This window comes from Urtica dioica, chromosome 6 (assembly GCF_054948205.1).
Source record: "Urtica dioica subsp. dioica isolate 48M chromosome 6, U.dioica_male_clone48M_v1_H2, whole genome shotgun sequence".
Classification (NCBI taxonomy): Eukaryota; Viridiplantae; Streptophyta; class Magnoliopsida; order Rosales; family Urticaceae; genus Urtica; species Urtica dioica.
The window spans coordinates 37,995,787-38,056,734 of NC_142761.1; the positions used below are offsets into that span (position 1 = coordinate 37,995,787).

Sequence of the window (60,948 nt, forward strand, 5' to 3'; positions counted from 1 at the left end):
CAAGCCAGTGAATTGGAGATCGGCATTTTCCCATAGAGAGTTTCATACGGTGCAATGCCGATTGAGAATTGGTAGTTGTTGTTATATGAGAATTCAATAAGTGGCAGCATTTTACTATAACTTCCACCAAATTCCATGACACCTGCCTTTAGCATATCCTTTAGGGTCTGAATAGTCCTTTCGGATCGGCCATCCATTTGGGGATGAAAAACGGTGGTAAACTTTAGTTGCGACCCCATCGGCTTTTGCACGCACCTCCAGAAGTTAAAAGTAAAACGACCGTCGCGATCTGAGATGATGGATAGATGAACACCATGCAGTCTCACTACGTTATTAACATATAACTCAGCCAACTTCTCCACGGAATACGTGACTTTCATAGGGATGAACCTAGCAAACTTGGTTAAACTGTCCACTAATACCCATATAGCATCATAACCCTCAACCGTCTTAGGTAATCCAACCACGAAATCCATTGTGATTTGTTCCCACTTCCATTCAAGAACTTCGATTGACTGTAATTCTCCAACCGATCGTTGATGTTCGGCCTTCACTTTCTGGCAGGTAAGACATTTACTAACAAACTTTGCAACATCGCCCTTCATTCTATTCCACCAGAAGTGTTCTCGGAGGCCTTGATACATCTTCGTGGAACCTGGGTGGACTGAATACGGTGTCTCATGTGCTTCAGTAAGAATCTGCATTCGTAACTTATCTCCGTTGGGTACACAAGTCCTTCCATCAAAGAAGAGCACGTCATTCTCCGAAATGGGAAATTTTGACTTGGTTTTCCAACGCATCGTCTTTCAACTTTGACATCTCCGAATCTCGCAGTTGCGCTTCTTTGATCCTCTCAAAAAGATCTGACTGCAAGGTCATATTGGCTAGTCCTCGTGTGACAATTTCAACTCCTAAATTATTGATTTCACCAGTGAGTTGAAGAGATAATGCTCGCATCATCGATAGCCTAGCCTCATCCTTTCTACTTAAGGCATCTGCTACCACGTTTGCCTTTCCGGGGTGGTAATGGATACCACAGTCGTAGTCCTTAACAAATTCTAGCCACCTTCTTTCCCTCATGTTCAACTCTTTTTGAGTGAAAATCTACTTTAAGCTCTTATGATTGGTAAATATCTCACATCGAATACCATACAAGTAGTGTCTCCAAATCTTGGGAGCAAATACCACTGCGGCTAACTCCAAATCATGAGTAGGATAATTCCTCTTGTGATTTTTGAGTTTTCGTGATGCATAAGTCACTACTTTTCCGTTTTGCATTAACATAACACCAAGACCTGTCTTTGACGCATCGCTATAAATAGACAAAGGTTCTCCACTTTCAGGGACTATAAGATTGGCGCGGTGGTGAGTCTTTTCTTCAGCTCGCGAAAACTCTCTTCACACTTCTCAGTCCACTCATACTCTTATCTTTCTTCGTGAGTGTGGTGAGTGGAGCAGCTAATGTAGAAAACCCTTAACAAATCTTCTATAGTAACCTGCTAAACCGAGAAAACTACTGATCTTTGTCACACTTCGAGGCGGTTTCCAATCATTCATAGATTCTATCTTGGAAGGATCAACGGAGATTCCATCTTTAGAAGCCATATGACCATGGAAATGCACCTTATCCAACCAAAACTCACACTTTGAGAACTTGGCATATAGCTGATGTCGTCTCAGTGTTTGTAATGCAATACATAGGTGCTCTTCGTGATCTTCGACGCTCTTAGAGTAAATAAGAATGTCATCAATGAAAACGATAAAAATTTATCCAAGATGTCGCTAAAGATCTTATTCATCATATCCATGAATGCTGCTGGAACATTAGCGAGTCCAAAAGGCATGACCATGAACTCGTAATGACCGTAGCGGGTGCAGAGTGTAGTCTTTGGAATGTCGTCCTCCTTGACTCATAACTGATGATAGTTGGATTGCAAGTCAATCTTCGAGAATACCTTCGCTCACTTGAGTTGGTCAAACAAGTTATCAATCCTAGGCAGCGGATACTTGTTCTTAACGGTAACCTTATTAAGCTCTCTGTAGTTGATGCACATGCAGAAGGATCCATCATTCTTCTTCACGAATAAAACCGGTGCTCCTCATTGTGAATGACTTGAGTGAATGAATCCTTTATCCAACAACTCTTGAACTTGTGTTTGTAGTTCCTTGAGTTCAGTTGGTGCCGTTCGGTAGGGGGCCTTAGAGATCGATCCCGTAACAGGTAGTAATTCAATCCCAAAAGAAATCTCACGCTCTGGAGCTAAGCCTGGTAATTCTTTGGGGAAAACATCTACATAATCCATCACCACTGGCACGTGGTTAGGAGTTACTTCTACATCCTTAGTCTTGTCCACAACCCACAACTGATGCTAGGAATCCATAGCAACCTTTACTTAGAAATCTTCTAGCTTGTAATGCAGACACCATCATCTTCGGCTTCTGGAACGGTCTTCCCATGAAAGTGAATCCTCTTCCCAAAGTTGGTTTGAAGGTCACCCTTTTTGTTTGAGAATCAATTACCGCATTATTCTCTTTCAGAAATTTCATTCCCAAAATGGCATCAAAATCTTTAATCTCCAAGACGATAAAATGTATCTTTAACTCATGACCACTAATTATTATCGGTACTCTTTTTTTAAAAAATATTTTGATAATAGGAAATCGTCGGACGGTAATGTTGTCCTGAAAACTTTCCTAGTTTTCTTTACACTATTGTATAATTTCTTAGCTAGCTCTATCGAAATAAAGGAATGCGTAGCACTAGAGTCAAACAATACTAAAGCATCAAGATGAGCTATAGGAAGCTGATCTACTACCACATTCGAAGAGCTGGCTAGAGCATCAGTGTTGGTGTAAGCGTAGATGCGAGCTCGAGGTGGCGGTGTGGTCTGAGTTGTTGGTGGTGCTTCTAGTCGACCCTGGAAAATCTGTGGCCCTTCGATGGCAGCTTGCATGAAGTGGATTCGTCCATTCGGGTTGTGCTGCTGATACTTTCCATTCTGAGAGGAATTTGATTTCGGACAATCTTTGAGAAAGTGACCAGCCTGATCACACTTGAAACATGTCATGGATCCCTTCCGGCACTCCCCAGGATGCATCTTTTCACAAGTCTTGCCTACTGGAAAGGTTGTTTCCTCTACCTTGACCTTGCTGTTGGCGTTACCATTATTTCCAGGATGGTTTCTTTTCTTTCCATTCCCATTCCATTGGGCTTGTGCCTTGAAGCCTTGGCTGTTCTGATTAGGCTGGGGATTTCTTGATTGGTTTGGCTTTCTGTTGTCGGGTCCTCTGTTTTGACCTTTCTCCTCTTTTCGAGCCTTGTAAAACTGGGCTCGTTCCTCCTTTACTTGGATTAAGTAGTACTTAGCTCGCATGGCACGTTCGAGGCAGCATGTGACTGTGGTAGGTGGCTGACTTCCACTTTCAATCGCTAGGGCCAATTCCGGTCGGAACATTCCCATCATCCTCCTAACTCTTTCTGTCTCTGTTGGAACCAAGTGAGGACACAGTCTGGCCAATTGATTGACCTAACTAACAACTTCAGTCATAGTCACCGTTCCTTGCTTAAGCTCCGCAAACTCCTTCTGCTGAGTATTCGTCGCTCGCATGTTGAAATAGATACTGTTGAACTCCTTGATGAAGTCATCCCAAGACATAGCGCGTGTGTCTCTTCTAGCTACTACTGTCTCCCACCAGTATCCTGCATCCTTCTTTAGAACAAAAGACACTCATATGACCTTCTCAATTTCTTAGATATTCATGAAGGTGAAGATCTTCTTCATCTCTGACATCCACTCATCAGCCACTAAAGGATCAGTCGATCTTTCAAAATCTGGAGCTCTCATCCTCCTGAACCTTTCGAAAAGATCATCAGTCACAACAACTTAGCCCATCTGAGGTACACTTTGGGGATGTGCTGGTGGTGCTTGTTGATCCTCTTCCACAATTCCATTCACTTGGGGAAGACCTCAACTTTTGTATCTCCGCTTCTTAGGCTTCAATACGTTGCAGCAATGCAGTAATGAGTACCGCAAGATTTGGATGGGCCGCTGACTGAGGTGCGGGGGCTGGACCGTTGGGACTCTCTGCTGCTCCCTCTTGTTCGGAAAACGGAGCATCATGATAAGCATCTTGTACTGGGACATCAGCGGCGACCCTGCCTCTTCCTCTGCCTCGGCATCGTGGCCTTCCTCTACCTCGTCCACGAGCAGCTTGAACGTTTTCCATCTAAGTAAAAAAAATATGACTAAAATGTAAACAAAAAATATAAAAAAGTGCTAACTTACTTGAGTAGGGGGAACCCGTGCAATCGATATAAAAATATGTAAAATTACGAAAATACCCTTAGGGTCGAGAAGAACAAAACGTCTGAGAAAAATCTATAAAATTCCAGTAATTCAGAAATAAAATTTTGAAGAAAACGTTATGAAACGACAGAGCCTGAATAAATTTTGAAAAATAATTTATTCCTAAAGTATGACATCCTCAATAATTTTGGACCAAAATCTAATATGTCAAAATTAATCTAAAAGTACGACTTCCATATATTGTTGGCACAAAACTACCCTCAATTAAATATCTTTTTATTTTCTTTTATATTTCTTCTGTCTCATTTATTTACATGGTCGTCAATAATCTATCTGACTTATGACACTGTCGACATCACGATTTTTTTTTAAATCTGGAAAAATAATCGTCTGGAAAATATGAAAAAAATCTAAAAATCCAAAATCAATCTGGTTTCGAGTCTCTCTCCATTAATCGGCGATGATTTAGGTTTATTGGTCATGACTTTAACTTTAGGGCTTGTGTTTGGGTTTTGGTGTTTCTTTGTCGTTTTTGGTGGAGAAGAACAAAAAATGAAGAATGAGAAAAGAAGAAGAAGAAGAATTGGCATGTAGGCGAAGAGAGAGAGAGAGAGAGAGAGAGAGAGAGAGAGAGAGAGAGAGAGAGAGAGAGAGAGAGAGAGAGAGAAAGAGATATTTATATCCATATCAACGTGCTTCAAGATTCCACTCCCTGAAAAGCCTCACATATACCTAATATTTGGAAAAATCAGGGAAATAAATTGGTTTGAAGAATCTGAAAATTCGTTTGAAGATCTATTGAGATTTTGTATTTTTATTGACATATATGTCGATAAATCTTTAAACGATTCTGGAAAATTCTTTGAAGATTTATTTTCTGAATGCCAATAAATTTTTTGAATGTCAATAAATCTTCAATTTGGTCTGTTGAAGATTTATTGATATCTGAAAAATTTATTGAGTCAATAAATCTTCAAAGAATTTTTCAGAATTGTTCGAAGATTTATTGACATTCATGTCAATAAAAAGACAAAATGTCAATAAATCTTCAAACGAACTTTCAAATTTTTCAAACCAATTTTTTTTATTCCAGATTTCTCAAATTTTCCAATTTTTTTTTGTGAACTTCATAGAACAAACGAAAAATGATCTCTAACTTTGCTTTAGTGACCATTACGTAAATAGTTAAAATAAACACAAAAGAAAATAAAAAAAAATTCTTTTAAGAGTATTTTTGTATCAATATGAAGTCATATTTTTTTATTATTAATTTTGAATTATTGAATTTTGATCTTAAAGTATTGAAGAGATTATAGTACAAAAAAAATAAAAAAAAATATTTCATCAAGAAATTATATTTTTGGATTAATTTTGAATTATTGAATTTTGATCATAAAGTATTAGAGAGGTAATTGTTTAATAATAATCTAAAAATTGGTACAAGAAGCATGAATTACTAAGTGGAAAAATTCTCACACGAACTTCAAGAAGTTTGTAATTTTTTTTTAACTTTTTTAGATCATCTTTAATGGTTTGTAGCTTAACAATTGTGAGGACTTGCTAGCAATTAGCAAAAGTTGTAAGCTAGTTGGTTACCATTATTTTGTATTTTACCTATTAGCTTAACTAAGCTATATTGCTTAACTAAGCTACTAGCTTAGTAAATTAAATGGGTCAATTTTTTATTTTATTTTATTTAATAAGTGGAAATTGAATAAAAAATGATAATAAAATATTAATTATTGACATGTGAGATAAAGTTAAGCTAGGAGAATGATTTAGCTTACCAATAGAGAATAAATTTACTTAAATTAGTTGTAGCTTAAATTGCTTATGTGCCAACTTAAGCAAATATAGTATTTACTTACCATTAAAGACGCTTTTAAGAAGCTGTTAAAGACAATTCGATGGAATGAAGAGAAGAGAGAAATTAGTAGATCCACTTGGAAAAAAGAAAACAGTTAAAGAGGTGAAATTCGTTTCAAAGTTTCAACTTCCAACAAAAAAAAAAAAAAAACGAAAAACCAATGTTCAATGCCACGTGGCAAATGAAGCTATATTAGTGGGACCCAGTATCCAATCTCCTTAAAACATAAGAGAGAGATAGAAATCGAGGCGAAAAGTATTGTGAAGAGAGAGAGAGAAGGAGCTGAAACGAGCTCTTCTCTCAGCATCGCCTCCGACTCTGTCTTTGGTCTAAATTAAATAAAAAAGGCCTTTTCGATTCCAAAACCCTTTGCTTTCATGGCAGTATTGCAATCGTAGATCTTCGAATCGCCGTCTTTGTTTATCGAATCCCTTCAATCCATGGCGGCCGAGCTAGGACAGCAGACGGTGGAGTTTTCCACTCTGGTCGGCCGTGCCGCCGAGGAGTCGTACCTCGCGTTGAAGGACCTCGTCGAGAAATCTAGAGATTCGGACCAGTCCGATTCGGAGAAGAAGATTAACATCCTCAAGTACATCGTCAAGACACAGCAGCGAATGCTCAGGCTCAATGTCCTCTCCAAATGGTGTCAACAGGTCCGAAGCTCTGCGCTTTCCTTTTCGAATCGTGTTTTCGAATTTCGTGTTCTGAAAAAGTGGTGGTCTTGGTGAAATTTGGACTGGAGAGGAAATGATTTGGAAGTTTTTTTTTTTCTTTCTTTCTTTCGGATGGTGATAGGAAATTTAGGGTTTTGGTTGATTAGGAGATTGAAATTTAGGTTCTTGAATTTAGAATCGTGTGAAAATAGGTACTGGGACTTAGAACGACGGAAGATATTGATTTAAATTGTTTTGTTTGTCGTATTGCAACCAAGAGTTGGTTATTCTTGCAACATAGGTCTCTTTTTGTTTTGCAATAAAACTTCCGTTTCATGTAGATTGTTGCACGGCTGGTATGATTTGAAGGACCGGTTTTTTATTTATGCAATGTTTAGATTATGAATTAAACAGAATCTTTCACGGACTACTTGCTACTTTTGGTTCTTTTTTTTCAAATTTTTTTTTTTGTCTGAGCTTGAAATATGGGTTTCAGTATGATTTGTTGTTTGTCTGAAAGTGTAATGACTTTCAGATGCCAATTTAATCCAGAACACTATTACCAGAACTTGACTATGCTATTACCCGAGCGCGACTTAATTGAGAACGAACAATCGATACCCAAGACATAAGCATCTTCTTCTTTTTTTGTTTTCTTGTTTTTTATATACTATTTTTTATGGGATCGAAATTTATCTCCTTTGGAAGGAATGTTAATGGATGAATTGTGATTCACAGGTTCCATTGATACAGTATTGTCAACAGCTCGCGTCAACCTTGTCGAGTCATGAAACATGTTTCACTCAGGCTGCAGATTCGATGTTTTTCATGCACGAGGGTTTACAGCAAGCTCGTGCTCCCGTGTACGATGTTCCATCTGCAGTTGAAATTCTCCTGACAGGGTCTTATCAGCGTTTGCCGAAATGTATCGAAGATGTGGGGACTCAAGGAGCGCTAAGCGAGGATGAGCAGAAACGAGCTCTGAGCAAGTTGGACACACTTGTGAGGTCTAAGCTCTTGGAAGTTTCAATACCGAAAGAAATCTCCGAGGTGAAAGTCTCGGATGGTACCGCATTGCTTCGCGTGAACGGGGAATTTAAGGTGCTGGTAACGCTTGGCTACCGTGGACACCTATCCATGTGGAGGATATTGCATTTGGAGCTTCTCGTTGGTGAGAGAAGCGGACTCATAAAGCTCGAGGAACTGCGGCGTCATGTTCTAGGAGACGATTTAGAGCGCCGTATGGCAGCTGTCGAAAACCCGTTCGTGACATTATACTCTGTACTACACGAGCTGTGTGTTGCGCTTGTTATGGACACTGTCATTAGGCAAGTTCAAGCTCTCCGACAAGGGCGGTGGAGAGATGCGATTCGGTTTGAGCTTATCTCTGACGGAAGTAGTAGCTCTTCACAAGTGAATCAAGATGGAGAAGCAGAGTCATCTGGTCTTCGAACCCCGGGATTAAAAATTGTTTACTGGTTGGATTTAGATAAGAACCCTAGTGTACCTGACTCGGGATCTTGTCCATCTATAAAGATTGAGCCAGGATCAGATCTGCAGATAAAGTGTCTTCACAGTACATTTGTCATAGATCCTTTTACTGGTAAGGAGGCTGAGTTCTCGCTTGACCAAGGCTGCATTGATGTGGAAAAGCTACTGCTGAGAGCTATATGTTGTCATAGATACACTCGCCTCCTTGAAGTCCATAAAGATCTTAGCAAGAATGTTCAGATATGTCGAGCCGCGAGTGATGTTGTTCTTCAGTCTTGCATGGAAGAGATGGATATGGACTCTCTCAAGGTTGTTCATTTTGTCTATCTGTTTTAATTAGTTGAGGTACTTATATTTTGCAATGCTGCCTGGTACTTATGTTTTGTCTTTTGATTTTGCAGAAAGATTATACGGCCAATGATAAAGAATATGAAGAAGGACAAGAAGTATTACGTGTGCGCGCATATGGGTTATCATTTTTTACCCTGGGAATAAACATAAGGTATCAGTTAGTAAATCATTGCCAGGTTGCCATGCTTTTGTGGTGGTGGTGGTGTTGTTTTTTTTTATTTTTTATTTTTTGGTATGGAGTAAAATTTCAATATGGTTTCATAAATATTACAAAATCTCGCGAATTTTTTTTTTTAATTGAATAATCAGAGTAACTATGCATAATAGCCTAGATTTGTTTCTCAACTTCCAAAAACTACTATCAATGAATCTTTTTTTTTTTTTTTAAATTCACGTTGATAATTATTTTTCTGTTCTGTTTACGTGTAGAACTGGGCGCTATCTTCTCCAATCATCACAAAAAATTGTTGAATCGTCAGCATTGTTAGAATGTGAAGATGCTATGAATCAGGGAACTATGAATGCTGCTGAGGTTTTCACAGATCTAAGAAGCAAAAGCATTTTACACTTATTTGCATCCATCAGCAGGTTTTTGGGCCTGGAGGTAAGAGTCAAAGAGAGTATATTTAGAACATTAGTTCCAAGGTTCTGAATTATAGATTCAAGACTTAATTTATTCATCAATCTGTGTGATACCATTACCAAGAGGAGCTGATAGCGTGAATCTTGTAGGTGTACGAGCATGGACTTCCTGCAGTTAAATTGCCCAAAAACATTTTGAATGGTTCAGCTATGTTATTGATGGGATTTCCAGATTGTGGGAGTTCTTATTTTCTGCTGATGCAACTTGATAAGGACTTCAAACCAGTGTTCAATTTGCTTGAGAATAGTGCAGAGCCGCCTGGAAAAATTCGTTCGTCCAATGATCAAAGCCAAGAGATGCGCGTTAAGAAAATTGACATCAGCCAGATGCAAATGCTTGAAGAGGAAATGACTTTGAGCTTGCTAGAGTTTGGAAAATCTCATTCCTTCTTGCCTGGTGCTGGGGTTGCTAGTCAGGCTTCTGGAAGTGGGCTTCCTTCAGATGTCGGCCTCGAGGGCTCGATGCAGATTGTGGGTGGAGGATCTAGTTTTTCCTCCATCGTTGACGAAGTATTTGAACTCGAGAGAGGGTCATCCACTCAGAATGTCTCTTCTCCGTTCAATGCATCTTCTCTCCCACGTTTTGGTGGAAATCTTCATGCTGTAAAAGCGGGAACCCCGTCTCCGAAATGGGATGGAAGTTTGCAGACATCACAGGTTAGCAACTTTGGGAAACTCCCAAGTGTCACTTCATACGCTGGTTCTTTACACTCTTCAAGCAATTTGAAGAGCGCTGTGCCATCCAGTTCTCTTGGTAATACATCAACTATCCCCGGTAGAGGTGTGACTGGCACAAAGCTCTCCTCTTCAAAATCTGAGCAGGATTTAGCTTCACTTAGGTCTCCGCAATCGGCAGAATTTAGTTCCATGGATGTAGAACAGCGAAGGTCGTCTCAACTTTTATCTCCTCCACGGCCAACTGGGCATCGGATATCTGGCTCTAGTTTTAAATCAAATGGACCCAGAATGTCACCTTCTGCTCCTCTAGCTGGATCTTCCAAGGCTGCTGCGTCAAGCCCATGTGCTACTCTCGTATGTAAGATTTCTTATATGCATCTCTGTGGTTATCAAGATTTGTTACTTTCAATGTACCATGTATGACGAGTAATACTGTTTTGATTTTCAGCCCAGACACTGGATGCAACATGTCATAGCCCAAGTTACGAAGCTGTTTCAAAACAAGAAAAAGTGCCTCGCAAGCGTACTGTTTCGGATATGATGAGTTTGATTCCATCACTTAAAGGCGTTGAATCCGATTCAGGGTATTCTAAGAGAAGAAAAATATCAGAAGAGGTGCTCACTCAAAAATCATCATCTTCACAAGGACTCGTGCCAAATAACATGGTTTCAAAAACCGATAGATACAGTTATGATCGTCTGTTAGCCGAAGCTAATAAAGGAAATGTGCCTTCCAGCCTTTACGTTTCAGCTCTTCTTCATGTGGTCCGGCACTGTTCACTTTGTATCAAACATGCCAGATTGACCAGCCAGATGGAGGCACTAGATATTTCGTTTGTTGAAGAAGTGGGTTTGAGAAGTGCTTCCTCGAATATCTGGTTTAGATTGCCATTTACCATAGGCGATACGTGGCAGCATATATGTTTGAGACTGGGCAGACCTGGTAGCATGTGTTGGGATGTCAAAATAAACGATCAGCACTTCAGAGACTTGTGGGAGCTTCAGAAGGGAAACAATAGCACGTCATGGGGTTCCGGTGTTCGCATTGCAAATACATCTGACGTAGATTCACATATCCGGTATGATCCGGAAGGTGTTGTTCTCAGCTATCAGTCTGTCGAGAGTGATAGCATAAAGAAATTGGTTGCGGACATCAAAAGGCTGTCGTATGCGAGAATGTTTGCTCATGGGATGAGGAAATTGCTTGGGGTAAGGGCGGATGATAAAACGGAAGAAAGCAGTACAAGCTCCGATGTTAAACTACCAGCTGGAGCAAAAGGCTCTGCTGAAAGGGTTGATCGGTTTTCAGAACAGATGAGAAGGGTCTTTAGGATTGAGGCGGTTGGACTAATGAGCTTGTGGTTTAGTTTTGGAGCGGGCGTTGTGGCCCGCTTTGTTGTTGAGTGGGAATCAGGCAAAGAGGGATGTACGATGCACGTTTCTCCTGATCAACTATGGCCTCATACAAAGGTGTGCGCATACTTTATAAGTCCTTATATGTTAGTTTATGTCAGTTAAGCATTCTTTATCCTGGTCGTGTCACGTAGGGTCGCAAGGCAAATGCGGTTGTACCTAAAAATGTCTTTGATTAAAACGAACTAGAAAAATGTGCGGAAATAATAAACTTGGTAGTTAGTTTAACAGGTTTGTGACGAATGTCTGTTGGCCCCAGATTTGCTAGTTTAGTACTATTTTTCGTTGTTCTTTGTATATATATTGAGATAACACAACACATACTCTGTATCTACAGTTTTTGGAAGACTTTATAAATGGAGCCGAAGTGGCTTCGCTTTTGGACTGCATCCGCCTCACGGCGGGACCCTTGCATGCTCTCACAGCCGCCACTCGGCCGGCACGAGCGGGTCCCATTCCAGGAGTCCCCGGTGGGCCCGCATCAGCGGCGGCGGTGCTTTATTCCGTCACAAAACAAGCCGGGTATTTGGCATCTCAAGGACTTGTGCCGAGCACCGCGTCTACGAACGGAAGTCCGGGTCCCACCGGTGCGGCTGGACCCCAGAGCAGCCTCCACGGGGCTGCGATGTTAGCCGCGGCAAGCCGGGGCGGCCCCGGGATCGTTCCGAGCTCTCTGCTGCCGATCGACGTCTCTGTGGTGCTGCGAGGCCCGTACTGGATACGGATCATATACCGAAAACACTTTGCGGTGGACATGCGTTGCTTCGCCGGCGATCAGGTGTGGTTGCAACCGGCGACGCCTCCCAAGGGAGGGCCCATGGTCGGAGGGTCGCTTCCGTGTCCACAGTTCCGACCGTTCATCATGGAGCACGTCGCTCAAGAGTTGAATGTTTTAGAGCCTAATCTGGCGGCGGGTCTGGCGGGTTCGGTTCAGCAACTAGCGTCCGCAAACGGCAATCGGATCAACCTTCCCGGCTCTGCTGCGGTGTCGAGAACGGGAAACCAAGTTGCGGCGTTGAGCCGCATGGAAAATGTTTCAACCGGGTCCACAAGTATGGCTGTTTTGGGCTCTGCCGTCCCTTTGCGTCGGCCTCCTGGGACGGGCGCTCCTGCGCATGTGAGGGGAGAATTGAATACTGCGATTATCGGGCTCGGCGACGATGGTGGCTATGGAGGCGGTTGGGTTCCTCTTGTTGCTCTCAAGAAAGTGCTGAGGGGTATTCTCAAGTATCTCGGAGTCCTGTGGCTTTTCGCTCAGCTACCAGATCTTTTAAAAGAGATATTGGGATCTATCTTGAAGGACAATGAAGGTGCGCTTTTGAACTTGGACCAGGAACAGCCCGCTCTGCGTTTCTTTGTTGGGTAAGCCTCGAAACCTCCGACTGATATGGGTTCTCTTATGAAACGTTTCTGAATGTTTTTTTTTTTTTTTTCCTTTCGACAGAGGATATGTGTTTGCAGTGAGTGTCCACAGAGTTCAGCTTCTTCTTCAGGTGCTGAGCGTGAAGCGGTTCCACCACCAACAGCAGCAGCAACAGCAGCAGCAAAACTCGACCACCGCGCAAGAGGAACTAACTCAGTCCGAGATCGGAGAGATCTGCGATTACTTCAGCCGCCGCGTCGCCTCCGAGCCGTACGACGCGTCTCGCGTCGCGTCGTTCATCACGCTCCTCACTCTCCCGATCTCGGTGCTGAGAGAGTTCTTGAAGCTGATCGCGTGGAAGAAAGGCCTGGCTCAGGCGCAAGTCGGAGACGTCGCTCCGGCGCAGAAGCCGCGGATCGAGCTCTGCCTCGAAAACCACGCGGGTCTGAACATGGACGACAGCTCCGAGAGCTCGTCGGCGGTGAAGAGCAACATCCACTACGACCGGCCACGAAACTCCGTCGATTTCGCGCTCACCGTCGTTCTCGACTCCGCTCACATACCCCACATAAACGCGGCCGGCGGCGCCGCGTGGTTGCCGTACTGTATCTCGGTCCGGCTGAGGTACTCTTTCGGGGAGTCTCCGATCGTGTCTTTCCTCGGAATCGACGGAAGCCACGGAGGCCGGTCTTGCTGGTTCCGAGTCGAGGATTGGGAGAAGTGTAAGCAAAGAGTTGCTCGGACAGTGGAAGCGAATGGGTGCTCTACCGGTGACGCCGCTCAAGGGAGGCTGAGATTAGTCGCAGACAGTGTCCAGAGAACCCTAAATTTGTGCCTTCAAGGGTTGAGGGACGGAGCCGGAGTCACCGCCAGCTCTGGATCTACCTGAGCGGCGCCGGGATTGTACATTTTTTTTTAAAAAAAATCGGTACGAAAAGTTTTTCTCATTGGTTTGTCTTTGATTTCTTAGAGATAAGGTATACAGGTCTGGGAAAATTAGCGGGGAAGTAGAACTATGCAGGGGGCTCTACTAAAAAATAGTCATAAGCTGACTTTTAGATCTTTGTGATGTTTAGAATTGATGATTATTTTAATAAGTAGGTGTAAAATGATTTTCTTCCTCTAAAAAAATTATATCAGACGTTCTTTAAGGTATTTGTGTTGGCTGTGTATAGATCGATCATTCTCGCGGATCCAACTTGTGTAAAAAAATTCGTTTCTCCCGAAACTAGTGCAACATCGATATAGACTCAAAATTTGTATTTATTATTATTATTATTTTTTTATGTTAGAAATCACTTTTGTATGAATATATGTTAAAGTTGGGCTTTTGGTTCGAACATAAATTCCAGTCCGAACCACCCGGAATTGGAATGTGCCGCCTGTTTCTCAGTGGAATAAAGCCATTCCGGGAATAGAATTCTGCAGATAGAAACCGGAATTCTAATTCTCGGGAAACAAAATTCAACCTGAAGAGAGCTTGAGATTATGAAAAAAAAGTACAATCAAAATCACCCAAACCATCTTGTCCGTTTCAAAACACTTGAGACTATACCAAATTCTTCACTCAACCATTTCTCTCACAAAAAACACATTTGAGACTAAGATAAAAAAACAAAGAGAAATCAAAACCACTCCACTCATTCAATACTACACAAAAAAGAGGAACAATCTACTTCCACTCTCTCTAGAGTAGGGAAAAAAATATTCACTCTTTTTCTTAAACAAAGACTACAAAGCCAAATTATATTCCCTCTACAAAAGTGTCCATGAGCTTGAGAAATCGATTCTCATGTTCTTCACTTGACAAGAGGAATATTTCACCCCCAATCCCCAGGAGTCAAAGGCAGTGGCCAAGTCAGCCCACGTCACGTGTCTGTAAGTGCTAATCCGAAAAACAGCTTAACATTTTGGCGCTAGAAGGAGGAGATCCTGAGAATGACCACGTACGGGCTCTCCACCAGCAAAACTCTCCTTTTTTTTAAGAAGCAAATAGCTTTGACAACAACCAAGGAATTTCCACTACGCCAAGAAACCATCATGTCGAACCGCGTGGCATCTCCGAAAGTGCCGCCTCCCGACGAAGGGAGAGTGTAGCACTCCACGCGCGAGCACAAACGCAAGCAAGACAAAGATAAGCACAAGGGATCCCGCCGGCGAGCGCGGGCCATCGATGGGCGCCACCACGACAGCCAATCCTAACATCACCGGCATAGCGAACCCCGCCAGTCCGGTGTTCATCGAGCTATACGATTCGGATGGAACGTCTCGAGATTTGTTAACGAGCGTGTTCGCAAGAGACATGGAGGAGCGAGCCATGAGGCGCCACGCTCGGGAGGATGCCTATTTGGGTGGCCAAGGCGTCGTGCCCGACTCGAGCATCCGAGACATCGGACCCATTTGAGATTAAAATCAAGAACAAAGAAAAATCAAAACCACTCTACTCATTCAATATCACACAGAAAAGAGGAACAATCTACTTCTATTCTCTGTAGGGAGAAAAAGACTCACTCTCTCTTAAACAAAGGCTATCAAGCCAAATTATATTCCCTCTATTAAGTGTCAAAGAGCTTGAGAAATCGATTATCATGTTCTTCACTTAGCAAGAGAAATATTTCACCACCAATCACACGGATTCAAAGGCATGTGGCTAAATCCGCCCACGCCACGTGTTCGTAAGTGTTAATCCAAAAAAACGATTTAACAGTCACATTTGTTTGTTAATAAAAAAAAAAACGATTTAACAGTCACATTTGTTATCTCATTGATGTTTCTGAAGTTCACGTCGTTTTCCGTGGGGACTTTCTGGATACAAAGATTTGAGTTCTGCTCATTCTTTCTAAAAAAAAAATCATATGAATAGTTTAGATTATTTTAGCAGGTAATTAATTTGTATACATTTTTTTTAAACTTTATGCCTTTCCAACTTTAACATTTTTTCTCATATAAAGTAAAGAAAGGATGCCAGCATCTTTTTAGCAAAACATCATTTTCTGCTTTCCTACACGCCAAACAACTTTATCATCTACAATCATGCAACATATATATATTATAAAGGTCTAGCTATAGCTAATTTACTCAAATTTTTCAAGATGCAACAAATTGAGATTTGATCAATAAATAAAACAAAACATATTATAGAAAAACCAGAAGCTTCCAAAATAACTTTAACCAACCATTATCTAATCCCAAGTCTTTTTTTCTTCTTCAATTACATCATTTCACACACACACACACATACACATCCAACTCTTTTTTAATTGACCCTAGCACACCAATATCCAAGTTAAGAAGAGGAAAATTCAAAAAGAGCACCCACCACCAAATATATTGTTCATAACCACTAAACCCCACCACCACTTTCACACACAGTAGAAGAAAAGACAATCAAATGGACGTTTGAAAAAGGAAGAAAAAAAAAGAAAAGAAAGAAAAACAAAACCTCAGACTAGAGCATGGCACAAAAAAAAATATTATCACATGCCCTCTACAGGTTTTTTCCTTCTTTCTATCTTTCACTTTCTTCGCAGCCATTGAAAAACCCACTACAAAGGAGCAGCTTTGATTGACTGGATTGCCTTGGCATGAGTTAGATAGAGAGTAAACTAGATTACCAAAATACCCCTAATAATAATAATAATAATGTCACTACTTTGAAGGGTTTTTCGGGCGGGTCGGGCCGGGCCTTAGTTGGAATTGTTGGACTCGGGTTTGACCATTGGAGGCCCGTCGGGTTGGTGGGTCCGGAAGATGGCTGAGGCGAGGGAAATGGGCATTATGCAGAGAGCTTTGGTCTGAAGGAACTGCATCGCCGCTCCAACGTCCTCTTCCATTAGCTTCGCCACTTGTTGCTCCGTCCCGTCCGTCGACCACTTGTCCCACGCCGCTTCACCTTCCATTCCCTCGCCCTGAAAAATTAAATAAAATAAATAAAAAAACATTAATCTCAATCACCATATACGACACCCGTTGTTAATAGTTAAATAGCCAATTCGAATAGTAAATAAATAAATAAAAAACACGAGTTATGTACCTCAACAGATGATAGAGGTACATCAGCCACGAGCTGAGCCACCGCACCCGCTCCACCAAGTCTACTCATGCTTAAAACCTGCCTCGCAATTCAACAAAATATAAAAAAAAATTAAATATAATGTTCGTCTCAGTGCTCTAGTCCTTGCACCAAAATCATTGCAAATGCACTAATTAAAAAGTCGTTTCGTATCAGACTTTAGGCCAACTTGCAACAGCAACACTCGGCAAAATTAAAAAAAAAGAAGCTTCCGAAACAAATTATGTTTAGTACCTTGACTTGTAGCCTTAGAAACTTGACATAATCTACAATCTCGTCTAGCATGGCCGCCCTATCCGTCTGCGATGATCACGATCCCACATAACATAACACACATGAATCAGAATACTACAAAACTTTCAGATGGAGATCTCGAAAGACACCGACCTTGTTGCAGCTCGGAACCAATTCCTGAAGAGCCTTCATTCGCTCCGCGATTCTTTCCCGCCGTAACTGAAATCACACACAAAAAAAGCATGATGATGATGATGATAATTAGAACAAACAAGAATTCCTGTAACGGTTACTAAAACGGGTTAATTCCGTAAATACCCGCTCGGCGATACTGTGGGGATCTGTAGCCTGTCCGCGGCGAGCTCGCACCCTCGGCCGAACGGAAGGAGGTTGCAGTGTTTGGGCCGGCGCCGATTGAACTTGATGATACGCCTAATTCATTACCATCAAACGTTTACTACACCATATGTGAATTCGTGGAACAAATTTAGTCTAAAATTAGACAATTTTTTTTTTATTTATATGCCCCTGTAAATGGTTTTTTTTTCCTTATATTCCCCTCTACAAAATTAAATGATGTTTATTCCCCCCCTGAAAGGTGTTTTTTGGGTTGTTTAGTCTAAGATTATAAGTTTTTGTGTTTACTTATATGCAGGGACGAAGCCAGAAATTTAGATTAAGGGGGCTAATATGCAAAAAAAAGGTTCAGGGGGCCTAATATTAAAAAAAAGGTTCAGGAGAGGTAATTTATAAATTTTTAGGGTTAAAAAAATGTAAAATTTATGGAAAATGGGCAAAAAGTGCAAAATAAATTGAGGGGGGCTTAATTTATAAATTTTTAGGTAAAAAAATGTAAAAATTAATGAAAAAGGAGCAAAATGTGAAAAAAAAAATTGAGGGGGGCTAAAGCCCCTAGTGGGCTGGCTGTGGCTTCGTCCTTTGCTTATATTTCCCCTCTTGATGGTTTCTTTTCTCATATGCTTTTCTAAAAAATTAAATTTTGATGATTGTTATATTTTGATTTTTTTTACATACATGCCCGTTCTGAATAAAATTGCTGCTTATAATAAGAACTAATAAAGAAGAAAAACAAATGACGATGCATGCATTAGATTATGAACACTGATGATTAAAACAATGGACAGCACAGAAACGCATCGTTAAGACTTTAAATACGAGATTTAAACTACATTCTGTTCAACTGTGACTCAGACTCATTTCAAAGGTAAAATTTAATTCAAAAATTCATCGAATATTGAAAGCAGGATTATCGAAGAGTGATATATGTATTAACGGGGGCTTATTTGAAAATATTTTTCTAGGGCTGGAGTTTCATACAGTTTTTTGTATTTTTTTGGTTTGATATAATAAAATAAAAACAAGAATTTAAGGAGGGCCTTAGTGGGCTCCGTCCATTTTTTCGGCGTGCTATAATGGCATGATAACTAAATTTAGACATAAGTGAACTTCATTGCAAATATGATAACATTTTTAGAAAAATTGAACCACCAATCAAAATAGGTAACATTAACATACATGGACATTATTTTATACTCGCTTTGCATAGAAGTTTAATTAACACCAGGTATTCCATTCATTACTTTTTTTAGCTAAATTAAATTTCTAAAATTATTTGTATATATATATAAAAAAAGAACTATACTTGATTTACTTATTATGAATCCTTAGTAAATAATAAAAGTGTCAGTGTCAGCGTCAGCTTCATAACCACAAAAATTCAGCAGGAAAATCCGGTGATAACAAGTCATATTTTGATATTAGATTAATATAATTTACAAGTCATTATCAAATTCCCGGACGAGCTAGAAAGCGCGTGCAATATAGCGCGTGGTAATGGAATATCCACAGACGTTAAACCAGACCGACTGACACAGATTACCACTTGAGTAAAAGAAAAAGACAACACTAACCCCAAAGTCTGCGTAGCGCGTGCAAAGTACGCGCCGTTGAAATACACGTTTCGCACGAACAAACACTTAATAATTAATCCACTAATTACAACTATATCTCTACATTCCAAATAAATTAATATGACCTACTTTTGGTTTACCCTTTTGGAAGATTAATAAAAAGACAATTATTCTCGAAGAAGGGAATAAACATTCGTCAAAATAAAAAGGCTTAATCTCTTTTTTCTAAACACCAATAATTTCTTGCTTTTCTCTTATATTAATGCTTGATTAATCTCATCATACATTATATATTTATATACCCTACCCCCTAGGGACAAAAAAAGTAAAATACTAAAAAGCAGGAAGAAGAAAGCGTGCAACTTTATTGAAAATGATAAAAACTCTTTTTGGATCATTCCGTGTTGAAATGAAATTGAAAAAAGAAACCGGGTTATATCAGTAAATAAAAGATTAAGCCGAAGGGCAAATCGGTCAAAAACAATTTAAGAAGCAAAACCTGGTGAAGCTGCGGCGGAGCAGGACGGAGTGGCTGGCTTTGCAAGTTACCAAACGCCGGAAATAAGTTCCCCATGTGCCCCGAATCTCTCTCCTGCCATAAATAAAATTACCAAAACACCCTTCAATGATATTTTCTTTTCATCCCCGCTAATCTAACATAAGAATAAAATCCAAATATGAATAATAAAAAAATATATATATATAAGCTGTGGACATGCATTAATGGCGGAAGAATTTGGGTTGGGCTCAACGACATGAAGATGGTTGTCGTTTCTGAGGAAGCCTTGCTCCAAGTTGAGCCCCAAAGGCATGCCCATAGTACCCATACCCATACCCATACCCATTCCCATGCCTCGGAAAGCTCCGCCGGTTCCTCCGCCGGTGGGTCCCAGCTGGAGAACCATCGGCAAAGAGCCGACGTCGCCGCCGGCGAGGATCTGCTCCAGGAAATCGTCTCCCAGGCCGCTCTCCGGCGGATTTCCCGCCATCGTAGTGATTAGGGTTTCGGTTTGAGGATGAAAGAAAGAAAGAAAGAAAGAACTGTTGCGTTCTGTTTTTTTTTTTTTTTTGTCTGCTTTAGAGAGCAAAGAGGGACACGGAGGAATGGGAAAGTTGCGCTCTTTGCACTGCTATATATTCATATTGGTTTTAGTTTACTACTTTTTTTTCTTCCTTTTATTATTTGTTTTTTTTTTCTTTTATTTAATATTCATTTGGTTTAGAGTCATTTAGGCGTTAAAGTGCTGACTGTTTTTTTTTTGTGCGTATAGAGGATAGAGTCTATATAGTCATAGACTAATGACTATCGACTAGGGCGAGAAATAAAAAAAAAAAAAAAAAAACAAAAACAAAAACAAGTGACTAGCAAGATATTCTGTTTTTTTTTTTTTCTTTCTTTTTTTTTTTTTTCTTTTTTTTAAATATGTAACGTTAAGTTTTAGCATTAGCTTGAGGCAAAGAGTTTGAATTCCGTTTTTTCAAATTACCATTATAACATTTAGTAGGTAATTGACTAACGTCACTTATTCACGAATACAAACTCTCAAGAGATTATTTTGACACAAATATTACTATATTAGTATTATTTTACTAAAAATCGATTTAAAGTAAAAATTTAATAATTGTATTACTGAATACCGTAATATACTTCACAATTTTGTGAGAAATCTGTCATTGTAATCAGAATTTCGTGACACTTCAGCTACTATATACAAAATTTTATAAATTATTTTAAAATTTTGTGACAGATCGATCGTGAAAATTATTCTCTCCATTGATTTTAATAATATAATTTCAAATTTTAAACTTTGGTTGATTTGGTCAGATGAAATGAGTTTAACGATATTCGTGTTAAACTGTCAGCTCTCAAAGTGGTAATTATGATAGTTTTTTAAACTATATCATGGGTAACTTTTTTTTTTAATAATGTTTTAAATTTGTAATTAATCATTTTTATTATGTTTACAAAAAAAAAAAAACCTTAAAGTTATATATTGTTTTAAGCTCTATTTAATATAGCTTCGGGTTGACAATTTAATTTATTGAGAAAATGACGACTTCCTATTTTAAAAAAAATACTACGCTTAAAAAAACTTAAAATATTCACTATTTAAACAATTACAATTTTAAAATACAATTCTTAGCATTTTTCCAGCTACAAATTAGATAACTTTTTTTTTCCATATTTTACTTGGATGTAACTTTAAATTATTTTATCACATGATATTATTTATTGGGTCAATTAGGTAAATAGCCACATTTACAGTTTGACATTGCTAAATAACCAATATTTCGTAAATCTTAGGTAAATAGTCACTTTTATATATTTACAGACCTAAATCTTAGGTAAATAACCACTTCCATTTATTAGGCCAAGTCATGTTTACGGCTATTTACCTAAAATTTACGAAACGTTGGCTATATAGCGATTCCAAACATTATAATTGGATATTTAACTATTATTTATTTCTTTCTTTCTTTTATTGTTTTCTATTCTTACATTTATACATATTTAATACATTCTAAGCACAAACTACAAAGAAATTCTTTAAACTTCAACAATAAAGATAAAGACATTACGATTTTTATTATATTGAATCACGAAGTCACACAAAGACATGACACGAAAAAGATAGTGCTACTCGAACGAAGTTTTAGAGGTGCACAAAATATTATTTGAAAATGGAAAAACCTGAACTTACTCCAGTTAACTAGTTACAGAATGGTATACTCCAATATAATTTAATTCGTGTACAATCTCTTTTGTTGATTTTAAGAATTAACTTATTAGATTTTCGTTAATAACTATTAATTATAATTTACTAATATCATAAGTCTTTTAAATTTTTTTGGTTAAATTAGCAATTGAATAATTAGGTAACTAAGACACCAAAAGCAGAGAAATTTCTAGTTAGCCAACATTTTATAAATTTTAGATAAATAGTCACCAGCAATTACGTATACCGTTAAAAATACGTAAATACCCAGTAATTATTCATATTTGAGGTGAGAAGTTTCGCTGGGTATTTACGTGTTTTCAGCAGTATAAATAATTGCTGGTGGTTATTTACTGAAAATTTACGAAGCGTTGACTATATGGCAATTTCTAACGTTTCATATCGTTATTCATAAAAAAAAAAATTAGGTTATTAGCAAATTAAAACGTTTGTGATTGTTATATAACCAACGTTTCGTAAATCTTAAGTAAATAGCCTATATGACGTGCATTACTAGTTTGCCCTTTTATTAAAATAAAGTGATGATGTCTGTTATGCCGTTATTTTCACATGGTGTAAATAATGCCCCGAGAGCAAAACAACGAAACATCAAATCCAAACACAAGGCCCAAGCCCACAAGCAAATTCACACGCCAAGCACCGAGTCAACACTAAAATGTCTTTCAAAGGAGACTCTCAAAGAATGTTTTCAAGCGAGACTTCTTGACAAATCTTCACTCGGCCAGGACCACCCGGTCATTTTCACTCGGCCAAGACCACCCGGTCATTTTCACTCGGCCAGGACCACCCGGTCATTTTCACTCGGCCAAGACCACCCGGTCATTTTCACTCGGCCAGGACCACCCGGTTATCTTCGCTCGGCCAAGACCACCCGGTCATTTTCACTCGGCTAGGACCACCCGGTTATCTTCGCTCGGCCAAGACCACCCGGTCATTTTCACTCGGTCAATACCACCCGGTCGTCTTCACTCGGCCAAGACCACCCGGTTGTCTTCACTCGGCCAAGACCACCCGGTCATCTTCACTCGGCCGAAATCACTCGGACATCTTCACTCGGCCAAGATCACCCGGTCGTCTTCACTCGGTCAAAATCACCCGGTCGACTTCACTCGGCCAAGACCACCCGGTCATCTCCACCACTCAACCAAGCACTCTCCACCAAACTTCTTGGTCCCTATAAATACTCCATTCATTCACAACACAAGGTAAGTTTCTCTCAACTTGTCAAAACTCTACAAAAATCACACCACCACTTTCTCTCTCTAGAAAACATAGAGACAAGTACAAATCGTTTACCAAAAACGCAATACAACACGACTAATGTTGAGCGTCGGAGAGCGCGCCGAGGGAAAACCTTCCGCGTCCCTCTAGATTCACGTTTCATTTGTGGTTAGGTGAAGGTGCAAGGATTCAAAGACCCGGCGAAGAACACGGAAAACATAGACGATCCAAAGACCCGGAGACTCGAAGATCCGAAGACCCGGCCACTCGAAGACCCGAAGATCCGAATAGCATGAATACGACAAGAAGAGAAGAACTTCACCAAACCCAACCTACGTGCGGTCATAGGGTCCGGCCCTAGATCGAACCACAGACGGTTCTTAGTGTAAACCCAAAAACGCGGTTAACATTTTGGCGCTAGAAGGAGGGGATCCCGAGAACAACCACGGGCTCTCCACCGGCAACTCTTTTCCTCCGCGGAAAACTTTCAATACGACGAAGATTTACTCCAAAGCTTTCTCCATGGAAGCTTTCCACCACGACCTCCGGTCTTACCTCAAAAGTCTTTGCCTTGGTGACCGGAGACTTTTTCCTAAACAAAATTCAATGGCCCGAAAATGGATACGACCGAGACGATCCGATCGGGCACAAAAAAAAAAAAAAAAAAAAACTCCAAGTCGGCGACGACCGAGACGTCCCAGTGACATATGAAATCAAGACCCGAAAATGGATACGACCGAGACGATCCGATCGGGCACAAAAAAAAAAAAAAAAAAAAAAAACTCCAAGTCGGCGACGACCGAGACGTCCCAGTGAGATATGAAATCAAGACCCGAAAATGGATACGACCGAGACAATCCGATCGGGCACATAAAAAAAAAAAAAACCCCTAAATAACTCTTGCCAATACTCTCTCCCTCTTGATATAGCCACACAAAGAAAAGAAAAAATGATTTGTCTATCTCTTGGCTGGCTTAATGAACTCCCATGGAAGCCACGTGCAAAAACAAATATCTTTCCCACCTCTCTTGGAGACATTCACACGGTAGCCCCACTAAAAGAACAAAAAAAAAAAAAAAAAAAAGATCTTCTTGGCTGGTCTAAATAAAATCACACGGCAAACCAAAGAAAGAGGGATGATCACCTACTCTTCTCTCTCTCTCTCTCCTGGAGAAGGCAAGTGGAAAAAAGACATCTCACATACTCTATCACTACTATCTTTTTCTCCAGATTGAATACACACAAAACAATCACCATAAAGCCAAGAAAAGATCTCCCTCTCCTCTCTCTCTCTCTCACTATCCGACAGTAAGAAAAATCAAAGAAACGAAGGAAGAAGAAGACAGAAGGAAAGAGGAGAGACAGTGGCAACTTCGGCACCTCCTCCGACGACCGCCGGTCTTGTGACTCCAGCGCCGCCGCATGATAACGGTCGCGGCTCCTCCGCCCACCACGCCGCTTTGACGACGGGGCCTGGTCTGCGCCTACATCACCGCTCCAACGACGGACGAGTCCCCGTCGAGGTCGGGTCCTCGCTCGCCCCACTTCTCCGACGACAAGATCGGGTCTTTGCCGAAGAGCCTGGTCTTCGCCGGGATCGGGTCCTCGGCCGCCTTGTTGCTACGACGACGAGGTCGTGTCCTCACCGAAGTCTGGTCCGCGCGAAGCTATTGCCACCGACTCCTGTGCAATCGACCACGGCCAGACGAAAATAAAGATGAAAAATAAATATATATGCATAATGTGTTTAAAAATATAAACACAGTATACACGTACACAATTATATACATATGTACGTACACAAAATGTATATTTGCATATGTACATAATGTACCACACGTATATACAAATATATATATATATATATATATATATATATATATATGTGTGTGTGTGTGTGTGGGAAAAGAAACAGGAGAGACACCGCAAGTCCCGACCTGAGGAGCCTCCTCGAAGCACAAAATCGGCGAGTTACCGCGAGTCCGAATCCGTCAAGATACGAAAACAAGACCTGGCAACGGATACGACCGAGACGCCCCGACAAGATACAAAACAAGACCCGAAAACAGATACGACTGAGACGATCCGAGCGGGTACAAGGAAAATGACCCCATGTCGACGGAGACCGAGACGCCTCGACAAAACAAGACCCCGGAACAGATATAACCGAGACGATCCGATCGAGTACAAAGAAAAAATGACTCTAATTTCGGCGACGACCGAGACGTCTCGGTGAGATATGAAATCAAGACCCCAAAATGGATACAACCGATACGATCCGACCGAACACAATAAAAAAAACCATTGACAAAGTCCTCGGTTAGAATACTTAATCAAGCCCTGAAAACAAGGTCCATGACAATGACCATTGTAGCTCAACGCCTCATTGGCTTCGCGACCATTGTCGCTCAACGCCACATTGGCTTGCAACTCTTGTCGCTCAAACGCGACCTTGGCTCCGACTCTTGTCGCTCAAATGCCTCTCTGGCTCGCGACCCTAGTCGCTCAATGCCTCATTGGCAATTCGAAGATACGACCCCGGGTAGCTAAGGTGGGATCGGCCCCGAGTGACATAATGACTCCGACCCGATATGGCTCGGGATAGTCCTAAAAAGGGCAAAGCCCCGACCTCAAGAGGTACGAGCGAGCCTAGCCCAAAAAGGCACCAACCCTAACCGTAAGTGGTTGAGTCATCATGCTACTCGGAGTATGTTTCGCTTAAACTCCCGGCGTTTCAGAAAAGAGTCGATCCTAAGAGAGACCCTCGCAAAATCTACATTGAGGAGTGTGATGCCCCATACCACTAATAGTTCGAGTCGGTCCCAAGCAAAGCCCGCCTTACGAGGCATGGTCTCCCGAGACCCTGATCTTCCGAGATCGAGCATAGCCACGAAAGGGACTTACTCAGCCATAAGAAGTTTGGGTTGTTGCACCACTCAACATAGGTTTTTCTTGGATCCCTCAGCCTTACGAGACCATGTCTTACGGGACCCAATCCTACGGGATTCAGCCTTACGAGGCCACGTCCCACGGGACTCAATCCTACGGGATCAAGTTTTACAAGACCACATCTCACGGGACTCAATCCTACGGGATCAGCCCCACGGGGTCAGCCTTACGAGGTCACGTCCCACAGGACTCAATCCTACGGGATCAAGCCTTACGAGGCCATGTCCCACGGGACCCAATCCTACAGGATCTAGCCTTACGAGGTCACGTCCTACGGGACTTAATCCTACGGGATCAAGCCTTACGAGGAAATGTTCCATGAGACCCAATCCTACGGGATCAAGCCTTACGAGGCCACATCTCACGGGACTCAATCCTACGGGATCAGCTCCACGGGGTCAGCCTTACGAGGTCACGTCCCACAGGACTCAATCCTATGGGATCAAGCCTTACGAGGCCATGTCCCACGGGACCCAATCCTACGGGATCTAGCCTTACGAGGTCACGTCCTACGGGACTTAATCCTACGGGATCAAGCCTTACGAGGCAATGTTCCATGAGACCCAATCCTACGGGATCAAGCCTTACGAGGCCACATCTCACGGGACTCAATCCTACGGGATCAGCCCCACGGGGTCAGCCTTACGAGGTCACGTCCCACAGGACTCAATCCTACGAGATCAAGCCTTACGAGGCCATGTCCCACGGGACCCAATCCTACGGGATCTAGCCTTACGAGGTCACGTCCTACGGGACTTAATCCTACGGGATCAAGCCTTACGAGGCAATGTTCCATGAGACCTAATCCTACGGGATCAAGCCTTACGAGGCCATGTCCCACGGGACCCAATCCTACGGGATTCAGCCTTACGAGGCCACATCCCACGAGACTCAATCCTACGAGATCAAGTCTTACGAGACCACGTCCCACGGGACTCAATCCTATGGGATCAAGCCTTACGAGGCCATCTCCCACGGGACCCAATCCTACGGGTTAGCCTTACGGGGCCACGTGCGATGTGACTCAATCATACGGGATCAACCCCACGGGGTTAGCCTTACGAGTCCACGTTTCACGAGACTCAATCCTACGAGATTAGTCTTACGGGTCATGTCTCACGGGACTTAAATTTTGCAAAGTCACGTCCCATGAGACGTACCGCTACAAGATACGTATCTAATTCACAAGACCAAACGGTCCAAAAATATCAACGACGAAGCTCTCGGGGAATTCAAATTAAATTTCTCGCACGACAAGTCGCTCAAGAAACTGTGGGGTTAATGTTATGCCGTTATTTTCACATGGTGTAAATAATGCCCCGAGAGCAAAACAACGAAACATCAAATCCAAACACAAGGCCCAAGCCCACAAGCAAATTCACACGCCAAGCACCGAGTCAACACTAAAATGTCTTTCAAAGGAGACTCTCAAAGAATGTTTTCAAGCGAGACTTCTTGACAAATCTTCACTCGGCCAGGACCACCCGGTCATTTTCACTCGGCCAAGACCACCCGGTCATTTTCACTCGGCCAGGACCACCCGGTCATTTTCACTCGGCCAGGACCACCCGGTCATTTTCACTCGGCCAGGACCACCCGGTTATCTTCGCTCGGCCAAGACCACCCGGTCATTTTCACTCGGCTAGGACCACCCGGTTATCTTCGCTCGGCCAAGACCACCCGGTCATTTTCACTCGGTCAATACCACCCGGTCGTCTTCACTCGGCCAAGACCACCCGGTTGTCTTAACTCGGCCAAGACCACCCGGTCATCTTCACTCGGCCGAAATCACTCGGACATCTTCACTCGGCCAAGATCACCCGGTCGTCTTCACTCGGTCAAAATCACCCGGTCGTCTTCACTCGGCCAAGACCACCCGGTCATCTCCACCACTCAACCAAGCACTCTCCACCAAACTTCTTGGTCCCTATAAATACTCCATTCATTCACAACACAAGATAAGTTTCTCTCAACTTGTCAAAACTCTACAAAAATCACACCACCACTTTCTCTCTCTAGAAAACATAGAGACAAGTACAAATCGTTTACCAAAAACGCAATACAACACGACTAATGTTGAGCGTCGGAGAGCGCGCCGAGGGAAAACCTTCCGCGTCCCTCTAGATTCACGTTTCATTTGTGGTTAGGTGAAGGTGCAAGGATTCAAAGACCCGGCGAAGAACACGGAAAACATAGACGATCCAAAGACCCGGAGACTCGAAGATCCGAAGACCCGGCCACTCGAAGACCCGAAGATCCGAATAGCATGAATACGACAAGAAGAGAAGAACTTCACCAAACCCAACCTACGTGCGGTCATAGGGTCCGGCCCTAGATCGAACCACAGACGGTTCTTAGTGTAAACCCAAAAACGCGGTTAACAATGTCTTTACGTCAATTTACGCATGTAAATACATAGATGTTGCTATTTATGTAATATTTATGAAATGTTGGTTATATAATAATATGAAACTGTAAATATGATTACATATCTAATGGACCCTTAATTTATATGTAAAAAAAGATTAAGAATTTAACCAAGGCCAAAAGTTGGCAATGATCATGGATTCAATTGATATTCGTTCCTTTTGATTCTTTCGTAATTTTTTATATAAATTTTTCTCTTGTATCTTTGCCATAATTATTATTCAAAATATTTCTTAAAGGTATATATTTAACCCTTTGTTGATAAAAAGAAAAAAAGAAAAAAGAAAAAGAAAAAGAAAAGGCATTATTTAAGTTTAACTATCAACAAGTGTATTCTTTTTCTTTGTATCAAAATGGGAATGTAAAGCGTGCGTGTATATGAAATATGGACGCATTTGCAGCAAATATTCACAAACCTTGTGGGGCCCACGTATGACTGTTTTGTCACCTTCGCAAAAGCAATTAAGTTATTTCTTACCGGAATACGAGGAGCCATGTCCGGTATGATCAAATTGGCCCTTCCAAATTGATTGCTATTAGTGAAATAAAACAGAAAATAAATCCCTGTATTATTATAATGCCCTCTGATACAAAAATACTAGCCTCGAGCTACTGTTATAAAAAAAAAAAAAATACAAAAATACTATATTATTTTGATTATAATGTCTTCTTTTATCTTTCTCCATCCCTCTTTAGGAAAATCAAATTTTAATAAACTTGAAGATGTATATTATTGATCTTCAAGTTTTGTTTAAGTTAATGGATAAAATTTCTCCTTTCTTTCACAGTTTCACAAGTTTTTAAAGTTATATATAAAAATAAAACATATTAATCTTTGGTTCCAGAGAAGTTGTTACATTATCTCCCTTCCAAAAAAAAATCGTAAAATTGTTTGCAGAGATTTTGACCAGTTTATATATGGTCGAAATATAAATAAACTTGTAATTTGGCAAGATATAGGCATATATAAATACACTCAAAACAATAAAACATTGTGTACTATAATTAAAATTTCCTCATTAAAAGTATTAGCATGGAATGTAAAGATGACTTTTCCTCTTTAATTTCTATTGTATTTACAAATAATTCAGGAAAAAAAAACTTGGCTCTCTCTCAATACAAAAAGGTTAGAAGATAATCAGAACAAAAGAAAAAAAGAAGCATTATTAGAGCCTACAACCACCCCCTAAAAAGAGAGAAATATTCCGTGCAATGATTTATTATTATTATTATTTTATTTTCCTAAAACATATAGCATAGGCCATATCACTGTCGTATATGGTCCACCGCGTAATAATTTATAGTTGGCCATCAATCATCGGACATGTTAATTTCATAATTGTATTACATTTTCGTATGTATATTGCTGAGAGAGAGAGAGAGAGAGAGAGAGAGAGAGAGAGAGAGAACACAAACAAAAAGTCTTAACTGGACATCTGCTAAGGCCCAGCTTATAATCTGACTATCCCAGGCATCTTTCGGTTCATTGCTATTTTTTTTAGTTAAAAATGTCTGTGATAATACTTTTTGAAATAATTCCAAAATTATAATCATTTAATTTTTTGTTTACTAAATTCATTAATTATCTTTAATTTTAAAATTATGTCCGAATTTATCAATAAATACAATTATTTTTTGACATGTTTATCAATAAACACAATTATTTATTGACAGATTTGTCAATGAATAGTCATAGTTTTAAAATTAACAATCAATGATTTTTTGACAAAGAAACATAAAATGATCATAGTTTTGAAATTATCCCATATTTACTTTAAAGTAATCGCATTTATAATTTTATCTCAAAAATATATATTTTTTTAAATTGTAAATTAAAATATCTATTGTTCACTGTTGACTTTCATTTATACAAAAAAAAAGGGACGGTTTACAATTTAAAAAGACGTATTCCATACTTTTACATAACCTAATTCTTGGTGAATATTGATATCTTATTGCAATCCCACTCAAGCCAAAGTGTGTTATTTTTTTTTTCTTTTTCATTTTCCAGAAGAACAAATGGGATAGCTCATCTCAGTCACCATTACCAAACTAGATCAGGTTACTAGCTTAATATTATCTTTAATAATAATTTTTTATGTCATTCAAATTGCAAGTGGGTGTAACACAAGTGCAAGTTTTAGGCCAAGAAGATTATTATTAAACTAGCTTCTAAAAGATAGACAATGCATGATAAGGGTGACGTGTTGCTAGTGATACAATCTTATATAGTTGAACCATTTATAGATTTTGAATAATCTCATACACTCTCTTTTGAGCTTGTGACTTTATCACCTTGCTTCTCCTCTTCAATCACTGGCTTGGGTTCATCCGCCGGGGCTCCATTTGGGTCCTCTGGCGCTGCTTTGAGCTCAGTTTCAAATTCCTTTGCAGCCTGAAAAATCCAATCCAACCATTGTTTTGTAAATTGTCCAGAAAAACTAAACACGTCCAAAAATGGTTCGATTTTATAGCAAAGTGTCCATAAGCACTACTACACAACCAAACTCTTTCGATTCTCTAGCTTCTTAGATGAGTTTACCAAATATTCAAAAAGGGTGTATGACCAAGGAGGCTAATATCATTTGAGTAATTCTTTCAACTTTCTTCATAACCGGCAATTCCGTAAAATTCGACTGGTTTTCTTTGTATTTCCTTATCAGAAGTAAAAAAAAAAAAAAAAAAAAACACTTTCACTTATATAGAAGCACTACTACCCTAGCAAACTCTTTCAATTCTCTAGCTTCTTAGAAGTTAACGAGATATTCAAAAGGGTGTATTACCAAGGAATATCATAGGATAATGCTTTCAGTGTTCTTCATAACCGAGAAGTTCACATAATCCGACTGATTTTCTTAGTATATCCTTATCAGAAGTTAAATGAAATATTCACTTTTCAGTCTTTGTAGATTTATTCAAGTTTGGTCACTGCTTGATCAGTGTAGTACACTCGTACTTCTAAATTCACCTCACTTGGAGGTTGAGAATCAAAATAGTTTGATATCTAAACTCCTCCGAAAACTCATAAAGAGGATACACTATCATTATAGCCTCCATGGGACTTTTCGAGATCACTCAAAGCTATAACATACACTACCTTCATCATATAAGAGTTCAAAACAGAAACCGAAAGTCATCGATCCCGAAAACTCATTATCAATAAGCCTTGGAGATGAAACTATGACCTCTCAATTCTCATGTATTTTACAACGATGCCAGAATATTAATAAAAAAAAAATTCTCAACTAGCCTCTCATTTTATCAGTTGAAACTTCAAACCAACAAATGAAAACGGAGAAAGGTCAATATATGATCCTGTGAAACTCCACAAGATATATTTGGTGATTGCTACAATATTACTGTACTTTCAGAAGCTCTATGAAGTATTAAGTTATAAACCATTTCTCTTGGACCTTGAAATATGATGAAGTCACATGCTTTAGAGTATTAAGGATTTTGATAGAGCAACAAACTCAAAGACTCAAATTACTGGCTTCTTTCGATGGTATCTCAACTATGTGACCCCAAAATAAGCAGAACAATAGGACTCTTATTTCCCAAAGTTTTCTCTATTTCCAAAATCAAAATCTAGCTATGGATTTCGTTTATGTTTTTTCAGTCACTCAATTTATCATTCCAATTCAGATGCTCAGTTATTTCCTAATTTCAAACTATGATTTCGCACAAAAACTTAAGAGGTTACCAAATTTCAACCATCATAAGAAAAATTCAGGGGAATCGAACAGATCGAGAGAAATTGGCGAACCTGTTGGAAGCTCTTGACCGTCTTTCCGATACTCCGACCAACTTCCGGCAACTTCTTGGGACCGAAGACCAGCGCGACGACTCCGGCGATGACGGCAAGCTCGGGAACGCCGAGACCGAATAGCGCGTTGCAAGTGAGTCCCTTCCTCGCTCGCTCGGCTCCGAATCCCTTGTTGTTCCGACCTATAACGAGAGCTCCTGATCTCGCTCTGGTGCTCCGGGCCGGAAAATTCGCCGCGCCGATGCCGTTGGTGGCGACGAATGTGGAGCGCGACGATGACAGAGTGGCGAGAGAGGAGGGGGTGATCGATGAGATCTCCATGGACGGTTTTGTTGAGCTTCGTCCTCGGAGTTAGGGTTTCTGGAGTGTGAGAGTGTTAGAAGATTGACTAGATAACACGTTGCTGTGAGAGAGAGAGAGAGAGAGAGAGAGAGAGGAATTGATTGAGCTCTTTCAATGGAGGCCTGTGGGTCCCACTTTAGCGAGATTAGGTTGTTTGTTGTTTATGCCACGTGGGAAATATTTAAGACGAGCAGAGAAATTCTATCTACCTTTGCTTTGAAGTTTGAAACTCAAGGATTCAAAATAGAGGAAACTAACCGATTTGAGATATATATCCTAATCTACAAGTTAACGTTTTAATTTTTGTAACGTGATAATTCAACTAATATTGTAATCCCTATTATAAACTGTAATGTGAAGAGAGATTTATCAAAATAATATGAACTACACGATGATAAATTGTTAATGCGATGTGAGAAATGTTTGAGATAAGTAAAAATATTATAGAGAGATGTCACTATTTGACCATTACAAAAATAAAATTATTTAAATAGTCAACGTTTGATTTATAATGTTTGATAGTTGTTAATGCTATTTTTTTTATCAATACTTAAGAGCACACATGACGATTCAAGGGATGGACCAGAGATGCCATGTGCACTAGAGGGATCGTTTTTATTGTTTCTCCATCGGGCTCGAGAAGACCGTGACTATTAAAGGGCGGACCTGACATGCCACGACATCTAAAAAGTCTTAGGAAAGTCAATAAAATGAAGGGTTGGTGATGTTGTAATGTCGTTTCTCCGTCAAGCTCGAGAGGACCGTGATTATAAAAAGCATGATACCCGATAGACCATGACCTCTAAAGAGCCTTAGGATAGACAATAAAAGTAAGGACAACGGTTAAAGTTGTTGGTCTTGATATTCTCTTTAGTGGGAAGTCGATTTTCTGGTCTCCATCATTTGAGATAGACAAGAAAGTGAGCTAAGATGGCGGAGAGAGATTTCCCCTGACGCGCGCTCCGATGTTCAACATTAGTCAGGAGAACTAAGTGAGGTGGTGGGTCTAAATTCTTGTCTCGGGTTTTTAGGGAAAGACTGTGAAGTGAGAGAGAAGCAAATTTTGATTATGATGTGAGAGAATTTCGAGTCGAAATGAGTTACCTTCTTGTTTGTGTGAGTGATGTATTTATAGGATATTGATGTTGAAAGCATGCCACATGAATCATAGAGCATGGCACGTGAAGCATGGTGCATGGTACATGGTACATGGTGCATGGCGTATGGCGCACGAAGCATGGTGCACGACGCTTGGCGCGTGAGACATGAGACATGGTGTGTGCCGTCATAAAATGGCTTGCAAGGATGCTTACGGACCCCTCGGGTTTGGTCAAGCAGATTCTTGGCCCGTTTGACTGAGTTATCATTTTGTCTTGTGATGTTGTTTTACAATTAGTATGTCGTTGTAGCAATTGGGGGATCGTTTTTCTTAAAAGAAAAATGACGGTATAACATTAACCCCTCAATATAGCGTGCGACTTGTCGTGTGGGAAATTTAACTGCTTTAAGGGAGTCTTTTCCTTGTCTCGTTCTAATGATTTTAAGCCCGAGGGGTAAGCGAGTTGATCACGTGGATCAGGTGACCTAGATTCACAGTGGTTGGGATTTTAGAAGCTAAGTGACTTGATCATGGGATCGAGTGACCAAGAACCACATGGGTTGTTGGGATTTTTTGGGCCACGGGGCTAAGCGACCCGATCGCGGGAACGACCCATAACTACGGTGGTAGAGATTTTTGGAGCCACGAGGGTAAAGCGACCTGATCGCGGAGATCGAGCAACCCATAACTACGGAAGTTGAGATTTTCGGAGCCGTATAAGCGACCCGATCATGGGGATCGAGCGACTCAGAACCACGGGGGTTGAGATTTTCAAAGCCACGAGAGCTAAGCGACCTGATCGCGGGGATCAAGCAACCCCAAACCACATGCGTTTGGATTTTTCGGAGTCACGGAGGCTAAGCGACCCAATTGCGGGGATCGAGTGACCCAGAAACATGGGGTTGGGATTTTTGGAGCCACGTAGGCTTAAACGACTCGATCATGGGGATCGAGAGACCCAAAACTATGTGGGTTGAGAATTTTGGAGCCATGAGTGCTAAGCAACCCGATCACGGAGATCGGACAACCCAAAACCCCAGGGGTTTGGGATTTTTTGAGCCAAGTGGGCTAAGCGACTTGATAATGGGGATCGAGTGACCCTGAACCTCGTGGGTTGGGATTTTTAGAGCTGCGGAGGCTTGGTAGCGTTGAGTGACGAAAGTCACGGGCCGAGGAGGCGTTAAGTGACAAGGGTCACGAGGTATAGGTAGCGTTGAGTGACAAGGGTCACGAGCCGACGAGGCGTTGAATGAAAAGGGTCACGATGCCTTGGGCGGCGTTGGTCGCGGAGCTTGGGCGACTTGGATGAGCTTGCATGTCTTGTTAGTAGTTTACGCTTTGTCTTTTTAAAATGCCGGGGTCCGAGCATGCATCGTGGACCATGAGCGAGTGACGAACGGGCCTAGCGTGGTCGAGATATGCGTTGTGACATTGCGGGGGACTAGAACGAGCGGTGGGTGAACAACCAGGCGAGAACTCGTGCTCACAGCGAGCGATCAAGGACTCGAGCGAGTGGTGAGTAGAAACTTCTCTCGTGGTGAGCGAATGGGATCTCGTTCATGCAGCAAGCGAGTTCTTCTTGTGGCGAGGGTAAAAGAATGCATTCTTGCAGAGAACGAGCGAGTCCTTCTTGTGGTGAACTTGCGATCCCTTCTCGTCGCATGCGCGCGGGATCGTTCTCGCGAACTCGGACTCGTATCTTGCTTTGGAGACACGTTAGATACATTGCGTGATCGGATTCGATAACGTTTTCTTCTTCTTGAAACAACCCTAAGTATCTTTTTATGGGGTTCGGGAAGTACAATGGATATAAGGGCAAGAGCCTGAATAACCGTGAGTTCCGAAAGACCTTCAAATTATGACTAAGGAGTGGAATCAACCTCTTTTGAAGCCGAGAAAAAAGAGAGCACTCTAGGGTCTTAACTCGGTTCGTCCCCTAATTCACGGTTCTAAGGAGAGATTTGAGCTCGAGTGTTGAGTGCGATCGTTCCCGTCAGAGGGGCGCTGCCCTCGGTGATGGCTAGGTGGCTAGCCATCCGTCGAGTGTGAAATTTTCAATAATATTTAACCATATTTCAATAACAGTTAATCAGATTTCAATAATTATTGACCAAATTTCAATAATTAGTGTTCAAATTTCAAAAATTGTTGACTAAATTTCAAATCACGAGAATATTTTATTTTTTTCAAAAAAAAAAAAAAAAACGATTACTAATAAAATGTTTTGAAAATATAAAAAGTGACGCATTTTTTAAGTTATGAATTCGATCTTCTTTGAAATCGTCAACTTCAAGCTGGAAAAAAGAATTTCGATCCAGAAATCGTTGTTGTTTTAATTACGCAATGGAAATGTTAGAAATCACAGCTACGTAACCAAAGTCAATATTATAAAATATAAAAAAGTAGAGAAAGGTTGAAGACGATTTGTAAATGTATAGGATGAGAACCTGAAAAACTGGGGTCCATGGCTTTAAAGATAGACATGGCTTTGGTGTCTATCATTCACCAAATCATTGATGTTAATTTATGGATTAGAAAACGACACATCCTTTTGCATACAAATCTGAATGATGAACCAACAAGTTTCACGATCACAAGCTAAAAGAATCAAGTCTTTTTTTTTTTACTTCACATGATGGGCAACATATGGTAAAGGCGGCAAAAATTGATTGAACAAATTATTGGTCATTCCCGCCCGCTCGAATTCTCTTCTGCAGATGTTCCAAGCTCGCGACTCTCTGCATCGAGGCCGTTCTCTCCATCTTCTTCGGGCCCGATGAAGGGTTGTTGGGCCTCGATGGGCTTTGAGATGGCGGGCTGTGATTGGTGGATTGGTGGTAAAAGTGGTCAGGCACGGCAGCTTCGGTGGTGCAAGTTTCGGAAGGGCTTGAGATCGAGGGCATTATCGTCTTTTTATTAATCGGGTTCAACCCCGTTACTCTCTTCATCATTTCCTCCGCCATCTTTATCTGATAACAAAATATATTAACTAAAGGATTAATTACATAAATTCACCCTGATACTTTTTTTTCGTTATAAAACGAACGAAAAAAAAAATAATTTATTTATTTATTTATTATAACCTTTGCTCTCAGTGTTTCGACGTCAGCTTTTAGGACTCGGTTGTCGACGGCGGCTTCGTTGTATTTCTGGCTTACGTCGCTCAGGCGCTTCAACAGCGAAGAGTTTTCGACTCTTAATTGAGAAACCTGTACATGAGCCGTTAAAGTTATAATTCTAATTATAATTGTAAGAATCGGACTTATGGTAATAAATAACGGGCTAGGGTAGAAAAAGAACCTGAGTCTCGAGCTCGCTCAAATGGGCCTGTTTTCTTCTTCTCGAACGCCTCGCTGACTCTCTATTAGAAAGCATTCTGAGACACCAATGAAACCGAATATAAATGGACAGAATAAGAAAGAAAAGAGATGTAATTCTACAGCAATCAATTTAGAAGATATAGATCCAAACTGGACCATGTTTCTCAATCAAGTCACTCTACAGCAAAATGACGTCGAATTCATGTCATTCATCATTTTAAGAAAAAACCGGTTCATGAAAGCCAAAGCAAAGTTTGAACACGACACAAACATTTCACAGCGACAAAGTACGTAGTAAAACCAAGTGTAATTATGACAAAATATATCAGATTTCGTTTTTTCTTTACCTCCTCACTCGTTTGACATCAGAGGGGTCCATATTCTCGGTAATCTCAACGTCCCCGTCCAGCTCATCATCCTCGGACTGTTCGAGTGACGATACACTATTCACCGGCCTCGATGCACCCACGGATTTCTTCTGGGCGACCAAAGCCTGATTTCCATTCGCATCGGGTTCTTGGGACCTCGAAATATCATTCCCGGCTCCTACAGATATAGACAGAAAATATATATAAATAGCCGTTAACAATCGAGCTTATTAAAAAGCCCGAGTACCCAATCAGGAAATTTCTAAGCCACACAAATGAGAATCCGTATGAGATATATATATATATATATATATATATATATATACACCATTGTATAAGGATGATCTTTTACCTTTAGAGGCAGATTGGTTTCCTGATTTTCCGAGTTGTGGAGTGTTAGACGCCTGTGAACCACAGTCCGCTGAAGCCGCCGAGTCTTGAACTTTGCTCAGAGATTTCTATGAAGCCAACAACCAAAGGAATTTAAATTCAAATGAATATAAATAAGTAGTCAAGGCTCCGAAATCTAACACTGTTTTAATCAACCAGACTTTATTTCCTATTCTGTTTGAGACCACAAAGGACCTAAAAAAAGTGTAATATCAACTTGCCTTGTAATTATATCAACTTCAAAGATAAGTTTTTTTTTTTCACTCACTAATAAGGGAAAACGATGTTTTTCCTAATTCTCACCATACAAGAAGGCCCACAAGTCCATAACCAAATTTTATTGTTCTTTCATTATCCATTTCCTTTGACTCTAATAATTTTATAGGTTAATACTTTTTTTTTTTTGAAACTCAGATTATTATATATTAAAATTTGGGTTCGGACAATTCTTCAAACACATAAGAAACATCGAAAGGAAAATAAGCACAGACAGTATTGATATCTCTAATTACTTTGCTTGCTCTGTTTGGGGATTTGGGGACCTAGGAAATACAATGAACTTTAAAAAAAGAAAAAAAAATCCTTTCATCTCGAAAACAAAAGACCCTCTTTTGAAAGACGAAAACCGAAGAAACAAGTACGATTCAGAATCGAAACGCCAAAAATAAAACAATCACATTTCTCGAATTGATTTACGTTATCAGTATCGCGAAAAAAACAAATTACCCGAGACAAGGCAACCGCGGCGCAAGCGAGATCGAGCTTGCTCTTGAGAAAAGCTTGGTAATCCTCTGGAGAATTATTCGAATTCGTCGCGGTATCGTTTACAATCGAGCTGTTTCCGTGGTTCCGAGACGAAGATGAAGAGGAAATCTCGGAGGTGTCTTTAACCTTGATCTCTACGACGTCGTTTTCGTCCACGGCGGTCAACGACGGCCGTTGCTTCGGAGACGAGGTCTCCAGAATGAATCGCTGAAAAGCCCATTCCGACGCGCTTCGGTTCATCGCCGACGACGCGTCGTTTTGGCTCTTTTGTTGTGACCAGAGCTGGCCCGAGATTTCTTCCACTGAAAATACCCTATCCATTTTCTCTCTCTATCTTTCTTTCTCACACTTTTCTCTCTCTGCTTTTCGTTTCCTTCTGAATTCTGATTCAATCCGATATGGATTATTTATAATATTTTTTGTGGGATTTTATGCAATTGGTGGGGTCCACTATTCGACTCAAAAGGAAACACCCGAATTATCCCAATTGGCTGGGGAAAAAAAAATAAAAAAAATAAAAAATCAGTGCTTGATTGGCCATAGAAACGAGCAACTCTTTTTCTTCACAATGCCACTTGGCATTTCGAAAATAATTGTGGATTTATCCGAAAAATGTTTGGGTTATTTACTTATTTAGTTGTATTTCCGGATTTGGCCATGTCCTAAGAGAGTTACGTGCTAACCCCGTATTGAATGAACATAAATTATGACGCTACAAAAATTCAATTAAGTGGAATAGATTGGCATTCATTAATGCTGTTTTCGGATATAGTTAGGTATATGATATAGGATCGGATCCTATGGTTCGAGTTAGAGAGTGGTAGAATCTTCAAACGGGTTGTCCTTGCCTCGTTGATAATTACTTTTCATCCTGAGAATATGAAGAACATGAATTAAAGGAACACGGATGAATTTCTCCCGATGATTAACATTATTTCGATTGTTATTGCGAGGTAAGGGTCACAATGGACTAAAAAATTTAGAGAGAGAAAATGAGATGAGAGTGAGACCGAAGTTTGTTGAGTTCAGTAAAACTTATTTCAAACTTTGTGTTGAGTGAGGTATTTATAGTCGAGTTTGAAGACTTTTGAGAGGCTTAAGGAGTCTTGGAGACACTTGGGCTAAGGAGGACAAAAAAAGGGGGTCCACGATGCAAGCAAGAGTGCGCAACACAGTTGGAGGTCCATGGCAGGAAGTGCACTGTGTGGCACAAGCTTGACTTGGCGCTTGAAGACCTTGCGCTGTGTTTGAGGTTTGCAGTGCCTTGACGTATGGGGCAAGACAATGTAGGCTGCATGGCGCAAGGTGTGTAGCGTCACGCGAGAGCATGGTGTGCGACACGAGGAGTCCACGACAGGCCAAGCTAAACGACATGAGTGGTTTGTGTCATGTTATCTAGGTTCAAGGGGGAGTCTCGACGCGAGTCCTTGACATCTTAGCACCAAAAGTTTTGTTACTTGGCGTCATACACAAGGAATACTTGGAATTTTAAGTTTTACAATTATGGCAAATTTTAAACAATCGGAACTCCATTTTACAAATTATTAATTAGTCGTGATCTTCTCGTCGAGCACATGAGTTTTCACTCATTTTAGTCAACATTAGGTATCAAAATTTGATATTTGTTGTATTGACTACAAAGACAAACGGTGTTTTCCGATGAACTTGTGAACAATCATTATTACTAAAGGTACGACCATTATATTTGCAGCAAAGACTTTCAATTAGTATATATCTCGACGCCTAATTCTTATGTGAATTATTATACTACAATTACAAAAAACTGAATTAAAAAAAAACTGAAATCCTTACCAAACAATTATTTGAAAACAATTGCAAAAAAATTTTAGACTACAATTATATGAAAACAAACAGGCCTTTAGTGCCGAGTGGAGGCCTAACGTCGGACACTTGACACCTCTTAACTCGTGACTTTGTTTTTGGTCCAAGTTCTGACTTCACAGATCGTGCTTGTGGCTTTCTTCTTTAGGCTTGAGCTTTGATCTCGTGAGACCGAACGACTGTTCTAGACTTTTTTTTAATAAGTGTATCACTTTTCTACGATGATAAATGAGCTACAACAAGAAATAAAGCTCTTTTTTATTATTATTTATAGTGCAAATAAATATGAAAAAAGTAATTTCAACTCTGCAAATTTGAGAAATGTAAATTATTTGATATGTAAATATGATATCCTTTCAATATTCTATTGTTGGGTCCAATAAAACACACATTCCCTTTTGAATTTATTTTCTAGATGGATAAATGTTGTTATATTGAAATACATATTCCATCTAATTTAGTTGGTAATTGCACACCACCTCAAAAGTTGAGGTTGTGGATTCAATCTCATTGACCTTAAAAAAAATGGTTGTATTGAAAAAGCCAAATCAAATTAGTATGAATTTTAGGACATCTTGTGTTTTAATGTGATACACTAACGAAATCGTAAATGACCTCTTAGGTTTGTCTCTCCATATCTCCTTCATTTTTATAGTAGGTAGGATTAGGCAAATGTCAAAATCACATTCTTCATATAGATTAAACCCAAAAATATGCACCTAAAATTATTTATTGGGTAAGTTACTCATCTAGAATATGGTAGTTTCTCTTTAATAATCTCATGACATCTATTTCTCCTATTTTTTCTTCTACATTGGTTTCCATATTCTTTATAGTTATAAAACCGGTTCATCATTGACCTATTAACTATTTTAATTTATTTAGTTAAGGAATTGTCCCTTTTCCAATAAGTGTTTGGCTAGTTTATTCTCGATATTTTGAGATTTTTGTGTTATCAATATAATTTTTTAATCATTTCTTTATGGCTAGAAAAATGGCTGATTTCTCATTGAAATGTGAATTTACCACCAACATCGATTTCGGTAATTTATGGTAAGTTATAATTTAACTTTTATACAATATCGGCAAAGAATTAATTTTTGTAATTGTTGTGAAAATTTTATATAAATAGTCAGTGTTCCTATAGTGTGTTGTGGTTTTCCGGCGTGCTTCAAATACTTTAAGAAAAATATTTTTTTGTTTAGTATTCATGTATAGGTATTATCGTAAATTTATGACTACATAGTAATTTTTGTAAAAATAAAATTCAGATATTTTTTATTTTTGTAGTTAACAACACTCACATTCTATATTTCCTTCGGGGAAGGCTTAAACTAATACTATACTATTTACAAAGTAACTTGAATAGTTGCAATCAATTAGCTTAAGACCATTTGTTATATAATTACTAGTATCACAAAGGCATCAAATTTAAAATTATCAACCACCCTCTCATTCAATTTGGTATTAATTCATGTATTTATGTTTATGGCCCTCTATTTTTTTTTTCATAGAGAAAATCCTTCAAATTTTGTTGCCAATTTCTAAAATTATTTTATGCGTAGAAAGTAACATGGTTGAATTTGAAAACGTTTTATATAATTATAAAGAAACACTCACAACAACAAGCAATATCGTGGTGACAATTTAAATAAGGGCATATTTGGTAGAAAATAAAAAAGAGAATGGAATGTGAACGAGAAAAAGAATTGTATTAAGAATGGAATGTCAAACTTTTCATTTGTTTGGCTTGTTTTTCTTAATCCCAAAACACTAGAATGAAATGAACGAAATTTTACTAAAATACCCAGAATTTTTCATTTTTCCCATTTTATTAAAAAAAAAGTATTCGAACTAAATTTCGAGAAGATAACAAATGTGAGTCTGATAATTAACTGGGTCTAGTCTTTCTTATCCTTAAACACTATCATGAACATATATGACCAAATGAAATCACACGGTAACCATAGATGACCAAATATTACTAGAAAAACATAAATGGTGTTCTTCAAATCAAGACAAACAAACATTTCCCATCATATATTTTTTTTTCAAGAACGAAAAATGCAATGAATGGTCTGACTAACTTAGGTCATGGATGGACAGAAAAAAAAACTTGAGAGTTGAGAGAAAAGAATATTGACAAGACCTAAAATACACAAAACAATTGCAGCCAAAAATAAAAAGAAAAAAAATGATAAAAATGAAGGTCATTCTGAAAAAAGAAAATAGTAGTCCTAACCTAGGGATTGTGAATAATTCTTTGATCAAGTGAAAGTTGTTGGAAAATTGTGTGGTTATTGATATTAACGAGAATTTAATATCAAGTTATTGGCTAATTTGTGGCAAATATTCGAGTGGGGTCCACTCATCAAAAGTGAAATGTTTTGAATTATTCTTATTCCTCGTTGCGAGAGATATAAGATCGGTTATTTATTTGCCAAAATCGGAGCTATGATGAATGAGAAATTGATGTTCAAAGTGTGTTGAATATATCAAAAATTCAACGAGAATAACATCCATTAGAATAATAATTTCAGTTGTCACACTGCGTAATCTTGAAATTCATCATAAGGATGTAAAATTACTTTCCATAATAGATATTTTGATGAAGAAATCTATGTAGAACAACTCGAGAGTTGTATTGCGCCTAAGCAAGAAAGGAAAGTATGTAACTGGTCATATTGTTTTATGATCTTAACGAAAGGCTATGATAATGGCTTAAGAAATTTTTGACACCGTTAAAATGTCAATTAATTTTTAGATCCACGAGTGTGACAAATAAGTATACACTGAACATAGGTATATGATTATGTGTTTATATGTTGCTAACATGCTTATTATGAGTGATAATAATTGTATGGTCAAATACACATATAATATATCAAACCGTGACTTTGATATAAAATATATTGGACTTGCCAATGTAATATTGAGGGTCTATTTACATGAAAGTCCAATGAGATTATCTTGAAACTGTCACAAGTTACTGGAAATTTTTGACAAGCTTGGAAATGACGATTCTAGATGTCATATTGGAGTTAGACGATGCTTGTCTAAGAATTGTGGAAAATAATTCTCAAAATTGAATATGTGAAAGTGTTAGGCAGTCTTAATTTAATTTCGCCAACACTATAAGTAGATTGGATAGCTATACGAGTACTCTAGGTTGAAAACTATGCATAGTGATCGTGAGGGTACTGAGGTATCTACGATTTACTCGTAACTATTTTCTACCTAATAAGAGATATTCCAAAAGTCATTGAATGATTCACTGATGCGAGTTGGATATCTTAAATCTTTTTGTGGATTGGTATTCATTTTGGGAGATAAAAAATTGAGCTTTGGAAATCCTCCATAAAATAAGTGATAACTCGATCCACGTTGGAATCCGAGTTTGTTACACTAATAAAGATGTTGAAGAGGCTGAATGCCATTTTATTTTGTAGAGGATATTCTTGAGTTGTGCCTACAATATGATTATATTGTTATAACCAATTTATTAGTAGAGCACATAACGTGATGAACCATGGTATGTCTAGACATTTTGTCAAAGACATAAAATCCATGAGTTAACTTCTCTTATATGGAGTCAATGGATTTGACTATATTAGGTCCACATAGAATATTGAGGATCCGCTAACCTAAGGGTTATAGATGGACCATTTAGAGAAGACATCTAAAGGAATATGGCTTAAGCCCATGAACAATAAGTCTAGGCAAAGGAAACCCAACCATGTTGACTGGAGATCCCAAGATCTTGGTTCAAAAGGACAACCTAATTGTCAAGATGAAGTGAGGTCACTGTGGGGGAGACCCCTAGTCCTATTCCTATGATTAAACTGTGACACCCGTACGAGGTTAAGCTTTGAGCTTTTAATGATTCTGTGATATCAAATCTTTTGAGATTTTGATGAAGTAATGCGGGATTACTTTTGGTAAAGAATCACCTATGCGAGAGAGAAGTGGGGCCGCTTCGAAAGAGAATTAATCGGGCTTAATTCTTTAGAAACTCTTGCAGAACCAGGCGCATGTTTCAGGGCCGAAATGAACATAATCATGAGAACTGAATCTTATGTCAGGAAGATATCTGAGGGAAATATGTTTAACGTTTATACACAAACGACTAACAGTTCAAGGACATCGCGTCTACTGAGTAGTCAGGTTACATGACATATTTTTCACGAGGGAATGTTCAAAGGTTATACCTACCTATCCTATGCAGATATTGACCGTAGAAGCTATCACCATATCGAGACCGAGTCATGTACTGTGTGGACATAACTCAATTTCATTCATGTGGGGGATTGTTGGAAAATTGTGTGGTTATTGATATTAACGAGAATTTAATATCAAGTTATTGGCTAATTTGTGGCAAAATATTCGAGTGGGGTCTATTCATCAAAAGTGAAATGTTTTGAATTATTCTTATTCCTCGTTGCGAGAGGTATAAGATCGGTTATTTATTTGCCAAAATCGGAGCTATGATGAATGAGAAATTGATGTTCAAAGTGTGTTGAATATATCAAAAATTCTGAAGGAATTTGTACGTGTTGTGGTCTAATTTTTGGACCAGTTATTTGCCTTCATGGATCAAAAACGTTTTTGTATGTTTTAATGGATTTTTGAGTTGTAACCATGCACTAATGGGGTGGAGGTTACAACCATAGCATTAAGGCTAGACGTTTTGTTTTCAAAAGCCTTCAACACACTTTATGACTTTGATGGGCATTAAAATGCCATCATTGTGTAACGGTTTTGGGTCTAAAACCGCTATGATCGTGAGCCTATAAAAGGCTGGAGCATGTTCTCATTTAAAAGAAAGGAATGAGCCCAAGTACATGACTAATAAGCTATGGTGAACACGCACAAATTTTTTCCTTCTTTCCCCTCAATATTTTTTCGTTGTTGGTGGTAGTATTCTGGCATGCGTTCAAGTTCGCCGAAGATGAACAAGTTGGTGTTTTGTTCTTCTCGTACGTCGTTGTATCCTGCGAGGCGGTTTCTCACGTTATTCCAACACCCGGTGGGAGAGCAATAACGCTTTAAGAAAATTGTCGAACAAGCCTCGACGTGTTCTCCATTTTCCTTCTTTACCGGTTTCTTGATGATATCCGGTTTAGTTATTTTAATTTATTTATTTTGGTTCTCATGTCTATGTATGTAATTTTATTAGTTTCGTTCATGATTATTTATTTAATTTAGTTATGCAATTTGTCTTATTATTCCCGCCTATTATTAGCAAATAGCTAACAAAAGTTTTTGTCACGTCGTTGGCGTTCGTTGTTGAACCTTGTTGGACCGATAGAATGAGGGATTCATCTCACTTAGTGAATTTATGAGGATTCAACCAAAATGGATGAATGATCATTATCTTGAATGTGATTCTTATTAAATTAAGCAAACCAAACAATTTATTCAATCCCATTCTATTCCATTTCATTCCTACTTGATTCTATCAAACCAAACATGCCCTAAGTTCCTAATGAATTGCAATTTAGATGACATGAAAGGGTTGTTGTATTTATAATCTCGCATGGCAATCATAAATGAGAAAACATAAAAATATAAAGGTGGTAGTTATTCTTATATAACCCTAGAACGCTCTTTCCAAAATATGTAATGATATATGGATGTATATGTTTTGTATGGTGTTATATGTTACCTGAAAAATATCGAAACCCATAATTTTGTCATCTTTTATAATGAAAATTTAGGGTTTTGTTCAGTGTAATTTAAGTTGTTTTGATATTCATCAATGTACTCCCGTTGGAGAATCATTTTATTAAATTAATTATCATAAATAATTGAAACACTTACGTGGATTGAATTCATAAATCCATTCCTTGTAATGTAGAAGAGATCTAATTTTTTTTTTTTAAAATACTCTCACCCAAAAAAAAAAAAAAAAATTAGGGAGCTTTTATTAATACTAAACATTAAGCTATAGACATATATCAATTGTTCGAGGCATTATCATTAAGAAAGAGGTATAACACCCAAAAATTTCAACCCATCGAACATCTTCTAACAAAAAAGAGATGAGATCTCTAGATATTCCCATTGGAAAACCATTTTACTAAAATAATAATAACAAATCATTCATTGGATGAGAAACACAAGGATAAAATTCAGTAATTTATTCTCGTAGTTTAAATGATCATTATGAGCCTGAGATAACACTCTCGCAAACATTAAGTTTTTTTTTTATAGCAATAGCTTGAGGCTTTTATCATAAAAAATATGAAACATATTATAACAAAGAAGGATGATCCTTTTAGAGATAAAAGATTCAATATTAGCGTCCAAATATAGCACGTCGTGTGTACGCTTCCAACAAACATAATGTAATAGACCACCCTAAGCTTAGCGCAGCTTCATGGCTTTTTTTTACAAACTCTTGAAAGTTAATGGATGAACTTAAACGCCCAAGGACTATCAACCATGAATGAAGATGTTCAAGTACATGTACCCCCAAAAGCTTAACAGATACACCAAAACCTAAAAGATAAGTACCTCATCTTTAGGAGGCAAAAACACCTAGATACTAACACCAAATTAAAAAATCAACAAGTTTATTCTAAAGGAAACACCAACAAAGCAACAATCCCTCCCTTGACAAACACCCAAAACAACAACAAGCCATCACACAAGGATACGACTTTCTCTAAGCCGCCCCAACCCATCTAGGAAAACCATCACAATGAAGCATGTAGTTAATGTTTACAAGATCGTCGGAGATGATGAAACTGTTACCGTCGAATTTTGGTCCCTCGGAGACCCAATCGAAGCCCATGACTAGGAGATATCTGGTCCACAGCGGCCGCTAGAGTGCGACAACGGGCTTTAGAGATGGAATTTTCAGTTGGAGAGGTTGTGAGGAAAAGAAAGAGCTCCCCTTCTCAGGTTGGAACACTTTATTGAGGCATTTTTTTTAGAAAACCGTCTCTGATGTGGCACCTCGAGATCATAATAGGTCTGATCCGATTAGCCAAAGGCTTGGCCACAATCTTGTAAAGAATGATGCAAAGCGAAATGGGCCGAAACTCTTTAATTTGGGCAGCTTCTCAACCTTCGGTATTAGAGTAATCAAGGTGTCATTCCACATGGCCCACTTTATCGAGGCATTGTTCATTCATACATGAGAGAGGCCGAGTGTTGCCTAAAGAGGAAAAAAAAATCTTCAATTCTATTAAGAGAAAATATTAGGTAAAGAGAATAAGGATATCATCTATTTTTTTTTTCATGACACTAATAATAAGTTGATTACATGTAATTAAACAGCACTAGCTAGGACCATCTCCATTGGAGATCTCCCAAATTTTATATTTGGTGTAATTTTTAAACGAATAGTGTGATCTATTACTATTCGTTAAAAATTACACCAAAGGTTTATGCACTATTATAATCTAATTAATTTATATTAAATAATTAAAGTGTAAACATTTTAGATTAGACATATAGTTAGCAAATAATTAAACTCAATCAATTAGACTAAATTGTATTTTTAGAATATATTTTTTGGTGTAAAATATTGTGTAGTATTATTGAAGAAAATTTTAAAATCTAGTGTGATATTGAGTATTAGAGATGTTCTAACCTGTGATTAAATAGTTTCTTCCATGAGTTGTCTCGAACTTGTTAATGAATAATTTTTTCTTGTTTTTTTTTGCTTGAAAAATAATTTTCTCGTTGTTTTTTGTTGCTTGTAACTTGTAACTGTATTCCAAAAAACTAATCATAATTGGAAGGAACATTTTTCTTTTTGTTCTAAAACCAAACTGTCCCAACGGTTCCTATTTCCTGATGTCTGGAGAATTGAGATGCGGCGTCTAAATTGACCCATTTCTGGATAAATACTAAATGGGACCCACCAAAAATTTGGTGGGCCAATGTGTGCCTAGACCCTCTTTCAAGGCACGTATAAACTCCTAAAAGTTCTTCCACTTGTTCATCTAATTAATTAATATAAAATATCTGGGTCCTAGTTGCTGAGATGGATATGCAATTTTGCAACTGACATTTAACTACGAGCCATATTATTATACTAAAAAAAGTAATTGATACTCGTATCGATTAACAAAAAAAATATAAAGATTGCCCCACCTAACGAGAAAAAAAAAAAGCACTATAATTACACTAGTATATGTTAAAGAAAAGTGACTTCGCATACTCTTTAGGTGGAGAAGTATAAAAATGCGTAGGTAATGGATCCGATTGGCGTCTGAGCTTATCCAATGGTGATAATTAATTAATGCATAACCCAATATCTTTTGTTTTTTTTTTAAAAAAAGCATGGAATTTTCATTAGATATCGGATAAAATACCCTCTATTACAGGATAATGACATCTCAAAAAACACACCATATACTTAAGTAAGAGAATCTAACACTAACTAAATACGTTCATATTGTGCATGCTTCCGACATATGGAAGAACTAATAGCACATAAAACACCGAACACTCATAAAGCTTTTTCAAAATACCCATAATAGTTGGGTGAGAAGATCCATTTAATCGAGGTCCAATGACCATGAAGAAAATTATTCTTCACCTTGTGTAGACCGAAATTTAACAAAAAAACCCAAATCGGGATGAGGGATGACGACTAATCCATCTCCCATAAAAAAACAAAACAAGAAATAAAAACACATAAAATAAATTATCCACCGTCACCACAAAAATAGAAATACACAACACAAAATAAACCAAAATATCAGGACAAATGATTGAAAAAATAAAATAAAGTTAAATCCCAACAACGAACCACCACCCAAGCCATGTCGCACTGCTGTTGAGAATGCACCACTTCCGTCCGTCACATCTCCGCCTTCGACGAGCAACGACGCAACACATCGCAGAGATCGAACGATGCACCGACACCGACAAGACCCACTGCAGCTCCACTGACGAAGACCCACGCCGTAGCTATCTCATCACCGACGTGCTCCGCAAACCCATTGGATCTGTTCAATATTATCTAATATAGTTTCCCTTTCCAGCCCATGGGAAGTGAACCTTAGCAATTTGGTTTTTTTTTTTTAAAGAAAAAACCCTAACTTGAATTCTAATGTTGTAATCAACTTGGGGTTGTACAAATTATGTTGGAATAATGTTGAATAAATGACTGATTTGTGGCAGCAATTTGAGTGGGGTCCACTCATCGGAATTGAATAATTCCAAGTGCTACGTATTCCTCGTAACGAGAGGTATAAGATTGAATATTTGCTTGCCAAAATCGGACCGAGGATGAATGAGAAATTGATGCTCAAAGTAGGTTAAAAGAAACACATTTATGTTGTGTTGTGGTAGTGCAAGTGCAAGTGCAAGAGAGGAGGGTGTGTGTGAGTTATCTCTTAACCCTCACGCACGCACGCACATACACACACATGCGCCGCTGCCGAGCCGAGCCGAGCCGGACCGGGCCGGGCCCGGGCCCGGGTTTCGGGTTTCGGGAATATCTCAGTCTCGGTCTTGGGCTTGGGCTTGGGTTTGGGCTTGGGCTTGTTTCTTATCTTTTTATTGCAATTTTCATTTCGTATTGGGCTTGGGCCTGTGCGCCACATGCATGCACGTGGATACCGCTTTGCATCAGGAAGCAAAACACCTGTCTGTTGAGCTTCATTCTCCAGGCTTGTAACATCTCTTTTATTCTGAAGTAAAGAACCATTATTGGTGTTCATGGCAGACGTTTTTGGAAGCTGATGCTCAGGTCTCTACACCTATAAAAGGCAGAGCCTTTCTCTCATTTGAACACACCAGAAGTTGATATTCCTTCATATTCCATACTGTTCCCTCTCCCTCTTTTTTTTTTTTTTGTACGAGTTTGGTGATAGTTATGTCTCGGTTCTAGTTTGCTATTCGACGTACTTTGTGGTACCATTTTTCGTCGAGTTTGTCGTAGTATCCTGGGAAGCCTTGCTCAAGTGTTCCTGTGCCGGTGGGAGAGCAACAAAGCTTCAAGGAAGCTGTCCAACAGTCTTCGACATTTTTCCTTTCTTTTCATCTTGTTTCGTTGAAGGTTCTTTATTATATTGCTGTACATCGTTATTTAATCTAGTTGTAATTTTTCATTTCAATTTTCCCTTTAATTATAATCTGTCTTTTTCTCAAAATATTTTTAATATTTCTAACAATCTTGAAGCTTTGTTCCTCTTTAGACAGATTGCTTAAGGGAGTTGAACTATTTTTCCGGTTTATTTCTTTGGACGTTTTACTTATTTGGTTGATTTATTTTGTAGAAATGGCAACAAACTCGAGCTTGAACGACAACTGGTGGATGAGTCGGGAATCCCGATCAACGCCAACATGGATGTCTTGACAACCAATGTGATGAGCCCGACCATTGTGGTGCAACTACATGACCCAACGACGGCTACGGCCGGGAACGGACCTGCGGTTCTTGTTCAATCAATGGCCAACATGGGCATGAACGGACCTGCGGGTCTTGCTCCCAATGGCGATGCGGCTCGAGGGTCACCAATGATCATGTCGGCCGAGAAGCCGGGGAAGTTTGATGGGACGAACTTCAAGAGGTGGCAGCAAAAGATGCTGTTTTACTTGACAACCATCAGCCTTGTACGGTTCTTAACCGACGATCCGCCTATGCTTTAGGTGGACGAAACTGATCCGGGGGTAAATATGGCATACCTTGCTTGGAAAGATGCTGACTATTTGTGTCGCAACTATGTGATGAATTGCCTTGCCGATTCACTATACAATGTGTATAGCTCCAAACGGTCTTCCAAAGACTTGTGGGAGTCACTGGATCGGAAGTACAAGACCGATGATGTGAGCTCAAAGAAGTATATCGTAGGCCGCTTCCTCAAATACAAAATGGTGGACAACAAGACGGTTGTGAGTCAAGTTCAAGAGCTACAGCTTATCTTTCACAAGATTCAAGCCGAATGAATGACCATTAGCGAGTCATTCCAAGTCGCCTCCGTCATTGGAAAGCTACCGTCGGGATGTAAGGTCTTCAAGAACTACCTCAAGCACAAGCAAAAGGAGATGAGTCTTGAAGATCTAGTGGTTCGCCTCCGAATCGAGGAAGACAACCGTGGCTCCAACAAGAGATTCAAGATCACTTCTGAGAGAGCCAACGTGGTCGAGCATGGTGAAAGCTCGAAGGGAAAGAAGCCCGCCAACAAGTTTGAGCCTAAGGGGACCTCTTTCAAGAAGAAGAGCCAATACAAATTTGTTGGCAAGTGCTTCAATTACGACAAGGAAGGTCACCACGCCGCGGATTGTCGAAAGCCAAAGAAGAACAAGAAAGAGGCCAATGTTGTGGAAGTCGAAGGTGACGACAAGTTCCTCGTTGCCATGGTCACCGAGGTGAATATAGTGGGAAGCAACCCCAAGTCTTGGTGGCTAGATTCTGGTGCTACCCGCCACGTTTGTCACAAGAAGAGCGCGTTTTGTTCACTCGACGAGACTCCAATTGGGGAGAAAGTATACATGGGAAACTCTTCCACCTCCGACATCTTGGGAGTTGGACATGTGATCCTCAAGCTAACTTCGGGGAAAGAGATGAAGCTGGCCAATGTTCTCTATGTGCCCGACTTGAGGAAGAATTTAAATTCTGGTTTTTTGCTTTGTAATCATGGTTTTAAGCTTGTCTTTGAGGGACAAATGATTGTTGTTAGTAAGAATGGAATGTATGTTGGCAAGGGCTATGCTCAAAACAACATGTGGAAAATGAATTTAATCGCCATTCATGGCAAAGACAAAGTTAATGAGAATGCATTTACTTCCACTTATATGCTTGAGTCGTCTAATTTATGGCATGTTAGACTTGGTCACGTGAATTTTGATAGTTTGCGTAAATTAATTAATTTGGATTGTATACCCAAATTTAATATTGACTCAAAACAGATGTGAAATATGTGTTGAAGCAAAACTAACGAGAAAATCCTTTCAGAGTGTTGAAAGACAAAACGAATCACTTGAATTAATTCATACCGATTTATGTGGTTTAAAATTCATGCCAACGAGAGGTGGAAACAAATACTTTGTGAATTTCATTGACGATAGTACAAAATATTGTTATGTGTACTTGCTTAAAAGTAAAGATGAAGCAATTGAGAAGTTTGCCATGTACAAACTAGAAGTTGAGAATCAACTCAATAAGAAAATAAAAGTGGTACGAAGTGACTGAGAAGGTGAATACGTTGAGCAAAACATGGAATTGTTCATGAGGTAACTCCTCCTTATTCTCCTCAATCGAACGGCGTGACCGAACGAAAGAACCGCACTCTCAAAGAGATGATGAATGCAATGTTGCTTACTTCAGGGTTACCACAAAAAATGTAGGGGGAAGCCATCTTGTCGGCTAATTACCTATTGAATAAGATACCTCGTAAGAAGATGGATAAGTCTCCATCTGAATTATTTAAAAGGAAAGAGACCTTCCTACAAATACTTGCGAGTGTGGGGGTGCCTAGCAAAAGTAATGGCACCCATTCCAAAGAAAATGAAGATAGGACCCAAAACAGTTGATTCTATCTTCGTTGGGTACGCTCACCATAGTAATGCGTACAGATTCATGGTGTATGATTCTAAGAATCCCGAAATACACAAAGATTCAATTATGGAATCTAAAAATGCTTCTTTCTTCAAACATGTGTTTCCTTATAAGTCTAAGGAAGATGGACCAAGTTCTTCGAATCAAATACTTGATGATATTGAGGAAATACCTCAAGTACGAGATGAAGAATCAGAAGAAGAGATAGAGTCTGAAGAACCTAGACGAAGCAAACGAGCAAAGATAGAAAAATCTTTTGGATCTGATTTTCTCACCTATATGCTTGATGTTGAACCCTTCACTTAGAATGAGGCTGTGAAATCTGTTGAGGGTCCTTTTTGGAAGGAAGCCATAAGGAGTGAACTAGACTCTATGATGCAAAACCATACTTGGGAGTTGGTTGATCTTCCTCCTGGAAGTAAAACACTCGGATCGAAGTGGATCTTCACGAGGAAGATGAAAGTGGATGGCACTATTGATAAATACAAGGCTAGACTTGTAATCAAAGGTTATAAACAACAAGAAGGTCTTGATTACTTTGATACGTATTCTCCTGTGACGAGATAACATCCATAAGGCTGATAATAGCGATTGCTACTCTGCGCAATCTTGAAATCCATTAGATGGATATGAAGACCGTTTTTCTTAACGGGGATCTTGAGGAAGAGATCTATATGGATCAACCTGAGGGTTGTATCGCCCCTGGGCATGAAAAAAAGTGTGTAAATTAGTCAAATCTCTATATGACCTGAAACAAGCCCCAAATCAATGGCATGAGAAATTTGACAATGTAATGATGTCAAATGGATTCAAAATCAACGAATGTGACAAATATGTATATATTAAGACCACCGACCGTGGCTATGTGATCTTATGCTTGTATGTTGATGGCATGATAATTGTTGGAAGCAATGATCATATGATCAAGTCCACAAAAGATATATTGAACTAAGGTTCGAAATGAAGGACTTGGGGCTAGCAGATGTAATATTGGGCATCACAATTACACGGACAACTAGTGGACTTGTCTTAACTCAGTCACAGTATGTTGAGAAAATTCTTGACAAGTTTGGAAAGGATGACTCTGGAATCTCTAGAACTCCTATTGACACGAGTCAACACTTGTCAAAGAATAGAGGAGAAAGTATCTCTCAAATTGAATATGCGAGAGTGATAGAGAGTCTGATGTACTTGATGAATTTTACTAGACCTAACTTAGCCTATACTGTGAGTAGACTGGCTAAGTATATGAGCAATCCAGGATCAGAACACTGGAAGGCAATCGTGAGAGTACTGAGATATCTCCGATTCACTCATGATTATGATCTACATTATACGAGATATCCAAAAGTCCTTGAAGGATTCACTGACGCCAGTTGGATATCTGATATTCAAGACTCAAAAGCCACAAGTGGCTATGTATTCACCCTTGGAGGTGTTGTTGTGTCCTGGAAATCCTCTAAACAAACGGTAATAACTCGATCCACGATGGAAACCGAGTTTGTTGCATTAGATAAATGCGGAGAAGAAGCCGAATGGCTAAGAAATTTTGTTGAGGATATTCCAGATTGGCCAAAACCTGTGCCGGCAATATGTTTATACTGTGATAACCAATCAGCAATTGGAAGGGCACATAGTGTGATGTATAATGGTAAGTCTAGACACATCCGTCAACGACATAACACCATTAGACAACTTCTCTCATCAGGAGTCATTAGTATTGACTATGTTAGGTCTAAAGAGAATATTGCAGATCCATTAACCAAAGGGTTAAACAGGGACCAAGTAGAGAAGACATCAACGGGAATGAGACTGAAGCCCGTGAAAATTAATGTTGAAACAATGGAAACCCAACCATGCTGACTGGAGATCCCAAGATCTTGGCTCAATGAGACAACTTAATTGTTGAGACGATGTGGGGTCACTGTGGGGGAAAACTCCTCGTCATATTCTTATGATTGTGACTATCAAATGAGGCTAAGCAGAGCGGTTTTAATGATTAGAATGAGTAATGTGAGATTACTCTTGACAAAATCACCTATGTGAGAGTGAAGTGGGGCCGCTTTAAATGATAGTTAACTGGGCTTAATTATCTAAATGCTCTTGCAGAACCAGGATGATGTTCATGGCCGAAATGAACATAACCATGAGAACTGAACCGTAGTCATGGAAAATAGCTATGGGAGATATGTTTATCGTTTATATACAAACGACTAACAGTTCAAGGACATCGTGTTTGCTGAGTAGTCAGTAAAGATGACATATCTTTCCAAGGGAAGGTTCAAAGGCTCTACCTACCTATCCTATACAGTTATTTACCATAGAATCTATCACCATGTTTTTCCCGAGTCGTGTCCTTTTATTGACGTGACTCAATTTCATTCATGTGGGAGATTATTGGAATAATGTTGAATCAATGGCTGATTTGTGACAGCAATTTGAGTGGAGTCCACTCATCGGAATTGAATAATTCCAAGTACTATGTATTCCTCGTAACGAGGGGTATAAGATTGAATATTTGCTTGCCAAAATCGGACCGAGGATGAATGAGAAATTGATGCTTAAAGTAGGTTAAAAGAAACACATTTATGTTGTGTTGTGGAAGTGCAAGTGCAAGATAGGAGAGTGTGTGTGGATTATCTCTTAACCCTCACACGCGCACACATACACACACACACGCGCTGCCGCTGAGCCGAGCCGAGCCGAGCCGGGCTGGTCCCGGGTTTCGGGTTTCGGCAAAGTCTCAGTCTCGGTCTTGGGCTTGGGCTTGTTTCTTATCTTTTTATTGCAATTTTCATTTCGTATTGGGCTTGGGCCTGCGCACCACATGCATGCATGTGGATACCACTTTGCATTAGGAAGCAAAACGTATGTCCGTTGAGCTTCATTTTTCAGGCTTGTAACAACTCTTTTATTCTGAAGTAAAGAGCCATTATTGGTGTTTATGACAGACATTTTTGGGAGCTGATGCTCAAGTCTCTACGCCTATAAAAGGCAGAGCTTTTCTCTCATTTGAACACACCTGAAGTTGATATTCCTTCATATTCCCTTCTGTTCCCTCTCCCTCTTTTCTTCTTTTGTCCGAGTTTGGTGATAGTCTTGCCTCGGTTCTAGTTCGTTGTTCGACGTACTTTGTGGTACCATTGTTCGTTGAGTTTGTCGTTGTATCCTGGGAAGCCTTGCTCAAGTGTTCCTGTACCGGTGTGAGAGCAACAAAGTTTCAAGGAAACTGTCCAACAGTCCTTGACATTTTTCTTTTATCTTCATCTTGTTTCGGTGAAGGTTCTTTATTATATTATTGTTCATCGTTATTTAATCTAGTTGTAATTTTTCATTTCAATTTTCCCTTTAATTATAATCTGTCTTTTTCTCAAAATATTTTTAATATTCTAACAAATTATACCACTGAGCCTATGAAAAAAGCTCAAGTTCTTGGGGTTCCCCAATATCTTTAATTTGTTGTGTGCTAATTAGGTCCTACGAGAAACTATTTGTATTTGCATATAGAGGATAAGAAGATCATTCTTTTTTTAAGATAAATAATACATTATGGTTGTATTTCAGCGTTGACTTTAGGTAATTAGTTTCTATTTTCGTTGCAATTCATTATGGATAAAATCTGTAAATATATTCTTCATTCATTGATATTATTTTGTCTTCCATATATTCATAATTTCCAGAATTTTTGTGCCCAAAATATTTTCAGAATTTTTTTTCAGTTTATTTACACGATTATACTGTAAATATGCTTTGTATTTACAGTGAATATACTGTAAATATGCTTTGTATTTACAATGAATATACTGTAAATAAGCTTCGTATTTACAAGAATATACTGTAAATATGATTTCTATTTACACGAACATACTGTTAAAAAAAATTATTCTTCGCGGAGTCCATAATATCGATCGGGACCGTTGGACGCAGATTCTTCTCTTCTCGGAAAATTCAAACAGGGAGCACGAGAGAAAAAAAAATCAGAGCCTGCGATTGAAATTAATCCTTCAATTTTAACCAACAAAAATCAATTTAACAACTTCAATTCATCCAAACCCATCAAACCAAACAGGGAGCACGGGAGAAAAAAAATCAACGACAAAGCTTAACCAAGCAAGAACGATAAAATCAATATCGAGAAAGCCCCAATTTTATTGCAATTCGGAACCCAAACCCTTGGGTTCAAGAGATTCACGGGAAATACCTTCTCAATTTGATGAATTCCGACGGTCCTCTTTGATTCTAGGCGAACTCCTCGTCAATCTTTTCTCGGCAACTCCCGGCGACTCCCCGGTCCGAACGCGCGCGGGTTTTGGGTCCGCTCATGACGGGGTGTTTGGTGGTGGTCCGGTCGAGCGTTCTCTTCTTCCTCGAGCTCTCACTCCCTCGATCTCTCTCTCGGCTCTCTCTCTCTCTCTCGGCTCTCCTTCATCTTCCTTTAGTGTGCCTTCCATTTCTTAACGGAAGTGGAATTATCGTTAGTCTTAATGGTAGTTAGCATTTCCGTTAATTTCCAATAAGTAATAAAAAATAGAAAAATCAAATTTAAATGGTAAATGAAAGGGACTCAAATGTTAAATTTTTAAAAAAAGGTACTAATCTGTTAAATGAATTGCATCTTTATTAATAATTTAAAAAAACGTAAAACCATTACAACAAGATTATGAGTAAAACATTACAATAAGGCTACACTTCATTAATAGTCATGTTTTGAAAGTTTATATAAAAATTATCAACAAGATCAATGTTCACAAATATTTCTTAAGAACGTTGTTCGTGTTGATACCAATCTTTGTAAACGGTGAGTGCCTCAACCATTTCGAGTTTCAAACTTTGTCTTTTGATCGTCAATGATGCGATCCGAGCTACTAAATTTGGACTCAGACGATACCGTTGAAACCGAGATCTCAGGCTATCTTTGACAATATCGGAAACATCTTTTCGTGTTGCCGCCCCATGCCATGAAGTTGAGATCGTCTTGGTTCATGGAGGTAAATTATTGAGACGTGTATAGCACGATCTCGTCATGTTCAGACATCTCTTGAGTGCTTGGGGGATGTGCTGACAATCTTGGAGATGAAATTCTGCATCGGACAAAACGAGCTATATCTCGGAACATTCTTTTACTTGTTGATAAGTGTCGCGGTGGACTCGGCTCGGGACAAGTTGATATTTGTCGTTAGTAAAATCTGAAAAAGGAGTAAAACTCTTCCACAACCCTAGTATGACGTAATCTTGTCTAGAATGACATTTTAAATACTATAAAAGTATAAGATAACCCCCAAATTTCATTCGGAGGTCTAGAATGCATGCAAAACCATATAAGTAAAGAATCTTTGAAGTTCCCTAATATTTATAAAATTTTGCTCTCATAGCTGTGACACATGGTTGAAAATTTTCAAAAATGGTTGCAATTGTGAAGATGTTGGTAATTTTTAACAATGTATCGATAAATAATATGTGGGTATGCAACGGCGGGCAATGCACATGTTTCGTCGTAAAAAAATGTGAAGAACATGAGTAAAGCACTTAGCTACTACATGTCTGCTTCGGTTATGTCATGGCCTCCATTTATGTTCATATATTCACATGTAACCTCTACATATATATCGGCCAAGAAGGAATTCAACATTAAAAATGCTGAATTCCACATAATCCTGTTATCGGTGTGGAAGGTCCTCTCGTCAAGGCCGTTATATAAAAAAATTATCTTGAGTTCGTCTACTCTCTGCGTTGAACTGTTTATCCAAGCTATGACTTCTCCAATCTTAATACACTCTTCAAAATGCATAAACTCGGCTTTCACTATAAGCTTTATGATATTGGTAGTACATCTTTGGTGTAAAAGAGAGTCTTGATCGGGTATTTTAAAGCGTAAAGCTCTCGCCATAGTGTCGTTGTTGGTGGCATTATCAAGAGTTATTGAAATGATTCTCTCGCGAAAGTTTCACTCTTCTATATCATCTAGAAGGATTCTAATATGGCATCTGCTATGTGACTACCCTCTATTCTTTTAAAGGCTATGATCATATTGTTTAGTTTCCAAGCTCATCTATGTTATGAGTTACAACACTCATGCATTCCATTTTGGCATTTCCCAACCAATTATCAGAAGTTAGCACTACATTAAACCGATCTAACATGAAGCAGCTCTAAGTGTGTCATTTTCTTCTAATTTTTTTTCTTCATAATTTCTTTACGGAGAGTTTTTATTTTAAAAACATTAATACCAGGAACTAGATAATACATAAATCTACCAAAGACTTCACTTTCTGCGTAAAGAAAAGATTGGTCGGTAGAAAGTATGCATTTAATAAGTTCTTTTATCAACCTAATTATACAATATAAATTATATAAACTATGTATATAAGTATATAATATAAATTATAAATTATAATTAAAACTATAATATATATTTGTATGACTTAAAACTATATAATAAAAATTTATCAACCTAATTATATAATATAAATTATATAAAGTTAATTATATAATAAAATTTATAAACTTAACTATATAATACAAATTACATAAATTAAACTGTACAATAAAAAATTAGAATATACACTTAATTATTAATAAAAATTTCATAAACTTAATTATACAATATATATCAAGAGATTGTTGTAGAGAAATATTTGTAGAGAAATTTTGTAGGGATATGTATGTTGTGATTGTGAAAAATAATATCAAAATTGGTCTATTTATAGTGTTGAATTTTTGAAATAGATGAAAGTGTAAAACCTGAATAAATTTTGGGCTCAAACGATAATCAACGGTAACATTTTTTCAGACATTCATTTTTCCAACCGTTACAAAAAGCAATGCCTAATATTTATTTGGAGTCCAACGTTACAATTCATCCTTCTAATGGCATAATTTTTTGTCTTCTTCCGACGCATGCCTTTGCCACTTCCGCTAGCTGTCGGAATTTTGTTTGCCATTTCCATGCCACTCGGAACACGTCACTTCCATCAGGCAGAGGATGGCATTCGGAATGCCTTCCTTCCGTGTGTACTGATGCCGAATGCTAGGATGAGCTCGAGTGTGTCTCCCAAGGCCGACATGACATCCCTTAGCCATCTTGACCTATATGGCGTGGATAACAATCCTCATTTTGAGATCCATGATTTTGTCTACCTCATCTATAATTTATAGAAGTTCATTGGTTGATTCCATCTCTCTCTCCCTCTTTCTCTCTCACTCACACACACACACACACATACATCCATTGCGATCAATTGTTAAAGTCTAATAACGCATCACTCGGATCAGTCTCCGACATGGTATCCCATAGCCATCTTGACCTATATGGCATAGGTAAAAACTCTCATCCATGGCTCCCCATTTACAACAGTGTCCATTGCGATCAACCATCAAAGCCTAATAACACACAACTCGGGTATGTCTCCTAGGGCCGACATGGTACCCATGTAGCCATATTGACGTATATGGCCTAGGTAATTATTGTTGTTCTCGGAAAACCCAAAACATTAAATTTGTCGCGACTTGCGACGAATTTCATATCTAAAAGCCCAATGGGTTGGGTCACAAAAAGGCCCATCTAGGAGTCAAAAGCCCATCCAAAACAGGTCCAAACCGAGTCCACGCTTGTAGGCGCCGTAGTGGTTACGTGCGTCGCGCAGACTAAGGCGTGCGCCGTGCACAACGAGTGGCACGCCGCATTGGCACGATGAGCCTTGCCTCTCATGCACCTCAAAAGGACCTACGTGCGCGCCTCACAACAAAAGGCACACGCGCGCGCGCCTTGCCTCTACCCAAGAGACCTTTTTTAGCCCTCATCCTCACTATAAATACCCATCTCTTTAGAGGGATTTAAGTAACTTTTTCTAAACACTCACTACTTGATTTCAGAGTTCTAAAATGCTACTGAGAACTCTCCGTCCACAATTTCATCTGATCGAGGCCCAAATCGCCTAAATATCCTCCACGAATATCAGTGTCCCCAACTGAAGCACGTCAATAAGACTAATTTTGAGCCTCGGATGTGTGCTTACCAAAGGCACCGCCTCTGCACCCTTCTAGCTTCTTCTTATTATCAAATCTCCGCTGCAAACGAAGAACGTTCTTGAGCTAGAGGAGCGACACTCGTGACTTATAAGTTTTTTCATACTTGGTTCGGGTGCGACCACTTGGTCCGGTCTAAGGACAAACTGCCCGAAGATTTCAATCGTTGTC

The 60,948-nt window shown here is 39.1% G+C and overlaps 4 protein-coding genes across 4 annotated transcripts; 1 reads left to right on the top strand and 3 right to left on the bottom strand.

Moving 5' to 3' along the window:
- The first annotated feature begins 6,394 nt into the window (after positions 1-6,394).
- On the top strand, positions 6,395-14,071 carry SWP (RNA polymerase II transcription mediator). The gene is made up of 8 exons (XM_089616525.1): positions 6,395-6,827; positions 7,566-8,627; positions 8,720-8,820; positions 9,099-9,273; positions 9,402-10,347; positions 10,438-11,459; positions 11,740-12,764; positions 12,847-14,071. The coding sequence occupies exons 1-8, from the start codon at positions 6,615-6,617 to the stop codon at positions 13,652-13,654; spliced, it is 5,352 nt and encodes a 1,783-aa protein (XP_089472651.1). The 5' UTR covers positions 6,395-6,614; the 3' UTR covers positions 13,655-14,071.
- A 1,836-nt stretch (positions 14,072-15,907) lies between these two features.
- Positions 15,908-20,199, bottom strand: LOC149393934 (transcription factor UNE12-like). Its single transcript, XM_089616824.1, has 7 exons — positions 19,722-20,199; positions 19,502-19,594; positions 17,390-17,503; positions 17,225-17,290; positions 17,072-17,137; positions 16,799-16,876; positions 15,908-16,673 (listed from the first exon to the last, which is right to left on the bottom strand). The coding sequence occupies exons 1-7, from the start codon at positions 19,989-19,991 to the stop codon at positions 16,452-16,454; spliced, it is 909 nt and encodes a 302-aa protein (XP_089472950.1). The 5' UTR covers positions 19,992-20,199; the 3' UTR covers positions 15,908-16,451.
- Positions 20,200-30,399: 10,200 nt separating this feature from the next.
- On the bottom strand, positions 30,400-32,534 carry LOC149393935 (Bacterial sec-independent translocation protein mttA/Hcf106). The gene is made up of 2 exons (XM_089618410.1): positions 32,104-32,534; positions 30,400-30,732 (listed from the first exon to the last, which is right to left on the bottom strand). The coding sequence occupies exons 1-2, from the start codon at positions 32,422-32,424 to the stop codon at positions 30,598-30,600; spliced, it is 456 nt and encodes a 151-aa protein (XP_089474536.1). The 5' UTR covers positions 32,425-32,534; the 3' UTR covers positions 30,400-30,597.
- Positions 32,535-36,013: 3,479 nt separating this feature from the next.
- On the bottom strand, positions 36,014-38,781 carry BZO2H3 (bZIP transcription factor family protein). Its single transcript, XM_089617419.1, has 6 exons — positions 38,349-38,781; positions 37,585-37,690; positions 37,212-37,410; positions 36,845-36,920; positions 36,628-36,753; positions 36,014-36,513 (listed from the first exon to the last, which is right to left on the bottom strand). The coding sequence occupies exons 1-6, from the start codon at positions 38,706-38,708 to the stop codon at positions 36,223-36,225; spliced, it is 1,158 nt and encodes a 385-aa protein (XP_089473545.1). The 5' UTR covers positions 38,709-38,781; the 3' UTR covers positions 36,014-36,222.
- Positions 38,782-60,948: the final 22,167 nt, after the last annotated feature.

Excerpts from the sequence above, each read along its gene's own strand:
- SWP (XM_089616525.1), top strand. The coding sequence starts at position 6,615 with ATGGCGGCCGAGCTAGGACAGCAGACGGTGGAGTTTTCCACTCTGGTC. Across the intron at positions 10,348-10,437 it reads CCCATGTGCTACTCTCGTAT|CCCAGACACTGGATGCAACA; the intron begins GTAAGATTTCTT and ends TTTGATTTTCAG. Across the intron at positions 12,765-12,846 it reads GCTCTGCGTTTCTTTGTTGG|AGGATATGTGTTTGCAGTGA; the intron begins GTAAGCCTCGAA and ends TCCTTTCGACAG.
- LOC149393934 (XM_089616824.1), bottom strand. The coding sequence starts at position 19,991 with ATGGCGGGAAATCCGCCGGAGAGCGGCCTGGGAGACGATTTCCTGGAG. Across the intron at positions 16,877-17,071 it reads TTCTAAGGCTACAAGTCAAG|GTTTTAAGCATGAGTAGACT; the intron begins GTACTAAACATA and ends ATTGCGAGGCAG. Across the intron at positions 16,674-16,798 it reads TACCTCTATCATCTGTTGAG|GGCGAGGGAATGGAAGGTGA; the intron begins GTACATAACTCG and ends TTAATTTTTCAG.
- LOC149393935 (XM_089618410.1), bottom strand. The coding sequence starts at position 32,424 with ATGGAGATCTCATCGATCACCCCCTCCTCTCTCGCCACTCTGTCATCG. Across the intron at positions 30,733-32,103 it reads CGGTCAAGAGCTTCCAACAG|GCTGCAAAGGAATTTGAAAC; the intron begins GTTCGCCAATTT and ends TGGATTTTTCAG.
- BZO2H3 (XM_089617419.1), bottom strand. The coding sequence starts at position 38,708 with ATGGATAGGGTATTTTCAGTGGAAGAAATCTCGGGCCAGCTCTGGTCA. Across the intron at positions 37,691-38,348 it reads CCGCGGTTGCCTTGTCTCGG|AAATCTCTGAGCAAAGTTCA; the intron begins GTAATTTGTTTT and ends TTGGCTTCATAG. Across the intron at positions 37,411-37,584 it reads AAACCAATCTGCCTCTAAAG|GAGCCGGGAATGATATTTCG; the intron begins GTAAAAGATCAT and ends CTATATCTGTAG.